Here is a 70,634-nt window from a genome sequence, read left to right as displayed (position 1 = left end):
ACACCCTTTCCTTGTTTCAGTGATTTGTTGGCTGGCATTTCCTGGGGTTGCTCTCTCTGCATGAGCTTTTCACACATCCTCCCTCTTTGGCTGTGAGTAACACTGATCTGATGGGCAGAAAGAAAGGCAGACAGACAGAGCGAGAGAGAGAGAGCAATCAGGCAGATACTTGGTCAGATGCAGCCAAGCAAAGAGTGGTAGTCAGACAACGAGACAGACTGCGCGGGAGTGGTGCCAGGACCTGAATTTTTATTTTACCCCGAACCAGCCGTCTTCATTCAAACATCAAACCAGGATCAATCGAGCTCCAGTGAAAGAAAGGCCAAGGTCAAGTGAAGAAAGCCAGTGTTCTTTAATGCGTGTGCCTTGTTAGCTGTATTTTTTTGATCCTCAGAGCTGGGAATGATCTCTAACGTGTCAGTTTCTTCTAGTTAGAATTCAATTAAAGAGAAATTTCACGGCAGCAAAAACCTTAATTTCTGGCACAACTCCAGTGGTTTCCACTGGTTTAACTTCCACTCCTGCAGAGAAATATAGCAACTGTGGCAACAGGTGCAGTATACCACGTCTCCAACCACACCCAGATACACCAGATACACTCAAAAAATACTTTTGAGTAAAATGCAGCTGAATCTAAAATCTGCTTGGTATAAAGTGAGGGCAACACTGTTGCCTCACAGCAAGAAGGTCCTTGGTTCAAATCCACCATCTGTAGCTGCTATTGTTCTCCTCATGTCTGCATTCGGCTAATCCAACTTCCTCCCACAGGCCACAGACATGGAGTTAGTGGGGTTAGGTCAACTGATGATTCTAAATTGCCTATAGGTTTGAATGTAAGTGTGTGTGTCTCTGTGTTAGCCCTGCGACAGACTGGTGACCTGTCCAGGGTGTACCAACCTATGGCAGTTGAGATAGTCTCCAGTCCCCCCAGTTTGACCCTGAATTGGATAAGCAGAAGAAAATGGAAGCATAAACTGAATATATACCAATCAAGTAAATTTCACTGACCAGATTCCATTTAAATTAATTTTTCTTTGTATTTTTGTATCAAAATTACATGCAAAATTGAAATAAAATTACTTAAAATCATTGTTTTTCAGCAAAAAAGTACTTTTTCAGAGCTCATGTAACTCAAAATCCTGAAATTCTGACCTGAACAAAATAGTTTTAGGATAATTAGACTTTAGGGTGAGAAGTTCGGCCATCCGGGAGGGGCTCAGAGTAGAGCAGCTGCTGCTCCACATCGAAAGGAGCCAGCTGAGGTGGTTCGGGCATCTGACAAGGATGCCCCCTGGGCGCCTCCTGGGCGAGGTGTTCCAGGCATGTCCCACCGGGAGGAGGCCCCGGGGCAGACCCAGGACACGCTGGAGAGATTATATCTCTCGGCTGGCCTGGGAACGCCTTGGTATTCCCCTGGATAAGCTGGAGGAGGTGGCTGGGGAGAGGGAGGTCTGGGCCTCTTTGCTTAGGCTGCTGCCCCCGCAACCCGGCCTCGGATAAAGCGGATGAAGATGGATGGATAATTAGACTTGATCCAAACGCGGCTGAAACAAACAAACCCTAAAGGAGGGAGAAAATGAGCAGTGGCAGCACCATGATACTCTACAACTTAACAAGCAGCATCTGTCGCGGCACGGTGTCAAAACATGTAATTTTTTTCTCCTGCACTTAACAGTTCGCACGCCTTGTTTCAAAAGACAGATTACACTGAGTATGAGACAATACAATGCTTTGTTCCACTTGGCTTACTGCCACACTGATATGAGTCCCGGTGAGATACTACCTGATCCAGTCAAATCACAGCCACTAGTATCTGAACAAATGTGAAGATCTGAGACTGCAGTGAAGTATTCATCTTAAAATTAATATATATAAAACCATCATCTGTGCGTTTTGGTGATGCATTTCCAGATTTGCAAGGCACAAAACTGCTAACTGGTTATTAAAACAGTGAAACCCACTGGCGGGGACGCACACCTAATGTTCATGCACAAGAGTGGTGTACAAACAATCATCAGAACCTGATCATCAAAGCGCTGCTCCCCAGCCACATCATCATCATCATCATCATCCTTATTATTATTATTATGAAGCATGCAGCGGGTGTCCGCACAGGCTGCTGCTGCAAGACACACATTCAGACTGAAAAAAAGAAAAAAAAAGAATTCAATATTTGATGAACATTAAAGAGAGGGGGGAAAAATGCTAAGTGATTTTCAAAGACTGGGCTGAGACTTCGGTGGATAGCAGTAAGATTAAAAGATTACTCTGGAGAAAGTGAGAGCGAAAGATAATTGAAATGGCGTGCTGCCAACGACATCCCAAGTCTGTGGTATGTAAGGCAGGCTGATGGGGAACGACGTAGCCCGCAGATTGTTGTTGCTGACGGAAGAATACACAGATACAGTATATCCACTGAACAATAGGGAAAGTTGCCTGTAAGATTTGGATCCATTGTTCAAAACGTGAATAATCAAATATCCCGAGACTGTTTAGACGTATTGAAACAAACAAAAACACCTCAACTGAAACAAAGCGGGGGGCATTCATAAATGACACACACACATATACGCACACATTCTCACATGTAAGCTGGCGTGCACTCACGAGAACAGACGGACACAGACACACACACATATATATACACAGGCAGTCTGAGACATCCACAGCATCCTCTATGTGCCGGGCTCTCCCTCCAGGGTGAGTTAGTGGTGCTTTTAAGTGCCGACATCAAAGAGGCCTGTATGGGTGTATAAATAGGCTTTAGGGCTGGAAAAGTTTTAGTTGTCATGAGTTTGATACCTAGTCGGTTAGACAAGGTCATGCATTGACTCAGTGACTTCTCACTAACCCCTCTCTCTCTCTCTCTCTCTCTCTCTCTCTCTCTCTCACACACACACACACACACACACACACACACGCATGTAAAAACACACACACAGAAAAGTACATAAATACACACAGGCCGGCAAAACAACCTGCGCTCAGGCTTCCAAACACTGTACAGCTTGTGCAAATAAGCACATGCATCCAAACACATTTTAATATATTCACACACGCAAACAGACACAGACTTGGCTTGGAATACAAATAGGAAGCAGAGGTTATGACATTTCCCAAATAGCCACAATATTACTGCCAAACAAAAAAAAGTATTATATTTTCTTTGTCAGCGTGTCAGGCGCAGAGGTCCAGCTGTGCGGTGGGTAGCAGGTGACTGGTCCTGATACATCTTAGGGTTGGCCGAGGAGGTAAAATGAGGAGTGGGCAATGCATCGAGAGAGGCAGAGTTTGAAGTGCCACACGTGGTACTTCAATCACATTCAGTGATTGAGCCAGTCTCTCACACTGTGCGTCATCATTCCAGCTCTGGGTTTCTATAACACACCCTGACATAGCTGTGTTCCACAGTATTTTCTCTCTCTCTCTCCCTGCAAGTCACACTAAATCCCTGTGCTTGCAGTGTCTTGTACCGCGTGGCGGCCGTGGCGGCAGCATGTGCAGGAAAACAAAGCCGCGTTAATTAATGTTGCTCTAATGTTAAATAAAGTGAAGGCATGTGACGAGAGAGAGGGTCTCCTGTTAGTGAATGCCAGCTACGTTTCTGAGGAGTTTGGTTTGGTTTGAAAGCACACACAGCAAATACCTCTCAGTAAGCAAGCAAGCTGTGATTATCCCACTGGTGCAGAAAATCTATAATTCTATATCAAATCTATATATTTTTGTTATTCCTAGAATCACCAATTAACCTAACTAGACATACAGCACATCAATATACAGAAAAACAGCAATTGTTCTCCCTAAATATTCACTTAATTGAATATTCTTTTAACATCATTGGACAGAACTATCCAGTGGCTTATCAATCAGCTATTTAACTTCATTCAGGGTAATCACAGGGTTAATACAGGCAGACAAGCATTCACGCTTGTCACATGTCATTATACCTACAGCTAGTTTATAATGACCAATTAACAGTTAATAGACAGGAGGTATATATTTACTTACTACAATCTGCAAGTGCTGACAAGTGCCCTCAAACCAATCTCCTGTCGGCTTTGTTAGACTCAAAGTGCTGGCTGCTGCCATATTGCATATTTATAGATATACAGTATGTACAGCGTTTCTTCTTCACTCACTACTTTTCTCTCTGTATGTTTTTTATACACCACTCTGCATTAATCATTAGTTATTATTATTAAACTCTGGTTCTCATCCACAGTGTGTGTTTTTGTCCTGCCTCCCTCCATTCACCCTCAACGGGCCACCGCAGATGGCCCCGCCCCTCCCTGAGTCTGCTTCTGCTGGAGGTTTCTTCCTGTTAAAAGGGAGTTTTTCCTCCCCACTGTTGCCAAGTGCTTGCTTGTAGGGGGTCACCTGATTGTTGGGGTTTTTGAGACAACTGCTGTTGTGATTTGGCGCTACATAAATAAATCTGAATTAAACTGAATTGATTTTGGATTTATCCTGGGTCACTAATATTACACTATAATGGGGTTTTGATTTGCTGTTTACCTATTTGTCAACCGAAAACCAAATGAGTGGACAAATCCTAGATCCTTATGATGTGCCGTTAAGTGCTATTAATAAGTCTAATGTAAGTATATCAATAAGCATAATAAGAAATGTTACTTTACTTCTTTGGTTTTGTTCTGAAAAGGCATATACAGGAAGCACATATAATGGTTCAATCAATACGATGAATAAAATCCTGCACATACAGAATACAGGAGCATCAGTTAATGTTTACACCAGAACAGGAGGCGAGCTGCTGTCTCAATGACTCGTTGGTGCCAGAGTGGCTGCTCTGAGTACTTCTGGGAATTTCACCAGAACATTCTCTGCAATCCACACAGGTCAGTGGGAAAAAAAACAAATGCTCCTGTGGGAGTGTGCATTGTAGAGAGAGAGGTCAGATGAGTACTATTACTGTGAGCATCTTATAAACCAAAACCCTTCTCAACTCGAGGCAGACGGGCTACATCAGCAGAAGACCACGGCAGCCGAGAACATACATCTGAGGCTACAGATGTGCCGGCTCAGAGCAGACATCACCAGTTTGAATCCATCCACCGACCGGCCTTGCGTGTGCGTGTGTCAGTAGTCCAGGCTATGAGTTTGGTGGTGTAATGGTGTTGGGTGAATGCATGGTCTTAGTGGCACAGCCTATCAGAGTGGCCTCTGCATGACCATGATTAAGCCGTCTCCTAATGGGCGCTTCCAGCATGCTGACACACCAAGTCTCAAATCAAAAGTCGTCTCAAATTGATTTCATGACACGACATTGACTTCCCTGGGCTTCGGAGGCCTCCCCATTCACCAGATCTTAATCCAGTAGAACACCTTTGGGATGTTGCAGATGAGTGCAGAACAGGAGATTTGCAGCATGAATGTGCCGCTCGTGAATCTGCGGAAATAGTGTGAAATCATGTCAGCATGCACCAAACTCAGAGGAATACTTCCTTCAGTTGGTGGAACCATGTCAAAAATAGCTGCTGCTGCTTTTGAGCACTAATAGCGGTGATATTTATGCATTACATGCAGCTCTAAATGAAATGATCAGCATGCGTTTAAATGCGTTGAAAGTATCTATCTATCTATCTATCTATCTATCTATCTATCTATCTATCTATCTATTGTGGGCAAAACAGAATCACAGTTACACCCAAGTCACACAGATGGAGGGCAAGATTAAAGGAAAGTCCAAACTCTAAGTTTTTTTTAAGTGAGTGATCACATGTAATAATGAAAGAAAACATTCCCATCTCGATAGGAGTGGTCTCTTCCCAGATAATAGGGCTTCCATCCATAAGGCACAAGGGATCAGTAAATGGTTAGACGCAATAACATGAGGTAAATGCGCACAGGCCCTATGGAAGATTTCAAACCAGTGCATCAGACAGCATTTTCCACCACTATCATCAGAACACCAGAAACATTTGTAATATCATGTGGGATATTCCGCCTGTCCAGTAGATTTCCAGAGACTTGGAATCAGTGCTAAACCAGACTGGACCTGTGCAGGCAGCAATTGGTGGCCCAGCACTTCACATGGACACTAAATGCTTTTTTACCTGTTCGTATCTTGGAGTTTGTTTTGTAAAATGAGACTATTAACGATAATAATGTTGAATTAAAAACCTTATTCTACTTTAAGCAAAAAACAAGCATGTGCCACTAAGTGCAGGCAGGAAGACTTCCCACATAACAAGCCGTGTTCTGGTGCAGGTGTCCATTCATTTACCGGCTGCTGCTGCAAAAGCAGAGGCTGAATACACGGTGGGGAAATTAAGAGTCTAAAGCTGACTACTTTATCCAAGGGAAATGACTGGGATTTGTGACCACTGCCGCGGAGAATGCCAATCAACTGTGAAAGCTTTTGCTAACACGAGCTCGTGGCTTGACCAATTACAGTGAAATTTAATGGGTTTAGCGTCAGTGTCCGTGTTTTGGCCACAACAGCGGAGGAAACAGGTCCTCCAGGGGCGAAAAAAGTTTGAAACCAATTAAATGAGGAAATTATCCTTCTTCCTCCTCTTTCCTCTCTCCCTGATGTAATGTCTCCTTGCAGACTTTGACCAGTAAGATTGAAAAAAAGAGTTCCCAGAAGCTTCTCAAGTCAGAAAAAAGCAGAAATAGAAACGGCAAAAACACAGTGGGAGATAAAATGCAAAAGAGAAGACAAAAGCGAGGCTAGTGTGAGAATTAAACCAGGCGAGATGGAGATGGAAGAGCGTGATTTTTTCTAAAGATAAAGGCTGGCTGTTGTCCTGTCCACTTGTTCTATTTATTCACACCAATCTGTGGGAGATAGTCTAAGTAATGATAAAAAACAAAATGTAAATACTCTGAAAGACAAACACACATCCCAGGTACGATGTGATTAGAAAGTGAAATGGCACTGGCCTCCCCCCCTCCCTCCTCCTCCTAAATGCACCATGCAGTACAGAAACCAATTCTTTTCCTCTTTTACTGGCAAGGGATGTGACACAGAGTGATGGGGGGGGGTTCCCCCAGAAATTTGTTCTTGGCAAGGTGGAAAGGTCTGTGAAACAGCATTTAGAGCATGGAAGACTGCAATTCTCCACTGAAAACAATACTAATGAACTTCTCTGAAGCAGCATTTAAACCATGTCAGAGTAAAACTTTGCTCTGCGAGAAACTTCAGTGAAACCTTTCAGAGCGTATTTTAGACCAGCGTCACGCTGCAAATTTCTCTTCTCTTCTCTTCTCTTCTCTTCTCTTCTCTTCTCTTCTCTTCTCTTCTCTTCCCACAGGCTCATGACTGTACAAAGTGAACAGCAGGAGCCCCGGTGGCAGCAGCCCCCTCGTATCAGGGCCTGGGCATCACTACAGTGTGGCATCTATCCGCAGCTAGCAGAAGGGGAGATTACTCAGTGCTCACATCAAAGGAGGTTTGTCTAACTTGGGTCTGGCGTTGTGCTGGTAGAGCAAGTCCTTGGAGCAGCCGTGCCGTTCTTATCTCTCCCCCACAGACTCTTTCTGTTTTTCTGCAGCAACACAACTGGCTCCCGGTAACACTGACGCATGAATGCATGGCTCTGCGTGGTCAAAATGTGCACACAGACAAACACCGGTTCACATTCTCTCGTATGAAAGCACACATACACAAAGGGCGCACACAGCATGGAAGCAGCTCTCTCTCTCTCTCTCTCTCTGTCTTTTCCCTGATATTAGTAGAATTTGTTCTGCTGAGCGAGCCTCTCTCTCTCCCTCCCTCCCTCCCTCCTCCTGCTCCTTGTCGAGAGCTGAACCTGGTTCAGTGAATATTTGAAATGGATTAAATGATTATCCCTGGACAGATGCTTGCAAAAAAGAACCCTCTGTGGTGGAATATTATGTTAAATATTTTAACCACTCCAGGTGTACTTTCAACCCGAAAGCACCAGCAAAGTGAAAATCGCTGAAACGTATAAACAAACTGGCTTATGGCGTTTTACACACTAAACTCAGATGATCTTAATTTCTGGATGAAAGGCAACTAGAAAAATCAACAGTTTGAAAAATGGACTTGAGAGGGTTCTCATACCACCAGCATGTAGCTTAACACAAAGAGCATTGCCATGTCATACCAGCAGGTCCTTCATTAAGAGATTCACCTATATAGCTTTTATGTAAGGCATAGACTGCATATAAATGATGGATACAGCGACCACGACATCACCCACCAGTTTGTAATCTCCTGTTTTGAGACCTCGTGGCATCCACGGACTGTGCAGGTGTCAGTCAAAGTAGCCGTACCACAGCATTACTTAACTGTAAGTGAAGGTGGATGAGTTTAAATACTTGGAGTCAACCACCCAAAGCAGGAGAGTGCACAGGAGAAGTGAAGAAGAGAGTGGAGGCAGGGTGTCAGGGGTATTTTGTGACAGAAGGATTGCAGGGAGAGGGAAGTGAAAGGGAAGGTTTATAACCTGCTATGATGGATAGGTTGGAGAGGGTGGCACTAACTGAAAAGACAGGAGGCCAGACTGGAGATGGCAAGGTGGAAGATGATAAGATTTTTGTTGGGAGCGACCAGAAGGGACAGGATTAGAAATGAGAACATCAGAGGGACAGCTCAGGTTGAGCTCAGGTCAACCCTAAGTCAGAAAGGTGAGGCTGGGATAGTTTGGACATGTGCAGAGGGGGATAGTGGATATAATGGACAAAGGATGAAGAATATGGAGGAAAAGAGGAAGACCACAGAGGGGTTTCACATATGCAGCTCTCGACAAAGGTTGGGCATTTTGACCTATTCTGAGTGATTCGGGTTCGGAGCCAGCCTCGAGTAGCCATTTGAGGGCCTGCTTTTGCCCTTTCTGTCTTGACATCATTTTTAACCCCTGAGGTCACCACCTGGTCAAATCCACAGCTAGACTGTTTTTCCTTGTTGCTGCCTTTTATGCTAAGCTAACAGCATCTTAGCTTTACTTAGATTTACAGCCTTGCCAGAGGGCAAATGTGAGTATTTCCCAGTTGTATAAAACTAATGCTTTGGAATTCTTTATTCATCAGTGTATGCAAAAAAAAAACCTTTGCTTTGTAAAATCTATGATTAATTAAATGCAAGCATATGTGCGTGTGAGAGAGAACCAAGAGAGAACGAGATAGGCCACGCACGTGTGCTCTCCTGTATGCCAGTCTGTACCGAGCTGCAGTTACAGACATTAGTCATCGATGTTCTCATGAACAATGGAAGCAGCCGTACTTCTCCCAAAAAATGTGAAACCCCCCCACCACCACCACCCTTCTACACACAAACGCACACTCTCTACGAGAGCCTTACCTTCTGTTTATTACTTAAAAAGGAACATTATGTACTCCCATTTATTTAAAAAAGAAAATCTGATTTCTTTTGTAAACATGACACTAGTTTATAAAATCTAAAACAATTAGACTATGGTTACTTATTTACCACAACAAAGTAAGTTGAGTAGGATTAAGGGCAGCTGGGTTCCTCAGGAAAAAAGAATGAAGATAGGAAAACACAAATATCAGAGTTATGAGGCTCTAAGACAACATCAACATCAAATGCTAAAGTAATTAACTTGATATCAGTGAATCATTAACCCAGTTCTGCCTGGTGGACCAATAGATTTCTCAACCCGCATCTTACCAGATCCACAGTGACCCCTACTGGTGAGATAATAATATTACAGTCCAACTCAGCGACCCAGTCTTGAAGGCATTGCACGCTCTCTTTGGTGTTCATTGTCATTTAATGAGGTATCTATTGCACTAATTTAGTTTGCATGACATACACCTCTTGCACAGTATGGAAACAACTCCTGCAGAAACAATAAAATAACCCCCAGACTTAATATTGGAGCCACAGGAATAAGTATATTGAATGGCCGTTTTGACATAGGTTCTATTTGCCTTTGACGACTGCGTGTTCCAGGGGTTAAATAAATACCAGGAACATCCATTCACAAGTCAGCTCTCTGCCGTCAAATAAACTTTGTCCTTGGCGTCATTTCAGCTGTCCTGTTCGTCCTGTTTTGATTCCAAAAGTCAATGCCTCGACTGAAGGCAAACACAAGGGAACAAACTTCACTATAAAACTGCCCAGTCTTCTGGCTCCTGTCTAAAACCACCTGCCGTCATGGACAAATTACTACATCTAATATCACTATCCATTCACATCTTGTGTGTGTGTGGAGAGGGTGTCGTACTAATGCCAGTTGAACTTGCTCCCATCCCCTGTAACGACAAAGCGGTGGAGAAGCTGTCTCGCTTGGCCGTCACTTACATCAATGAGGATCGCAGCGAAGGATACAAGTTTGCCCTGAACCGCATCGCAAATGTTCATCTGCACGCTCAGGTTAGTCCAAAGACCAGAGGAGGCTGTAAAACACGTTTGTTCATCCTAGACCAGGGTGGGAAGTGTTTATATGTAACAGCCATGACCAGATTCATGTCAGGGGAAGCCCATTTGATAAGATTTAAAACAACAAAAATCAGAAATGACCCTTTTCCAGGACTCGCTGTGGCTTCTAGATTCTCCAGTTGAGGACCCGGTGGGTTACATGAAAGCTGTGAAAAACAGCAGCAGTTTCATTAGGGAGCAGCAACGTAAGTACTAAAAACAACAAGAAACACTTTGGTGCGAATGGCCGCCATCAGTGCATGTCGCTTTTAATAAATGTAGCATTAAGATCAAAGTACATAATTTTATATCATAAAACGGGAAGCCATTCCTTTTTCACGCCTCGTGAAAAAAGGCCTCTAGGATTGAAGCGAGTGTTAATAAAGTCCAGGTCATTTCAGTCCAGCACTGCTGGGACAAACCTTGCACAACAGACTTTATGAACGTCATGCTGTCAGCTGCTGAAGGCTATAGTGGCCCGACTGTGGGATAGATCAGGTTTTAAGAGGCTCAGATCAACTTCATGACCTAAAAAGGCTGCTATTACTGTGGCGCAAAGTGTTGACAAATCATTATTGTACAAAGTGTTGTGTGGAATTACACAGAGCACCTCCTAAATGGTCCCTTATTGATATACTTAACAGAACAAATGATGCTACTTGGCAGGAGGACGTCTCATAAATTTGAGCCTCATAGCTTTGTTAATGCCTGCTCTCCTTTATCGCATGTGTTTATACTCTGAATTACAGGGCCCGGCAGGCAACGTGTATTACCTCGACCTGGAAGTCCTGGAGACCAAGTGTCACACAGGCAGCAAGAAACCATGGAAACGTTGTGACGTCAGGCCATTCATGGAAACGGTAGGATGTTCACACGTATACAAACAAGAGCACGTGTCCGCACGAGTAGGAGGCCCCTATATGCCTGAAGGCACTGTTTATAAGATATGTCCCACACTGTAACTGGACAATGTAAGAAAGTCACACTTAAACCATATACATGAAGGTATTTTTGAGTTTTTGGAAGTATCAGGGCGTTCTTTCAGAAGTCACAGTCACTTTACCCATTTCCACTGGCAGATCTATTTTATTACTGTGACTTTTTTCAAAGCATAAATGTATTACTCTTCAGTAACTGGGCATTTGGAGGAAATCTTTCCCACAAAATGGAAAAATCTATTCTGTTAAAATAGATATTTATGGTTTACATATTTTACATATTTTACTTATGAAACTTCCATTATAAAAAAAACTATTGATTTAGTCCTGAAAGCAGCTCCTTTGACAAAAGGAAGGAACCATCAGCAAGACAATCATGGGCCACTTTATTAGGTACATCTGTTCAACTGCTCGTTAATGATTGTTGGTTTATTAATGGATTGTTGATAGCAGACAGGCTGGACTGGGCTCATCAGACTATGAGAGACACAATCATCTCTAGGGCTCAAAGAAACAACAACCAGTGAGTGGTGAAAATGTATTGCTGGCATCAGAGGTCAGAGGAGAACAGCCAGACAGCTTTCAAATGACAGCAAGGAAACAACCAAGATATGCAGAAAAGCATCTCTTACTGCACAACACAAACCTCTAAGCAGACGGGCTACAGCAGCAGAAGACCACACTGGGTGCCCTACTCGTGTCAGATAAGGCAGAAGAGTAGAAAAACTTGAACTTCCCTTAAGAGTCTGGATTTCTGCTATGACATTTGGATGTTAGGGTCAGAATGTGGTGTAAATGACATGAATGTATGCATCCATCCTAATTTTATATCAGCGGAAGTGGTGAAAGTGGTGTAACGCTGTGGGGGATCATTTCTTGGCACATTTTAACAAATAATAGTACCAAATAAATATTTAAACATCACAGTCTACCTGATTATTGTTGCCGAAAGTGTCCACAGTGTAACCATCTTCTAATAGCTGCTACCATCAGGATAAAGCATCATGTCACAAAGGTCATTTGGGATGTGGTGGAACAGCAGATTCGCATCATGAGTGTACAGCGGACAAATCTGCAGCAACTGCGTGATTCTGTCACGTAGCATGGACCAAAATGTCTGAGGAATATTTCCAGCAACCTTGTTGAATCTGTGCTATTAAGAATTAAGACAGCTCTGAAGGCAAAAAGTGGTCCAAACCAGTACTAGCAGCATAGTGTACCTAACAAAGTGGCTGGTGAATGTCGGTCCTCTAAAACTTACAAACACAACCTTTTTTTTACGGCAATGGGAAATTCAAATGAGTTTATTTCTTTTCCGTATAGGTGAGCGACTTATAAGCCAAAAACAGCCCTTTGAAGAAGTAACACAAGCCAAAACACTCACACTGGTCTCACTGATAGAAGAGTACATTCAAAGTTTTTTTGTCTTGCATCTGTTTGAACACATTGTGCCAAGTCTTTGTAGTGAAGTGGTTGATATTGGGCCAATCACGAATTCTGTCTGTTTTATCTTTTTTTTTTTTTTTTTTAAAGCAAATCTCTGGCAACTGCAACACCACCATCCTGCACACACCAGAGGGCTACTCCTACTTATACAGCTACGACTGTGCTCTCGTGCCAGGTAACAGAATCAGAATCAGAATCAGAATACTTTATTGATCCCTGGGGGAAATTATTTTTTGTTACAGTGCTCCATTTTAAACCAACATTAAGACAAGACAGACAATACGCTAACTAAGAATAGTACAATATATACATATATATATATACATACATACATAAGTCACTTATAAATAAATATTTGGAAAAGAAACATGTGTAGTTGTAGCAGCAAACAGTGTGTTAAGTGGATGCGTTGTACAGGGAGATGGCCACAGGCAGGAATGATTTCCTGTGTCGTTCAGTGGTGCTTTTCGGTAATCTCAGTCTCTCACTGAACGAGCTCCTGTGACTGACCAACATGTCATGGAGTGGGTGGGAGGTGTTATCCAACATTGTCTTTATCTTGGACATCATCCGCCTCTCCGACACCACCTTGAGGGAGTCCAGCTCCATCCCCACAACATTGCTGGCCTTACGGATCAGTTTATTGAGTCTGTTGGCATCTGCGACCCTCAGCCTGCTCCCCCAGCATGCAACAGCATAGAGGATCGCACTGGCCACAACAGACTCATAGAAAATCCTCAGCATTTTCTGGCAGATGTTGAAGGACCTCAGTCGCCTCAAAAAATAGAGACGACTCTGGCCCTTCCTGTAAAGTGCTGTGGTGTTTTTAACGTTAGCAGGTTCCTAACCACTAACTGCTCACATACACAGAAGGTCGCATGCATACAGTGCTGTGCAACATGAGTCGCAACATAACATCTATTATTAGATACCCACTGTTTATCGATATCTTTAAATAATGTGTAGCATCAGAGATCATGCAGCCGGCATGTGCTGCTTTGGATACCACATCAAGCTGGAGATTTAAGGTAAAGAAAATATTGAATTAAAACAAAGAAATTGTAAATATCCAGTAGGGAAAAATTCTCATAAGAAAGAACAGCAAAGACCTGAGGAGAGAAAAGTATCGACGTTTCACTGTGAGTATCTCAATTTGTTACGTGCAGGTGTAACTAATAACATTAATGATGGCCCAGTCTAATGGAGCTGAGTCCTAATTAATTATCAATTAGTCACACTAGTGAATTTCCCACTATGACAAATCAAAAGGTCGAGCGTGAAAATTATGATTTCGCCCCGATCTCAATCGATTTCCCTTCTCTCTCACTGCCACAGCGTTTGGTTTGGTGCTACTTTGGAGACATCAGCAAAAGCAGGTTACACCTCACTGTCATGAAAAGAGATGTAGATGTCCGATTTAAGTGCATTTGGACAGCAAAAAGTTGTGTATCCGTTCAAAATGACATGACTTTTTTTCCTTTTCTGCTTTCACTGTAAATTTAGTGCCACTGCTTTATCCAGTCTCTATCATCTGTTTGCTCATGTAATTTAATACAGACGTTTACTTATTCATTCTTATTCACTTCTCTGGTTTCTGCAGATTCTCCAGAGAAACTCCAGCAGATCTGCCCAACATGCCCCCTCCTGCTCTCCGTAGACAGCCCCGAGGCCATGACTGCTGCTCGGGTCACTCTGGTATCCTATAAAAGGACGTCCACTATGGCTGCAGGGCTCGGGGTGAAAAAAATTACCAGAGCTGCTGTACAGGTATCGCTAGATATACTGTTATTAACTTTGATGGGGGGAAAGAAAGCTGCGGGGCTAATTTTATTGCTTGACAGTGCGTCAAACATTATGTTTATGGGGGGAAATCACACTTAAGGAAATTCTCTGGGTATACATATGCAGAAGGTACAGTGCACCTTTGAGCTTCTGTGTTCCAGATAAGAACCATTATTGCACAAGCATCACCATCACGCAATAGTTATAGACGAGTCTGGCAAGGTTGCAAAGGATCACTGAAGGCACTTTCCTCCATGGCCCAGCTTTTGTTTGGGGAGCAAATGAGAAAAACTGAATAGTTTGCTTGGGGACCAAAGCTAAGTACACTGCTTTTGCATATGATAGTCCAGCTTCAGGATGGAAAAACCAACATGATAGCTGCCGCAATAAAAAACCCTGCCATCTCTATTTGTGCCTGTGCTTGTGTTTGTTTTTGCAGTTTGCTCCTCTCTTCCTATATTATTTTTATATTTCAGTCTGTGCCAGTAAAAGCCACCTTTGTGGAATACACAGTGCAAGAATGCCCCGAGGGAGTGACAGAAAGAGGCACCTGCCAGCGACTGACACTCGACTCGGACACAGAGGTACTCGTATAGAAGTTACTCGAAAAAAATGACACATTCACACACCAATTTAGATACACTCGTACAATGTGCTTTAATTTATTGTTTTTTAGGATTCCTGTATTGTTTAGTCATGCCACTTTTGGAGATTATTTATTTTTAGGTCCTTAGTGTCCCAGCTAAGCAGATTTTGTGGCCTCCTTGTGTATGTAAACAAGAAGGACAAAAGCATTTCCAAGGTCAACAAAAATTGAACATTACAAACTTCACAAAGGTGAAATTCATGGAAGAGCTGTATAAATTCTAGATCTATTTACGTGGCCGCTAAGTGTATATTAATGATGAATTAGCACTCAGACATAGTCAAGCAGCGCTGTCTGAAACAGCACTTAATTACAAATCAATTCATTGATCACCATTGTGTGTGTGACATCTGGATAATTTCATGGATAATTTACTAGCTGACATGACTACTTTGGTTACGTTTAAAATGTGACGTCACTTAATGGTTTAGGCTCATTCAGACATGAATAGTGGTGGTGGGGTGCAGGTGGCTTGCGAAGCGGCTTGCAGATGCACAACAATTATTTGCAGGGTAAAGCAGGCTTTGATATCAGCTTCTAGTAAAAACATCAGCTGAGCTGCAGGGACTGTTGCTGAGCTTAACTTCATTTTCTGCCTGAACTAATGCTAATGAGAAGGAATGTACATTTTATTTTAATTATTTTAACCCACCCTGTGTCATACTCTTACTTTTTAATAGTCTCCCAGTATGTCACAGAAATACATTACCAAATGTCTCACACTCTTCTCTCAGACTGCAGGTTTCTGCACAGGATCTGTACATGGAGACACGAATACTGATCCTGATGTCCAGACGTCCTGTGAGATGTTTAAAGTACAGGTATGGGAGGAAATTACGTAATATTTTTTAATATTGCGTTGCTAAGCCAAAGTGGCAGCTCATTTATGCAAAGATCCTATAAAATCACAACTATAAGAATCAGTATGATGAGGAGGAAAGGAATAGAAGTGACTGCATGTGGACTGCATGTTGAACATGTTTCTTATTCTCCCATGACAAGAAGAAGAACAGATTTAGATTTATAGAAAAGCCAACATTCAGTGTGCACGCAAGATTTGACCTAAAAACCTGTTCTGATTGTTCTCTATCAAAAACTGTGAACGTCCTACATGCAGGAAAATCACAGCGGAGGTGTAACAATGATAGCAGCTGAATTATCCGCAACCCAAAAGTGAACAGAAAATTGAAATGCATTAATAGAAGAATGTCAGTAACTGAGAAAAAAAAAGCAAAAACTACTGGAAAAGTGTAGCATTTAGTGTCAGTTCACACTGTGGGACTGTGAGTTGGGAGTGTAACAACCCACTGCTTGACCTTGACTTGATGAATGTTTCATGTTCTCTGTTTTCTTTCAGGGTTTTTTTTTTTTTTTTTACTAAAGTAACCTTTAGAGTGAACATTTAACTCTCTGAATGGAAGCCAGTGGTCATATAATTATTCTGTCATATCTTACAAGTTGGTGGTTTTGTGTGTGTGTGTTTAATCCTATGTGTGAGATTTCAAATTGTATGCTCCTGCGCTGTAATTATGTTGTCTTCTCAGTTCTTTTTAGAGCGTGTGGTTTGTAAAGTAGTTTTACAGTATTGAGTAAAATTCATTCGTGCAGCCAGAAGAGTTCTCATTTGGTGTGGTGTTGTCTGCGTCTCTTCAGAATGTGGATGTCCTCCGGCCGGTGCAGCCACAGGGTCACGACCTCCCAGAAAACCCAGCAATCCCGACGTTCCCACCTGTGATTGGCGGCCCAGGAAACGATCCGCAGCCTGTTCCCTCTGACCCTCCCTTTCCCACTGCCGTTCACCCTGTACCCGTTGACCCCTCTGTGGCTGTTAACCCAGCTGTCCCTCTTAGCTCTTCTTCCAGTGAGTCTGCTGAAGGTCTACTCACTGAGGCTTCTGACTCATCCTCCGAGGAAATCGGAGGCCCTGTGGCTCTGCGTCCCCCTTTTAACTTCCGCTACCAGAGGCGTGACCGTGAAAAACGCCAGGCTTTGAACAACACCTCGCCCTCTCACCACCCTGTCTTCCTGTCTGATTTCCCCAGTGGGCCCTCTCCTTTCCGATCCTGTCCCGGTCCAGCTCGGTACACCACTGTTTAAGTGTTGCTGCTCTGTTCAGGAGTCTATTTTTCCATTTCTGATTTATCCAGCGAGAGCCTACGCTGATAAACTGTTCCACTTTCTGTTGCTGGAAGCATAAAAATAATTTGTGCTAATAAGAGGAAACCTATCTCTTTTCACTGGCCCTGAAATGACCTCTAATACTGCTGCACTGTTAACTGCTTCTAATGCAGCAAAATAGCTTCAGATGTTATTACAAATTTCAATAAAACTTGTTTTGAAACCCTCATCAGAATCTTCAAATTCTTACACTCATAGTCTGACAATGCCTACACTTATTTGGTAGTACATACAATTTTGATTGAAGAGCTGAATTTGTCAATAAAAGTCTTAATGGAACTAATCTTAACCAGTTTAATAAATAATTGAATGTTTTGAGTGAAACAACATGGATCAGAAAGCTGATAACTTTCATGCGCTTTTCTAATTCAGATATCCTTGCAAAATGCAGCCCCTGTGTTACAAGCATGTTTCATTGATTCTTTGATAATTCTCACATTTTTTACAAAATGAAGAACTATAGAAGGAAATGGGTGTTTTAAAAAAAGTAATGAGAAAATAACCAGCTGCAGCTGCAAAATCTTTAGCTGCCGTGCTGCAGCTGCATTTATATTCCTACAATTTCTATCAAGCCCATCCCTGCTGAAATTAGGCATCAAAGGGCTAACATAAAGACGCAGACAACCATTCAAGTACATGCCAATTTAGAATGCAATGCACATGTTTCTGGACTGAGTAGGGAAGCCACAAAAACTGGTGAGAACCCACATAGACACATTTAGAACACACAAACTGCACAGAAAGGCTCCAATCGACTACAGGAACCTTTTTGCTGTGTGCTGTGCTAACAGCTGCACAGCTACGTCAACTCACATCCAATTTTCTGTAATACAGGGAGTGCAGAATTATTAGGCAAGTTGTATTTTTGAGGAGTAATGTTATTATTGAACAACAACCATGTTCCCAATGAACCAAAAAAACTCATTAATATCAAAGCTGAATGTTTTTGGAAGTAGTTTTTAGTTTGTTGTTAGTTTTAGCTATTTTAGGGGATATCTGTGTGCAGGTGACTATTACTGTGCATAATTATTAGGCAACTTAACAAAAAACAAATATATACCCATTTCAATTATTTATTTTTACCAGTGACACCAATATAACATCTCCACATTCACAAATATACATTTCTGACATTCAAAAACAAAACAAAAACAAATCAGCGACCAATATAGCCACCTTTCTTTGCAAGGACACTCAAAAGCCTGCCATCCATGGATTCTGTCAGTGTTTTGATCTGTTCACCATCAACATTGCGTGCAGCAGCAACCACAGCCTCCCAGACACTGTTCAGAGAGGTGTACTGTTTTCCCTCCTTGTAAATCTCACATTTGATGATGGACCACAGGTTCTCAATGGGGTTCAGATCAGGTGAACAAGGAGGCCATGTCATTAGTTTTTCTTCTTTTATACCCTTTCTTGCCAGCCACGCTGTGGAGTACTTGGACGCGTGTGATGGAGCATTGTCCTGCATGAAAATCATGTTTTTCTTGAAGGATGCAGACTTCTTCCTGTACCACTGCTTGAAGAAGGTGTCTTCCAGAAACTGGCAGTAGGACTGGGAGTTGAGCTTGACTCCATCCTCAACCCGAAAAGGCCCCACAAGCTCATCTTTGATGATACCAGCCCAAACCAGTACTCCACCTCCACCTTGCTGGCGTCTGAGTCGGACTGGAGCTCTCTGCCCTTTACCAATCCAGCCACGGGCCCATCCATCTGGCCCATCAAGACTCACTCTCATTTCATCAGTCCATAAAACCATAGACAAACCAGTCTTGAGATATTTCTTGGCCCAGTCTTGACGTTTCAGCTTGTGTGTCTTGTTCAGTGGTGGTCGTCTTTCAGCCTTTCTTACCTTGGCCATGTCTCTGAGTATTGCACACCTTGTGCTTTTGGCCACTCCAGTGATGTTGCAGCTCTGAAATATGGCCAAACTGGTGGCAAGTGGCATCTTGGCAGCTGCACGCTTGACTTTTCTCAGTTCATGGGCAGTTATTTTGCGCCTTGGTCTTTCCACACGCTTCTTGCGACCCTGTTGACTATTTTGAATGAAACGCTTGATTGTTCGATGATCACGCTTCAGAAGCTTTGCAATTTTGAGACTGCTGCATCCCTCTGCAAAATATCTCACTATCTTTGACTTTTCTGAGCCTGTCAAGTCCTTCTTTTGACCCATTTTGCCAAAGGAAAGGACGTTGCCCAATAATTATGCACACCTGATATAGGGTGTTGATGTCATTAGACCACACCCCTTCTCATTACAGAGATGCACATCACCTAATATGCTTAATTGGTAGTAGACTTTCGAGCCTATACAGCTTGGAGTAAGACAACATGCATGAAGAGGATGATGTGGACAAAATACTCATTTGCCTAATAATTCTGCACTCCCTGTACATTTCATATATAACGATAATGGACTGATTAATCACACTAGGTCATTTCATTTTACTGTTATCCTTCCCTCAAATGTTTTAAAGGTGACCTTTTATGCTTTCCCTTACTTCCTGTTAGACATTGATACACTATATGGACACCTTCAGGAGTTGCTTGAGCAAAGAAACTTACGTCATGAAGCTCCTGGCCCACAGTTTTTGTGCTGATGTTAATGGAAGTTTGGAACTGAGCAGTTACTGAATCAGCAGAGCACAGATGAGTTTTATGCACTATAGTCCTCAGCACTTGGGAACTCCACTGCGTAACTTTAGGTGGTCTGCCACTATGTGGCTGAGTTGCCTTGAGTATGCAGTGGTACCACATACAGTTTGTTGTGCAATATCTATGAAGGAAGAGATCGCACAAACTTGTAATGATGACATTTTATCACAGTACTATGTACCTCTTTAGAACAGCGGTGTCAGAGCTAAAGGCCCGAGGGCAAAGACTCCAATCTGCCCATTGGACGCCTTCGGAAAATGTGAAGGAGGGCATAAACTTGGACTTTTAACTGTTTTATCATTAGTTTTACAGCATTTCCTATTTCCATCGTTGCCATTTTTACTATTCCAAAGTAATTAAGTAATAGATAAACACTTAAATCAGAGAAAAGTTCTTTTTTTTTATTATCTACTGTAGAGATTTCCTCATTCGTTACAACAACATTTATTTGTTGTAGAACACTGACATAGACGTACTATTGAAACTGCACTTCTTTTTTGAGATATCTCCGGGATTACATGTTTGGTTTACACTGACAGAATGGAGTCCAGCCCACTTAATATCAAAGTGGGCTGTTAGGGCCCATGATGTAACATGAGTTAGACATCCCTGCTTTACAATGACCCATTCTTTCACAAGCATATATAAAGGCAGGGTGCATAGCTGGCTGCTTGATTTTGCACACCTGTAGAAAATGATGCTGAAACACCTGAATTTGAACATACTTTTGTCCATATAGCGTATGTAGATAGCAGTGAATGCTGAAATGAAATATGAAGATTCAATATTAAGTTACAGGTGAGCCCTGTTAGCCGAAAGCTCAGGGTTCAGTCCATTTAGTGCACTTTTTTGAGAGGGGATATCCTTAACACAGTCATTTCAGGTACACAGCTTAGGTTATAAGTGCAGAAGCCCAACCTAATTGTTTCCTTTTTCTGTTTTAAATCTTCTGTTTGTGATAGACAGCCAATCAGAATAAAGTAATATAAGAAGAACGAAGCTGAAAGATGAACAGAAGATGAGCTGAAGGTCAAAGGGCTAACAGAAGGTAAATAATGATTATTTTGATTTAAAAACCATGGAAATCTCCTCTAGTACAGCCCAAGAATAAAATTATGGAGTAGAAAATAACTGTAATATTTTCTTTTCAAAGGATTCCCTCATCCTGTCTTTATCTGGAGAATTTCAACACACAGGACTTTTATGAGTCAAAAAGGAATATTTTAGAACGTTTTATTTTATTTTTTAACTTTCAAGATGACAGTGTTGTAGAACACAGCAAGGTTTGTATTCTCCACACCATATCCCTCAAGATCCAGATGGTTTAAAACAGCTTTACAAACACATCTGGCGAAGCAGGGGGAAAAGTCGGGGTTTGTTATTGTAGGACTCCTCACCACAGGGCTTATACTGTGCCAAAAAGCACTGAAGTGAAAAGGAAAGTGCAAACATATCAGGAAAGCTTTAAAAGCTTGCAGCTAGCTAAAGTGGGCCTTTATCAACACAGCTACATGAGCTATTAAAAAGAGCAGGACAGCACAGCACAGAGGAGAGACGCAGCACAAATGTGAAAAGTCATCTCGTACCTGGCTGGAGTGTCACTCTGGAGAATCCTCAATCAGCAGCATCTCAGTGTTTTTTAAGGCCAGTGTGTCAGAAACTAGCTATTAGGAAAACCACACACACACACACACACACACACACACACACACACACACACACACACACACACACACACACAGAGCAATGTCGAGTCCAGACCAAAGACAAATTCAGGAACATATAAGCCAAGAAATGAAATATGACTAAGACAGAGCAAACCAGGTCAGGTCTCTGCAGTATGTCTTCATTTAAGAGACAGCAGAACATTATTTGAGCTTCATGCTTGACAGAGACGAAGATGAATGAAAAATGAAAAAAGCTAAAATAACCATTCGGAACACCATCCCCCCTGACATTAGCAAAATACCAGCAGGACTCATATGACAGCCATGTAAACAATTTCAGTGACTGACGACGTCAAGTTGTAAACGTCGTACAGAGGTTTAAGTGTCTGTGACTCCCTAAATGCATCAAAACATCACTGCCATTCTTGATAATGCATTCTTCTGAATTGCAGCAAACTGGAAGCACAAGTTACATTTTCTTTATTTTCCATATGGTTCTTAGCTTTCTGTGCTACGACAAATCCCTCAAAGCTACAAAAGAAGGAAGCTTAGGGTGTTAATGACCCTGTGATTCTCCCTGCCTTGTTCAAATTACACGAAAGCTTTCTGGGTACAACAGGACATCCCATGCGGTGACTGTGTGATTCACAAGTCTCAGACAGCTCTTCCTCTTTTTTTTTGTTGAAAAAAATTGCAACAGTTGTGAAAAAAAAATTCGTCAGTAAAGGCAGGGTATATGTGAGTAGTCCTGTGTGATGTAGTCATTTCATTACTTCAGTCTGACAACTATTTCTGGATAAAACAAAAAGAAACCAAAACTGAGCTCTTGGCCAGCTGCTGGGACAATCTAACCAGCAAATAGCTGTTTTAAATCATCAATTAAAAGTATTAATTGGCAGAATTAGTGAGCAAAAGTAGCTAAACTGTTTTGAGGCATTTATTTGGGCAGTTTAGAGAAGAAATGACACTTGGGAGAGACAGTGAATGACAACTAGAGGTGGCCGGGTCAGTCCAATGCTAGTACTGGTGTCAGATTGATAGTAGGAACGATATTTTGTTTCAGTCCTGAAACACTGAATTGTGTTAAATAAATTATTGTTTATAAATGAAAAAATATATACCTCATGCACATGTGCATTAGAAAAATGTCTGAATCTTTTTTGTGTTGACTGTCTGTCACCTCTATTTTATTTGCCCTATGGCACATTTAAACAACGGAAGTTGACCCAAAGAGGCAAGCCAGGTCTCCAACAGTTTCAAAAATATAGTAAAAGCTGAGAGGTGTGTTTTGATTGTGTAAAGTAGAAAGAAAAAAAAACTAAATAAAATCACAGTGATTTAGTGGTTTTTAAAATGGCTTCAGAATTTGCAAACTAATGATGATTCATCTCAAAAATCATGACACATTGCTCTCGCCGCTAAAAGCTGCCTTTACAGGTTAAAAATATCAGTATTGACAAAATTGGCCCTCTATTTACTTGGTCAGTAGGTAATTTTTTACGGCACTAAATTTGCAGTATTGCACAGCACTAAGGACAGCTAAATGCCTGGGTGAAGACTACGACTACAACCATCAGTAAGGGACATACCTTTATTTTGAAATCCTAAACGTTGCGTTGCGCGTTTGTCGTAATTCCCACTTAGTCAAAGTGATTTAAACAAACTGCTACACTTTGCCACCCTACTTTTAAATATTTTTACCGGACTACACAAGACATCTGCCGTAATTTGCTTGTTTTGAAAATGAGTCGCAAAGAATAGCGCCGTGCGGCAGGGGGCGGGAGAGACCTTCAAAGCTAGGCACGCTGTATTAATTGAGGCTATTCGCTAGTACGCTGACTTCCAACGACGGATAGTTGACAGTGGAGGTTTACAACCGCCCTTCTGCAAACGTCACCTCAAGAACTTTTTAACGACGTGATTGGTCAGGTTACAGCACCATTGCCAAATATTTCCCATGACACTTGAAGGCAGCAACCGTGGAATCCTAATTGGAGTCAGATTTTGAGCTCGAGGAGTGGCTTCGACTTGTGCTTCCCGAGACACCAGAGTCATCTTCCTCCCAGATGGACGAGTGAGTAGTAACGCTACTGTAAACAACCCGGTGAAAAACAAAACAAACACTTTGGAAGATTTTTGACTTGACTATTTTCTTTACCGAGCTGGAGCCATGTTTGTGGTGTATTCGCGGACTTCACTTTGAGGTAGGTGAAAGAAACATCTGGGAAGTTTTGGTGTCGTTTGGTCGTGGTGGTTAATTTCTAGAAACAGTCGTTTACACATTTAAGGTAGCTTTAGTCTCTGTGAGACCTTCATACGTTTGGACTGTCACAATAGCTTCTATAACAAGTGACACCGTCTGCCGTTCAGTCAGACAGGGGGGCATGTGAGGGCTTGCTCAGGTTTAACTGACTCATTTCCAGCTTTCTAATACAGAATTTCCTAAACATGACCAAGGCTGTGTCATGAGTTTAGGGAAGAAATGTAGCGTGAGCCAGTACACGGACCAAACAAATGGTAGCTTTAGGTGTTAAATCGTAGCACAAAAAAAAAACCCCAACAACAACAAAAATAAGTTTTGTTTTTTAAGTAGTGTATTGCTACAGCTTTGGCTACATGGTGAAACCCACTCAACTAGTTTAACATAAACAGTAATTACAGGGCAGGCAGCAGTTATGATGTTGAAGCTCAGTTTGCTATTTAAATAGGCTGCGACCCATTTTCCCATGTAGGGCTGGGTTTAAGTCTCTAATGATGGTTTCTGGTGAGCTTTCTTCAGGGGAAAAAGAAAGAAAGAAGCTGTTAGCACTTCAGAGAGCATCACTTAATTGGAGAGAGATTGGCTGGGCGTATTTCTATGGAAATTATTTTTGGATGTCACTTTGAGCTCTCTTTTTTTTCTTTTTTCTTTTTCTTTTTTAATGCATGGGTGAGTAAGAGGCTTCCAAAGAGCAGCGGCGGGGTGGTGCTTTCGTTTGTAGTTGTCCACACTTTCTTTGCAAAATGCAGCAAAATTAGGAGGATTTGTTGTGTCAGCTTTTTTTGTATTATGGGAAATTAAAAGCAGTGGGCTGGGTTTTTTTTTTTCTTCTTTTTTTAAGGATGTTTTAAAAAATATTTATCACTGGATCTTCAGCAGAGAGCTGTGGTTAAAGGCTATGGAGCTGCTGCAGGACTGCACATTGCTCTTATAATTCTTCAGAATTATAAAAATTCATATTTAAAGCAGCGTTTGACAAATGAGATCTAGATTTAGGCCAAACTGGGTGGAAAGTGAAAGAAAACTGGACTTATTTGGCTGCTCATTGTGATCAGTTTTGGTTTTACTGTGCCGCACTTCCTCCTGATTGTCATTTACTGTAATGGAACATTGCACATGTATAGTGCTTGATCTTGAATGTTTTCCAGTCAGCTGATTTTTTTTTTCTTCATTCTACTCTCAAGAAAATCTGATGGCTTTTTTTTCACCCCCTCTTCTTTTAAGCTTTAAAAAGTAAAATCTCAGTTTGACAGGTATTGCTAAAAGTGCGACGCAGAACCGACTTTTAAGTTTGCTCTCGATTGTTGGCAGACGTCATGGTCCCTGCATCGGAAACGACTTTCCCTTTGGGATCCGTGTGCACTGCAACACTGTCAAAACTTTAGAGCGCATGATGATGCTTTCACCCAAAAAAAGAGGGGGAAAAAGGAAAATGGTGCAGTCAGCTGGAGTGCCTTCTCTGAAAACAGTTCAGTCAGTGAATGAGGTCATAGGATAAATGGATCCATTCAGGCCAACAGGGAGGCAAACAAGCCTAGTACAGCTCAGTATGTGCAAAATAGGTCAAAAATCAAGAAAAAGAGCATCAACGGCAGCATGATCAGAAAGACAGGAGGTGTGAAACTAGTAGTTGGATTTCGAGTTTCTGTTTGGACACGGTCTTGGGAACTGGGCATGAGGAACATGAGCACTTTCTCATTGTTTTGAATGTGAAGGGATTTTTCTTGGCATACGATTGACACTGAGTAGGTGAACATCATTTTGAATGCAGTAGCGTGCCCATTGCATTGTGTGCACTGTTCATGACAAATCCCCAGTCATTTTTTAAGCATGAAAATCAAAGAGCATGCCACAGAGCAGTGGTACCCAATGCAAGCTCTTCCCCTTCGAGACAGTGTCTGTGTATTCTGTTTATTTACCACATATTGCAACTTGAGGAGAGATCGCTATTGCTTTGAACAAGTACGTGAACTGACAGCTTCCACAGAACTCCTGGCAGCATGTGCAGCTATGAAAATAATTAAATTATAAAGCTCTGCTGATTCAATTGTCTCCCCATCTGTGTCTCGTCAAACACCCTTGATTGATTGTGTTAGTTTTTGCTTGTGAGTTGGTTTTTTTTTTCTTTACATGTGTGCATGACAGTGAGTGTTTTCTCTTGCACCTCAGCTCTGGTTTCCAGATAAGAGGTGGGACAGAGATGGTGCGACAGCTGAACCCATGCATAGCAGCATGCGGGCGTTCTCCATGAATCTGTTGCATGTATATTTCGTGTCAGTTAGTTCCCAGATTTTTCTTCAAAACAAAAAAAGCTTGGTTCACCTTGAGCCGAGGAGTTGACAGGAATACATAATGTGGTTCAGTCTCTGGCTCCTTATAGGACTGCTTGGCTGACTGTCATGTTTGGCAGCTTTGCTCTGCAATGTGCATACGACAGAGAGCATTTACTCCATGTGCGCCTCAGGTAGGCTTGTGTTTGCGTTTACTTAAACTGTGCCATGCTTTTGTGCCGTTCTCTCTGAATATAAAATCAGAGAGATTAGAAGAACACGACTGAAGAGTAATGGAATAATCCACATTATTTGGCGTGGAGTGATAAGAGCTGAAAATCTGAATGCTGACACGCGTAAGAGCTTCCATACTTAATGGCACAATTACCTCAATTTGAAGTTACAGCTAATTAAATGCTTTACTTTTTTTCCACAATAGTAGTAACAATAATAATACTACTAATAATAATAATAATTAAGGAAAGAATCACTCACATTTGTATTTATCATTAGTTTATCTGCTAAGTTTGTGTCTGTGTCAGTAACATGAGACCTGATTGGCTAGCTGATGACAGATTCTGGATGGCCCACAGGAGGTCCTCCTGAGCCACGGTGTAAATATTTCATGGCAGGACCGAAATAGTTGTGAGAAAATGAACCTGATTACAAAGCTGTGCTGTCATGTTGTTGACTCTGACTCTCATGTTTAGCTCTGCATGTAACTGATATAGTATATGACATATATTTTGGGAAACGGCGTAGGGTAGAGACATAATTGAGCTGCATGCACAAGCCCAGTCAAACCGGTTTGCTACTGGCATATTTTCCTTTGAATGAATTCCATTCTGTGTGTTCGGCAACAGCTAGCATGCAGGTAAATAAGACAACCTGATAATGGAGATTTTCTTTTACTTTGAAGTCATAGCCATTAGGGCTGGGCCATATTATACCGTTCACGGTAATACCGGTATAATGTTAGGCAACGATAGGAAAATGAAATATCGAGATAGAATGGGAGTAAAACGCGCATGCGCAGTGCCTTTGTTTTCATACACACATGGCCGATTGTTGGTTTGTAAAAATGGTGCAACTTCCGTGATGTGGAACTGGTTTGGTGTTTGTCCGTCAGATACACAACAAAGCACATTTTTTTGCAGAACATGCAAGCGGCCGTTGTTATTGTCGTATTTGTCGGACTAAGATGCTCTTAAATCTGGGAGTAATCTGGGTCCCAAACTCCGTATATTTGACTTCAGGTCAAACAACACTGCAGCATCACTGAGAGTTGAAAACTGTCTAAATTCTTTGATCTTTAATAAAACGATCAGCATTGCTGCTTTACCAGGTGTAACTATAAAGTTTAACTTCCAGGCATCCATGAAAACAAAAGTTATTACATTTAACGGAGTTAGAAGTTAGCAGGAAGCTAGCGGAAGTTAGCTCGCTAGTTTCGCTAGTTACCTAAGCATGATATTGCATGTTCTGACTGAGAGATTTCTGAAAAAATTCAAACGTACAGCTCTGCTATCACTTCCAACATAAATGAAGACAGGAAACTAAACAGCAGTGACGTTTGTAGGGTTACTGAAGTTGGGCTAGCTGGTATATAATCATGTGCTACGTGATCGCTAGCGACACAGCTATGTTAGCATAACATAAACACAGTGAAGCTGGAGGAGGAACACTAACACTTTTCCACTTATAAAAGTTAACGTGAAGGTTCCTCATGGTTAGAGACAAATGCAATCGCATGGCAGGATACTGTAAACGGACCAAACTTCAGTCAGGAGAACAACTGAGATAATCCATCCACAATACGAGGTTAGTCATTAATATACTGCAACAACATGGGAATAGAGCAGCTGCCAGAGAATTCAACATTAATGAATCAATGGTACAGAAGTGGAGGAAGCAAGAAGAATGAGTTTGATTTATCTGACTGCTTTGTTTCGCTTAATGTGCCTTATAATCCCGTGCACCTTATGGTCCGAAAAATGCGTACTGCACACTGCAGTTTAATGTTGCAAAGCACCTCTTTTTAACTTCAGTGGATATTATACATGGTTATGCTCAGGATATGTCAGCCCATTTCTACGGAAATGCCTTTTGGTTAAACTTTCAGCAAGGAATTTGCATTTGCACTGTTACATTTTTATAAAGCTTTAATGTACATAAAAACCAGCTTCTTGTTTACGTGAAAATAAATGGAAGGTTGTCTTTTTGCGCTAGTAATGTTGTGGAGTTGTATTTTGTCTCGCATCAATTATATCGTCAGTTATATCGTTATCGCAAATTTTCAAATATATCGTGATAAATATTTTTGGCCATATCGCCCTGCTCTAATAGCCATAGATGAGAAGTAGCAGGATAATAATTTATATATTATTATTTCTACATAAGTAACTCATAGCTAATTAGGAGAATTTTACTAATGCATTTTCTTGTCTAATACATTTCTACGTGCACCAACGTTCACCTCTTTGTATACCAATTGACCTGGCGTTTGGTCAGCTGAGGTGGTGGCTTTAAAGTCACATGGCTTGCTCTAGTGATCGTGGACAAGGATGAGGAAATGTCCACCCCAGAGGGCACTTTGGTCCAGCCTTCTTAATTCAGACAAGTGGATTTCTTCGGATCTGCAACAGCTGAGATACGAGAAGCTTTGGTTAAGGGATTGTGAAGGGGTGTGAATTTATTTTTGACTTTCTGTACCTAATACATCTCTATGTTGTCCACTGTGGGATTTGCCAAAAGAAATCACAGAGAGTCATTCTAATAAAAGATGATGTGTCTTATTAAAATGAACACTATTGTCCAGGTAAAACATTTTTATATGTTAATAGTAGAATGTGTGTACATCCAGACTGCATGCTGCAGAATGATTATTTCATGCGGAGTCAAGCAAATAGCCTTAGGGTTCACTAGAGCCACTTAAAGTGACTATAATTACCTCGCAGGTCTGGCCTAATTGGAAGTGACACATACCATCAGGTGGATTAGATGTGCAGGTTACCAATGGCTAAGTGAGAAATATAACAATCATTTGAACATGCCAGCCTCGCGGACTGCTCTAACTTAAATCATATCAGCTCTGTAACAGCCTGCTGTTAATCCGTCTTCACCTAAACAAAAGGTCTCCCAGCCTTTCACCTGGCCATCGAGGTCGACGTGAACGCTGAGAGGATTAAGTCCTTTGTTTTGCTGCTACGAGTTAGCGGGGCGCACGCAGGGAAGGCGGCCTATCCGTGGGGGTTTTCTTTATTTCTTTGAAATTGAGACACCGTAGCTGTGTGCGTTATGTGTATGCACGCGAAAGTAGAGAAGATAAAGGGTGCAGTGCTGAACGAGCTGGGTTTGCTCCTGAGAGTCATTGAGAAGCTTGAAATGTCTGTCGTGTCAACTTGTCTCGAGTGCATCAGAAGGGGAAGAGGCGACAGGTATGTGAGCCAGGGTATTGGATTGTCACTTGTCTTTGACCGGGAGCAACAAAATGTCCAGTTACATGTCAGAAAGCATGTTAATATACAGGAAACACTGTGGTACTCTGAGGTCCTACATTGTACACATACGTCTCAACAGCTTACAGTTAGTGTTTTTGTGGAATTTAAAGTCTTCAACATATTGTAAACAATAAAGACATCCTTTTTTTTTAATGCATTAGTGCTTTAGTAAGAAAAGGTTTAGTTTATTTACATTACTTTTAACCTTTTGAAAGAACATCTCTGCTCTCTAGCTGAGATTAAATACTTCTATTCTTGTAACCAAAGTGTGCTCAAGTAGCCATGGAACATTCAGAAGAGGAAATCTCTAAGTTTAGAAAGTAAATGCAGCACATCACAGATGAAGATATATTAGTTTGTTTGTTTATTTATTTATTTTAATGAATCCTATGAAACCACATTTTGCCATTCATAAATTACTTGTTAATTCCTGAATGGAGCAACCTAACAAACCAAATAGTATTGCAGACAACACAGCAGAATGTGGTTTCATTTCCTCAGAGGGCTGAGGGGGTTGAGGGGGCGGGGGATAACTGGTATGGTCTCTTTGGGAGATGGGGTCACAAGTGTGCAAGGGTAATTATAAACCTGTGATTGTTCTGATTAAAAAGAAATGCCTGCATGTGTGTGCTTTTCCTGTGGCAGACACACAAATTTTAACCCAGTTCATGAAAGTAAACCGCTTTGTTTTAATGCAGAGCAATATTGCTGTTCCTCCAAATTTAGTATCAATCAACAAGTCAAGTCATGTTAATGCTGTAGTTGTGAAACTGTTGCAGCCGTGCATGACTGGATTTGTTTTACAAATTTATTGTGCATTTGCTCATGACAGATTTTTTTTTTTCCCCTCTCGGTTTTGTTTCATTGACAGTTTTGAAGCTGAAAAAAGTAAAAGATGATTGAGAGTGCAAAAATGTTAGACCTTATTAGTTTAGCTAATGTCATGGTTAAATGTAAAGTACACTTTGTCATTTCAGGGTAAATGTGGCAGTTTAGGAGTTGGACAGGAAATGCTTGGTCCTATTTTGGAATTATAGTTGTTGGGTCTGGTTTCACAGACTGGAGGTTTTTTTTTTTTTTTTTTTTTGTTTTTCCTGCTTCTCATTTGGAGTTTCTCTTTCTTGTGTTGTGTGGTAATTCGACTGTTAAAAAGGGATCTCCACAGTGAGCCAGTGAGATGAGTTCATGTGTTAGTTGAGTGATCTAACCTCCAGGTTATTTGGCCCCGTTTCAAAACACAGATGATCTCTCCGCGGTGGCACTTTAGCTTATTTCTTTGTAGTAAAGGACATTCGTGCAATTTAAAAAGTGGTTGTTTCAGATTTTGCTTGAACAATTTGTCAATTTGTTGTTAAGTCACTTCAGAAAGGTTTTTGCTAAATGTGATCTGTTGAATAATTCAAACAACCAAAATGGAATTTTTGGCATCTTTTTTTTTTTTTCCCCTCGCTGGCAGCAGATTCTCTTAAATGATAATTTTCTGCTCTTTTACATCATTTTTGAGTAGATGAATATTTTTTTCTAATATGCTAGGAAATTGATTGGTTAATCAAAACCTAGTCAAGAGTAATCCGTTTTACCGGTAGTAATTTGGAAGAAAAAAAAATCAGTACCGTACATTTGAATGGATGAGTGTGTCCACACTTATGTTCGGGACTGTGGACGTGACAGAATATTGAGTTGTAGTTTTGTGGCTCAGCATGAGTAAGGGGGAAGGGGAGAATTATAACTGGTTTGTCATCCTTCTGATTTAGTAAGGTATTTCAGCCTTGTGATTAAACACACTGTGATTTCTCGCCTGGTCCCGCCTCCCTGCAGGATGGAGTCATCATGTCTGGACCTGGCTCTGGAAGGTGAGCGGCTCTGTAAGACCGGGGACTACCGAGCGGGTGTGTCCTTCTTTGAGTCTGCCATCCAGGTTGGAACAGAGGACCTCCAGATCCTCAGTGCCATCTACAGCCAGCTGGGAAATGCCTACTTTCACCTTCAAGAGTATAATAAAGCTCTGGAATACCATCGGCATGACCTCACACTCACCAGGTGAACATTTTTAAAATATGGTTGTTAAACAAATCAACCTAATCTCTTCATTTTTAAGTCTTTTGAGTTGATTGTACAACTGTTTTGACCTTGGTCAGCCTACACACACACACGCGCACACACGTATAGTCTAACAATACATTCAGGATTAAGTGCTACAACTTTTTTTTTTTTAAATCACTATATCTCCCCTCCTTGATTAAACTGCTAAACTAGACTCCAGTGTATTACTGCTTGCAGCTGCAAATTACTTTCTCGCCTCTTGTGTTTTCTATCTAATACACATAAGGAATACACTGATATTCCAATCTAATTATTTCCTAATGCTTATTTTTTTTATTTATTTTTTTTAAATCTTCATTACAATCCCAGAACAATTGGAGATGAAGTTGGAGAGGCCAAAGCCAGTGGTAACCTTGGAAACACATTAAAGCTTTTAGGACGGTATGATGAAGCAGTGGTTTGCTGCCAAAGACATTTGGAAATCACGAGAGCCATATATGATAAGGTGGGTAATGTTTTATTTATTATTTCAACACAGGCGGAGCATCCCCCAGCTGTTTTTTATTTCAGCAACATAAGATTAAATTATTTTCACTGTTTTGTCATTTAGTCTGTGACTAAATTGCTCATATACTGTGATTACCATAAATGGATCCAAATTTGTTACAACTGTACCACGTAACGTGCTGTGGAGCCACAGAACACTTCGCGCACACGTGACGACTGCATTGACTCGGTGTACCAGCATCTAGAATAGTTCTGCAGGCTGCATGCAAGCACCAAAGTCTGGTGTCTGTGTATTTTAAGTATGTAATTACAGCGCCGGTCACTCTGGTTTCCGTCTGTGAAAATCTGTTGTGCGTGTTGTAGGTCGGGCAGGCTCGAGCGCTGTATAATTTCGGAAACGTTTACCACGCCAAGGGCAAGAGCATCTGCTGGAGCGGAGCAGAGCCAGGAGAGTTTTCAGAGGAGGCAAGGATAGCCCTGAGGAAAGCTGCGCAGTACTACGAGTGAGTTGGCATCACTGTTTACCTCTAAGCATTGATTTTGCTTTGTTTACTGCAAAGGTCCCAATGAGATATGACTAAGACGCTGAACTGTGCCACGGTTGGAAGTTGCTTAAAAAATGAGCTTGCCAGAATGGATTAGATATAGAGCTTAAGACAGCTCTGAGGTGCTAGGGTGGTGTATGGTTTTTTGTAATAAAGTTGTTTAATAATCATTTCCATTGCCTCACATTTCACTGACTAACATCAATGTCTTTGCATCAGTGGCAGGCGATATTTATATAACTGAACAGTTTGGAGTGGCATTGAAACTGTTGTGTCCCATGCAGCTCTAATCAAAATTGTCATTTTTGATTGTTTGCTATTATTTCATTATGCAATGACCACCATGCACATGTAGACAAAGACGATTTGTAGAAAAAATGGTATGTAATCTTCCACTGATCCATTCAAATGATTTAAAAAAACAACACACACACACACAAAAAATAAACTGTTGCTAAAGTTACTTAAGTTGTTGGGTGGTTGTGCTATCAAGATGTAGGTCATAAGATGGTCCATCAAGAGTTTTTTTTTTTTTTTTTTTAAAGTAGCAGACAAGCTCCGATTGGCATTAAACCCAAGTCGAAGCAAATCTTCGTCTGGCTGTCCAGTGGCCGGCGCAGACTGATCAGTTTCTTGTTGACGACTAGAAAAACAAAAGGAAAAGTGTCTTTTTGTCAAATCTCAGTCAGTCATCACAGAATCACCCAGGAAACCTAAGACAACAGCCATGTGTTTCTGCCACAGTTTTCAATTATAAGTGAGCATTTTCTTGTTATTGTGAACAAAGAGCAAACCTGCACCTGGTGACGGAGCTAGGCGATCGAGCGGCCCAGGGTCGTACCTACGGGAACCTTGGAAACACTTACTATCTGCTAGGAGACTTTGAAAACGCAGTAGCTGCACATGAAAAGGTAGGTGCCGAAGTACTCACAACGCTCTTTGATGCTTGTTTAGGAGCTTGGCCAGTATTGTTATGATGCTTAACTCATTCTTTAAGATAAGAGTAACATGCACCCTTTTTATTCGATAGCGCCTTCTCATTGCTAAGGAGTTTGGGGATAGGTCTGCTGAGAGGAGGGCCCACTGCAACCTTGGCAATGCACACATATTCCTCAAACAGTTTGACGTGGCGGCCGGTCATTACAAGTGAGGCTCATCATCTTTCTCACTTCATTTGTGGCATGACAGAAAAAAAAGAATGCTGAAAGCGCACTTTTTACTTTTAGGGCTTCTCTTTGTTCTCCTCTTTGTACCATAAATGCTACATTAAAACCTTTTACACATGAACAGACAGCTATAAATGAGTTAGGTTTAAACTGATTCTTGTTCTCTAAGTGATTTACACTGGAGGATGAGTTCATCCCAGCAGCTTAGGAGGAGTTTTTTTGGCTGCACTTCCTCTCTAGTTTTTATGAGCAGCATAGTATTTTTTAATGACTTACTTACAGGAACACTGTCAAATGTTGTAACTTGTCAGTCTGTCATTCCAGCACTTCCTTGACATGGATGTCCTTGGAAAATGAGAACAAAGAGAACAGAAAAGAGCAGATAACAATCATTGTCCTGCACCCGCCCTAGACATTCTTTGACCTTCCTCCTCTTCTCTTTCACCCTCAGGAGGACTTTGCAGCTGGCCAGGGTTTTGAAGGACAGGGCTGTGGAGGCTCAGGCCTGTTACAGTCTGGGAAACACCTACACGCTACTGCAGGACTATGAGAGAGCTATCGATTACCACCTCAAACATCTGGTCATTGCTCAGGATCTTAGCGACCGGTATACCACTGAAAGCCTTTTGTTGTTGTCAGCTTTGCTGCCAAACTGTCCTCAGAAGTGTAATCAGATTGTGCACTTAACATGTGGGTGGCCGCTGTGGTGTTAAAACAAACATCCAAAAGGAAAAAAGTCCCAAGGAGCAGCATTTACAGTCATTTCATGTTGTAATTGGTTAAGTGTTTATAGATGAGCTTTATATAAAGGCTCTGCAGGATATTTGGGAACAATGGTTATTTTATAATGTGCAAATGTTGTGTTGTTTTTTTTGTTCTTTTTTTTGAGGGGGGTTGATTTTCTTTTTAGCCTTGTAAAAAGATGTAAAAGGGTTTAAAATAGGCGGTGCTGAGTAAATCTTGTAGAATGTTTTTTGGGGTTTTTTTTAAACTAGCTGTCATTAATATGTATAGATTTTAGCAAATTGTGCGTGGAAATGTTAAATACCCACTATTGTTGTGAAATACACATGAGCTAATTTTAGTCTCAGCTGTTGTAATTGCAGTGTGTGATAATTTGATGTATGACTACCCGTTATTGCATAATTTCACATGAAGTTACTCAGACTGTTCTGTCTTGCTGCAGCGTCGGTGAAGGAAGAGCTTACTGGAGTCTAGGAAATGCCCACACAGCCCTGGGGAATCATGAGCAAGCCATGCAGTTTGCTGAGAAACATCTAGAAATTGCCAAAGAGGTGACTGTTTACAGTTTTCCTGCTCTTTTAGGAGTTTTATCGGGCCACACCTCCATCTGCTGGTTGAGTAGGGAACAACAGGAAATAATTGCATATGTATTTGTAAAGCCAGATGTAGAAATAGAAATATATCGTATGCTCACAGTAAACTGTAATGTTGTCATTGGTGCAGACCGGAGATAAAAGTAGCGAGGCCACCGCCAGGATGAACTTGTCAGACCTACGGTTGGCTGTAGGCCTCAAGTCCAACCCAAACTTTCATCCCTTCCTCTTCGGCAACACCAATGCAAATAGCTCTGCTCTGACAGGATGCTACCAGGGTTACCCCAGCATACCAGGTAAATCTGGACTTTGTTAACCAGTTCATTTTTACACTTCTGCATGTGTGTAAATGTGCATGAACAAGAGTCGAGTCCTCTTTAACACCAAACCCATGCTGTTAAGATTCAGAAATCCATTTGCTTGTGTCCTGTAGCTTTATGCTGTGATGCTTCACTGAATCATTGTTTTTCCAGAAATGTGGCCACACTGGCTAATTTTTTTTAATTTTTGTTTCAGGGACCAAGTATGCATCCTTGAACAGAAGTAAAGAAGAGAACTTGGATTACAGTCCAATTTCCCCCAAAAGTCAAAGGGGAGATTTGCCGGCACACCCGGTACGTAAAACTAACTGTGCTCAGTCTTATTTCAAAACTGGCCATAACAAATGAAATGGTCCAAACTCCTGAGCTTTAAATTAGGCTAGCCAAATTTTTAGTTTTATTAGTTTTACTATATTCACTATTTTTAGGAGACAAAGTGGAACAGAGTAACAAAAAAACAGCTGTTCTGACAATGAAAACACATTAAATACAAAAAAAGAGTTAATTTTACATGAAAAATGGTTTGCAGAGAATGGTACTTTCTGCTCTGTTCACCCAGCCTGTGCTAGGTAAAAAAAAAAAAGACTGATCTTGTAATTCTGTCAGTAAGAAAGTCGTATGTTCTGTGTGTTTTTATATATACAGGACTGGGGGGAAGATGCATTCTCTGGGTCTTCAAAAAACAACTCAATCAAGGCTTCCAGTAAGCTTTTCCCCTTCCCCTGGACAAAAAGCAAAAAGCAGAAGGATGACAAATCCTCTCTGGAAGACCAGCGCAAAACCTGCACCAGGGACACGGAGCCTGAGCTGGAAGCACCAGTGCCTCAGAAGGTATGTGTAAGTTAAAGCAGGCAGAAAGACGTAACCCACTCAAAACATTCTTGGAATCCTCGCTGAGCTTCTGGTCAGTGATGATTCAGCCTAAAATCATTCAAAGTGAGCATGTAGCCTGTGACACAACCTCACGCAGATGCCTTCCCACAAAAGTGTTAATGCTGTGGGAGGAAGTTTCTGTGTAGCAGCATGGAGTCATAGTTTCTGTCTTATGTTCATTGTTGTTTTTCTTCCTACTGCTTCCAAGTACTTAAAGGGAAACGGTTTGTCTGTACAATACCGAGTCTGTTAAAATACAGGCCGTTTCAGATTTAAGTGAATTTGTAGCAAAATGTAACACTTGTAGTAATAAACTGTAAACTAGTGAATCTAAGCTTTTGTCCTCTGTGCCTGCAGCTGTCTTGGAGTATGTTGATATCATAAGACAAGAAAAATTGCTACACAAAAAAGGGGCTTTCTTTGTAAAAATCATCCACTCTGCTGCTAGTACAATTATCCCAAGTTGTGATTGGTCAGATGCTGCTAGCAGCACTCTGGGAAACCCTGGGCTAAGTTGCTGAGTTCATAACCAGTTATATGTAACTGCTTATCCTGATTCAAAGATATCCTATTATGTTGAACTCTCTTTGTAGTACAGGACCCTCACCAGATGAAATTAGATGTGCCACCTCAGAGAATCTGTTGTATATTCAACTGCATCGCAGTTGGTGTAACAAACTGTGTGCACCAGATGAAGAAAGGCTGTGTTAACAAAGGGAGCCGAAAACCACTCAGGATACTTATCTTATTGTATTCATAGCTGTTTATAGTATATTGATGCATAAGTATCAGTAAACATCTACTCCACTCTCTGCCAGAGTGTAAAGGTTCATCTCTTGTCACACTTGCCTTTTAGTCAGTTTTGCCTCTAAAATGTTGGAAAATAGAGAAAGTGTTCATCAAAATTTCCCAGAACACAAATGGCATCTTTATTAAAATGATTTAATTTTCTGTCAAGGGTCAAATTAACTAATTGTTTTAGCTTTACTGTTTTGTTTGTTTGAGTACCTCCGTTATCTGCAGCGTTTTCTGTTGTTATTAAACCTGCTTCATTATTTATTTATAGATTTTTAATGTTTTTGTAGCCAGAAACACGGGACACTATCGGCGAGGACAGCTTTTTCGACGTCCTTTCTCGTTTCCAGGGCAACAGAATGGACGAGCAAAGGTGTACCCTGGATGGCAACAGCCATCTCCCTGCCCATCCCTCTCCCTCCTCCGTCCCACCTGTAGCTGAAAAGAAATGTGAGTCAGTCTTGTGTCCTTACTGATGTTCACGCCATATCTAAAAAGGTGCCAGGTAATATACGAGTGAACTACAGAGAAGGCACTCCCAGTGTTGGCGTATTGTGGTGTGAATGTCACAGAATTATCCTTTTACATGTTGAATGTTGCTTTTCCTCATGGCAGAGATGACCTTAAGTGATTCTCCACCCAAAAAGCTATATTTGTGGTTTTATCCTTTAGTGAGCACAGTGGCGTTTATGAGCCTTTTTGTTATCATTGCACTCGTCTGTAACGGCCATGAGTCCCAGCTTATCACACCCGACAGTCTCTATGAAGGGCAAATTCTTTTCAGCCAGCTTTCAAACCTCCGAGGAATATTTGAAGCGGCACACTTCATTTGGGTGGAGGATTGCTTTAAGATACTGCCCTCTTTTGACGTGTACAAAGTCAAGAGTAAATGTTGGGTTGAGTAGCTAATTGCCCAACTAACAGTTAACTCACTTCCATTGGTTACTCACACACATAATAATTATGTCTGTTTGTAGCTGTTTCAGAGCGCGAACGACTATACCAGGATCCTGGTCATTTCCTGGAGCTGCTGGCCAGCTCCCAAGCCCGCCGTCTGGACGACCAACGGGTCAGCATGACCCCTTTTCCTGGCTTACGTGTCAACACCTCCAACCAGCCTTGTACACCCTCCACCTCCAACACAGATCAAGTCCAGTCACAAGGTAAAGAATGCAAGGAAAAGCCCACTTTTATCCTTTCATTACTCCCCATAATATCACGTAAAGGGTTTCTGGTTTTCTTCCTAGTCCCAGTCCCCACTGCAAATACTACTCGCACACCCTCCCTGTACGGTCGTCTCGAGGCCAGTTCTGAGCAGCCCGAGGGGGATGATGTCTTCTTCGACATGTTAGTCAAATGCCAGGTAAAGAAAATTCATTGCATCACGTCCTGCCTTGTACATGCCCTTAAAGTTTTCCATGTGATAACACTTAGATTCTGGGTCCATGAATTTAGGTCCCAGGAAGTAGCTTTGATAATTTGAACATGGTTGGATAATTCAGGATTATTTATACTAAACAAGAGACTGCTGTACACCGTCTTCTCATGCTGACTGTGCTCCAGGTTAAACAAGGCATTGCCATTTCATTGAAAGTGCAGGGCAGTCCTTCTTAATTGGCACCATATTACCCAGTTCATTCCACGAAATATCCAAGACAAAAAGGGACTCATGTATGTACTTTTCAACCAAGTTGGGTATTTGAAAAGTGAGTTAATGTCTAGGTGTGATAGGCAGTGTAATGCAGTCAAGTGAGAATTTTCATGGGCTATGGCGTGGCAGGCCTCCCAGCCAAAACAATCTACTGGACCTCAGAATAGAAAATATTAGGCCACTCATTTCTAATTTTTATCAGTTTCCATGCTGCACCACTACCCTGGAAATGAGTTTCCTCACTTACCAGTTTCTGCTTTATGCCTAATAAAGTATAATCAGGGGTTAATCAATTCTGATACGTGCAAAGCATCACTAAACACTTCAGTTGGTATAATTTAACTCTCGATTGTGTTTTAGGGTTCCAGACTGAATGACCAGAGGTGTGCTGCTCCACCACCTACAACTAAAGCATCGACTGTTCCTGATGAGGATTTTTTCAGTCTCATCCTGCGTTCCCAATCCAACAGGATGGAGGAGCAACGGGTTCCACCTCCCTCTGGAGTAAACCAGTCCAAACTAGGCTGACGCTGACCAGCAGGGTTTTTTTTTTTCATATTAAATGAAGTAACAAGCTCTGGCGTTTTGCTTTTGGGTTTGTTTGTTTTTTTGGTTTTTTTTTTTTACATTTAAGGAGAGTTTGTAACCTGTAGGAATTCCTGCCTTTTTGGACTGCCCTGACTGATTTCCTGTGCAATCAGGAAGAATACAAAGCAATCCTGCGAGGAAGTCAAGCTCTCAAAACTGGCATCGTGACTTAAAAATCATGTGAAATTTATGATTACAAGACTTGGGAATTTATTTTATTGAAAGGTCACAACTTTTTTTCTTTTTTTTTTTTAAATATTGGTGATGTCACTGGTTGGCTGCTTATATAAGAGACCTCTCTACCAGTGATGTCTGTTTACTCTGGAAGTTTGCATAAAGTCACTCCTGCAAACAGATGGTTGTAGTGGTCACTGGTGGCTGGATTATGTATTCCAAAATCATAAGCCAAAAAGAAAATAATGGATTTTGGCTTCGGTTTCAAGGCTTCAAGTTGGATGGCATATTCGATGAAAGGAAGATGCATTAAAGCAGCGTGGAGTGTGTGTGGTCTGTTTACAACTTCATTAAATGCAAGAATGGAACATCTTTGTTTGAATTGATCTCTGACCTCTCCAGCAGTAATTTGTCAAAGGAGCTCAACTCTTCTCTTGGGAAATAATCCACTGCTACAGCACCGTGGAGCCATATACAATATCTGCTTGCGGATATTGCTTTTAAAGACACAAAAGACTTAATTATTTTACTGTGCTGACAGATGTATGGGTTGTCTTATTACCGTGAAATGAAATGGGATTTTTTATTTTTTTGAATTGTAACAAGATTTTACAGAGGATTAACTAATGTGAAGGGTAAAATGCTACAATATTAGCTTTTATACTAATACCTTCTCCTGATGATGGGGAAATAAAATCATTTAATACACATTTCAACTTATTCATTGAACCTTGATTTATTACCTAGAATTTGCAACTTCCAGTATGACGTGCTTGATTTAAAAACATTTTCATACAGTGTTCATATGAAACTAGGAGAAGTGCATCACAGTGCTTCACTTCTAACCAGATGGGTTCAGTCAGGTTAAAAAAATCCCTGTAGCTGACTATAACAGGATAAAGTGCACATTAATTATAATTTTTAATGCGTTTCCACAATGAAATCATGTCACGCCTCTGAAGTCAGCCTCTCTTGAGTTCGATACTTCCTGCATCTGAAAGGAAGGTGGGGGGAGAGTCTCTGTTACAAAAATATGACCAATTTTCACTTGCACCTCAAGTTTAATTACCAACAGACATCTCTAGTAAGCGGTGCAATATCAACTAAAGAGCAAAGAAGTGCTGTAGAGCAGAAGTCTGGATTTACCTGTTGTTGAAGCAGTTTAGGAAACAGCTATTGTTCTTGTCAAGTCTGTATGCCCCAGAGTTTGGCAGGTCTTTACATTCTGACAAGAATCTCTGCAGCTCTGATGTTGGGGTTCCACTCTGCTGCTGTTGCTAAATGATGCAAGTCGGAGAGTGACAGTAGATACAGAGTGCATGCTTGTTAAGCGTTTCAGACACCATTTCAACTATTAAGGCTTTCTCAGAAACCTTTTGTTAGACCTGCGCTTAAAACTTTCTTCTGCAGCATTCAAAGCAGAATGTGCATTTAAAAAACACAAAAACCAATGACAGAGTTAGTAGAAAGGTAGCAATACCTTGATGGTGTCATAGGTGTCAGTGATGAGTGTGATGAAAAGGCTGAGGATCATGTAGATAAAGAGTGACACGAAGGTGTAGAGGTAGACCCTGCTGAACATCCACACCAGGCTGTTCTTCTGCTGCATGTTCTTAAAAGTGGGAAACATGTCGTCTCCATTGATCAGCGAGAACAGACACTCTGACACAGTGTTCAACGTCCGGAACTGCAAAGACATTTACAGAGCACCACGTTAATTTTTTTTCCCCACTGCATTGATTTTAAAAAAGTTAATTTGGCCTCAGTAAAGTAAAGCAGGCCTTTTTTGTGTTAAGTACAATGCTTGTTACCTTCTCATGATACGGGCCTAGGACAATCCAGCCACAAAAACAGTAACTCAGGTAAATGATTCCCGCGCAGCAGATGAAACGAATAACATTTGGGAAAGCTGCCCGGAGTGTCAGGATGAGGATCTGGAAATGAACACATGGTAATGCATCTAAAAAACACATGTGCAAAAGTGTGTGAATCATGCTCTCTTCGAGAATATCTTCAGGTTTACTGGGTCTAGTTTTCCCACAACTGTCCATTCAGAGACCTTAAAGTATTCTGAGGTCCTATTAAGCTTTAGTCTTTCACACACTGCCGTTATGCACAAAGACAATAAGAAAAGCTGCATCTTCTTTTCAGACCTATGAACAAATGTTTCTAATTATTTAACCCTTTCTAATGAATAAAAAAGGATTTTATACATGTTTAATCATGTCTAGAGATCTATTAAAACAAAAAATCTACTACTGTGTGACAGATTTACATTATACTTCTTGAAGTATCCCATATAACGGATCACCCCCATCCAGACAAACATGGTGCCTGTGCCAAGGAAGATGCTGCACACATCATAGCTGGTGAGCACCTGGAAGGAAAAAAAACATGAATGATGAACTCAAAAAAATACTTGTAGTATCAAACAGAAAATAATAACGGCTAGCACAATTGAAATGACGAACTTACTAAAATGTTATTACCTTTGTTTGGATCGCTATCTTGAGAAGGGAACCAATGATAGTCAGTGTGTCGCTGACGATAATAAGGATATACCAGCTGTTCACAAACTCTAACTTGTCAGACCACGACAGCTCTTTGCTGAAGTGTTTCCTGCAGTAACGGCTGTACTCCTGTTTAAAAGAAGAAACGTGGGTTGTAATTTGAATCACTAAAGAGAATTAATCACTACAGGTTTTTGTTTGTGATCTAAACGCAAGCACGTAAAAAACTAATAACCAGAATAATGAAGATCAGATGATATTAGAACTGGATATTATTAGTTCTGAGAATGAGATATTATGATAACATATGTAGGGAGAATTTGAAGGAAATGAACAGGTGACACAGAAAGGTGGACACAATGTTCCCTTTGGTTCGTAGTTTTGGTACTGAAGAGTGGTGAGAAAAGTGTTTATGCAGGACATTATCAAGTCAAAGTTGAGCTGAACTTCGGCCATAAGAAAATTTCATCTTCATCTTTATCATTTTCTTCAAGTCAAGCTCAGCTGTAATCCCAGCAATTCAGCTGATCTCAGTTCCAGCCCACATCAACTGATATAGCACATTTCTACAAATCCAACTGGCTATGAAATACAGAGACTGCTTGTTACAGTCAGTTGGATTAAGTGGAATTTCTGGTACAGTGGGGGTAGTGCGTTCACAGTCTAGGGATGTCCTGGCTACCTGCAGAGAGCTCTGTTATCGATGGAGGTACAGAGTATGTGGTACAACTGGTCTGTGAGCTGCTTTTGCCTGTGCTGTTGTTGGTCCGTCAGTCAGCCGTGGAAAAGAGCAAATTTTCCGCGACCTGAAGTGTTAGAACAATGAAAAGTGGCCACTGTGTGATAAACGCATGTACCATCTGCTTAAAGCACAGGTGGGATTTTGGCGGAGTGCATGCACGATGGGTGAAAACCCCTCTCTGCTCCATGTCTGAACAGAAATGTGCATGCAGACAGACACATTTGCGGGGACTGTAAATTCTGCTTTAACCTGTACACAGCCCGTGTGCATGTGCAACCTGCTTTGCACCCACCTCTTATATCCTACCTCCCCCCTTTTCATCTTGCATCTGACTTAATGTCGTATCCATTTTCCCTGATGACTGCTCTGCTCTGTTCTGGAGCTTTCTTTCCACTGCTCTCCTTGTCTCTGTCTTTCTGTGTCTGCTCACTGGAGGGTGGAGAGGTTGCAGAATACAGCTAGCTACTAGCTAGATACTCATTTTCCTGCCACAATAGTCATAAAGCTATATAAAAAAAAACTAAAAAGAAATACTTTTTAAGTATAGACAAGTGTTACTCATCTAACCCAAAGTAAAAACTGACAACGGCAAGCTCTTATCTGCCGTTATACTACAGAATAATTGTTTTTTTAGTAAAAGCTGCACTAGGCTGAAAAAAAAAAATCCTGCAGTTGTCCCCTCTCTGTCCTAAGCCCCTCCTACCAGCTGAGCTCAGGCAGAAGCAAATACTTTGTATGAGCTAAGATAAGTCTGATTTGACTTCAGCAAGGATTAAAATCCCACTCACCCAGACACAAGTCCTCTGCTTAACCCACCCAACTGCTTAAGCTGCCACATCCAACTTCCTCTATAGACTTTCAGGACCCTAATCTGCTCTCTGATTGGCCAATATTACTCCCACTTCACTTCACTAGATCCCTTCACTTGAATTACAATATCTTTTTTTTCCAATGATGCCAAAAACATGTTGCCGAGCCTAGTCAGATGTAGAATCAGCTGTGAGCGTTCTCTTGCACTTGTGTACACAAAAATGTATCAGACAATCACAGCCTGTTTTAGGTCTGAGCAAAAGCAACCGCTTTGTTTTACTCACGAGCTGCAGCTGAATCCCAGTGATCACCGAGCGCGTGCACAGGGCGAAGGAGATGATGCACATTATAATGATGAGGCAGTCAAACAGCACAGTCAGGTATATGCTTCTACCATCTGAAAGAGGACAGGAATTCAAAATTTTCATCAAAATTAAAAAAAGAAAATCTCCAACCAGATGATTTGTACAAACTAGAATCTGCTCATCTAACTTACATGCTCCAGTTACTTTCCATTGCCTGCATTCATTGATGTCTACTTCGTTTTCCAAATCAACCTTTATCTGGCCACTGTGAGCTTGGTTGTTGAAAGTGATCTGTTAACCAAACAGTCGTATTTGGAGAAGAGGAAAGAGTAAGCACTCCAGTCTTAAAGCCACACTTGATAGCCAAGCATTTATCTGCCTGGCCTCAAAGATAACATTCATTATATAAACAGCAACTGCTGTGTAACTAAACTGCTCTAATTTGTTTACCCGAATGAACTTCAGAAATAAAGACTCTCTATACTTTGTTTAGGTACAGAGTCACAAGTAGTAACTGTCACGGTGAAGGGTTAGCGTTAGTGATACAACACATCAGATACATCGTATAACTGCTAGTAAGAGTCAAAGTCTGACGTGATCCACTCATGCTCACGGAGCCACGAAGACAAGTCAAATGACATACGATAAGAGTGAAGTCGTAGCAATCTGGCAGCTCTCGATGTCTCACTGTCTGCAAATTTATTGCCTTGAGAACAAATGTAATCTTGACAGATATTAACCTGGAAGACAGAGCAGGCACATGAGCTGACAGGAGGATTTAAATGCATATACAGCAACAACAGCGAGGGAACAAAGTCAAAGAAAACATCGAATGTTTTTTCCGTACCTTATGAAATCCAATTTAAAATGTGGAAGCGCTTCGTGTACTGGCTGGGGATAAACTCTGAGGCACTCTAGTAGAGACAGGCCACAACACAGACAGAAATTAACAAAATAAACCCATTAGACCTAATTGGATTTTTTTATTTTTATATCTGATTCCATTGTCTATAAATTAAACAAAGTCAAATGTGTTTTCCTTTTTATGCTGTTCAAAGCTTCCACTGTTTATTTCTCAAAACCACCTTCATGACTTTGTGTCCTGGAGCTTTTCCAGCGGTGCTGAAGGAGTTACCAAAAGTGCTGAGCACTTGTTGGCTGCCTTTCCTTCACTTCACGGTCCAACTCATTCCAATCCCAAACATCAGTTAGGTTTGGATTTCAGTGAAGGCCAAAGGTATTGATGCAGCCCTCAATCATGGCGCCAATCGGTCAAACACTCATTACAGAGCCTGGAGGCATGCTTTTGTACTGGGGAAATACTTCAGGAGGCTGAGGTAGTCAAAGTGTTACCTTGAAAACAAAATAAGCCACCAGCAGCTCCTTGATAAATTATCCTCCATACATTTTACCTGACCTAATGCCCATTTACTGTGCTTCTTGGACAGATAACATCTCCTGTTATTAGTCTTTCTCAGAGGTTTCTTTGGAGCAATTTGCAATTTGTGCAGGCTTCATCAACTAATCTGAGGTGCTGTTAAGTGATGAGATTACTTTAAAGGTGCAGTGTGTAAAATCTCACCACTAGATGTCAGTAGACTGCAGATTACAGTCAACTGAATTCTGTGTTCTTACTACTTCCAATTCCAGTGCATAATCCATGCTACAGTGGCAGCTGTAGGATAAGTGACTCTGGCTGCCATTCCTCTGTAGTGAGTGTAGTCGTTTAGTCCACTGTTTATCTTAGCTGTCAGTATGTGTCAGTTATATATTTACTCTGGAAGAGGCTTTAGTTAGTTAGTTTTCTATAAGGCAAACCCAAACATCACCACGTGACTACTTCATGAAGCTGGTTAGGTTAAAATGAAGGCACTGTTGTGCAAAGTTTATCATTTTTGCTAACAGTGTCAACATCATTCTTTGTAGTTTCAGCACCTTATTTTTTCTACACTTTAGATAATTAGATATATAAATAGATATAATTTTATATTATTACAAATTGCAAAAATCTTTGAGTCCTTGTTTGAGTCACAGTGTCCAATCTTTCAGTTGGCTTATGTGTAAATCAGTGTATTTTAGCAATACTGTTATGAGTCTTTCCTGTAAATATTAATCATGCTTACCAGTGTCCACATGAGCATCAATTTCAAAGGTCTCATTTGAAGGGTAGATGGTCCCGTTCCTGTAGAACTCCTGACACAGTAACAGCGGGGTGTAGACACTGTGCTTTTCCTCATATTCATGATTGCTTAATGTGATGTTGTGCAGAAGCCGATACTGAAAATGAACAGTAGAAAAAGGTAGTTGACATTTTGCTAACATTTTACCACAGGAGGTTTATGTAACCGCCATGTTATTTAAAAACACATTTACTATATGAGCCATAATCAACACAACTAAAATACTGGTTCATGCGACATGACCAAAGTCCAATCCCATGACACGCTTAGCCTGTAAGACGCTTGGACATACGAGGATACAGAATTGTAAAATTCCAGCAATAATTAACAATAACTAAGGCACATGTAAAGCTGTGTTTTCAAACAACCAAAGTAAACCCATTTCACAGCTTCTTAGTTTATTTTCTTATTTATAGATAAGTTTTAGTCACCTGTTGAATGACGTACTCAATGTGATCATAAACATCCGCCTGTCTGTAAAGAGCATACGGAGCTATGCCTCCGTCCACATAGTCTTTCAAGAAGAGGTGCTTGAACGTCATGAGATTTTCATCCTTGAAAGTGACAACCATCTGGTTGCTTAGCCCAAATAAAACCAGCTGCAGTAGGGAAAAATTATAATATAAATCTTATAAATTATAAGTCTTATAAGGACAGTAGATCACAATAAAATGAACTGATCATAATTGTTTGGATCATGTTTGAGAATACCGTGTACCTGGATGGTAATAATGGCGATTTTGATGATCTGCAGTATGAGTTTCCATGGTTTACGTCCACGAGCGTGGTATTTCTCGCAGGGGTTCATGAAGTAATACTTGATCTTCCTCCTGAGGCGCTCCACTTTTGCCACGTCTTGCAGACACTGGTGGTGCTGGTCCTCCCAAGAAGAGGGGTCATTGGTCTCACGCACATCATACAAGTCACCGGACTCCTCCATATCTAGAGTTATTGACATCTGGGTGATATGCATGCAAGCTCCTTTATGAGTGTGTTTGTGTATAGTTTAGAGTTCATTTTATACTTCAGATACATGATGAATATTTTTAATGTGCTATACGGGATTAAATGCAGATTGTAACATTTTTGTCCAGCCTAGTGCTATTCATGAAAACTTAAAAGAATTAAAACACAGGCTGGGAAATAAATACTAGTCTTGATTTTTGTTTTGTTGATCCTTAAGAATGAAGAACAAACCAACATACTTGCCACAAGCTGAATGCATAGCTCTAGCTTTCACGTGATTAATGACTAGCTAACAGCTGACTGGGAAGGAAGGAAGAAAGGAAGGCAGTGACTTCTAGCTTACTTGTACTGCTGAATAATCCAGACAGCTCAGGTTTACAGTCACGGTCGCCTTCCAGCATTGCGGGAACATGTCAGCTATTCATTACTCCTCGTGAAGGAGTGAACTCATACCCCGTAGATCCGGGAAAACAGTACATAACGTACATTAACAGATACTTACCGATATCCCGAAACAGGTTAATCAACTTGTAATTGCATCCCAACGCTGCGGATCCAACGACGCGCACTCGGCGTCAAAATTAATATATTCCTCTCAATTAAAAATCATAATTAAAACTGTTGCTTTGATTAGACAATCGCGAGTGACCTCACTGACTTCGACTGAACTTCTAAAGCACCAGACTTGTCTTTCCGGTAAACTCCTTTAACTATGTAAAATACCCAGGTAACGTTTAACCACTTCGCGAAGCCTCGTTGAGCTGGAATGTGATTAGCTCGTGCGAATGCCAGTCAATGTTCTCCCGCCCTCTCTCTTGTAACCATTGGCAACCCAGCGGTTCCCAACCCACTGGTGAGCAAAAACAGTGAGTGCGAAGAAGATATCAAGAAGATAGAAGAAGGTATCAAGCCTATGCGGTGTAAGATCACGGTAATATTGATTCATTCTTCTGTAAAGGGGAAAAGTTGCATCTTCGAGCATAAAATAAGCTGCGTATCCAATGTTCTTTTGATGACTTTAGCTATTAACTAGCTACACGACTAACTTAACGTAACTAGCCTGTAATAGCTAATGTCTTCTAATTTGTAATGCCTAAGTAAGCCTTAAAGAAAACAGGACGTTACGAGTTATACTTTATGATATTAAATCGAGACTTACATATTCTGGATTATACTGAGTGATAGCTATGTGGATATGATACTGGTACTACAGTGGACTAAAATTAAACTGACTAAAATACCATCCATATTTCAGGAAATAAATGAGACTATCGTTAACTAGGAAACGCATAAAAACCTAAACTGACCATTGTCAAATAATACAAGCGAACTCAGAAAGTAATCTGTATTGAAAACAAACGTCAAAATGAAACAAAAAACTTTTTAGAAACTACAAAACTGTAATAATATTTTATCTTCGTGAGTTAGTGCATTTTATGGGCCCAATACTTTCCAGTTCCCTTTTTTGTGTATTTTTGTTCCAGAAGGAAATATTAAGTGAAATAATGTTAGTAAATTATTATTGTAAGTGCACACCCATAGTTTGTTTTTAACAAAATTTTCATTGAAAAATATTTGAGCTTGTTAAATTAGATGCTGTTAGAGGATATATAAAGTTTCCTAATATTACACAAAGCAGTAAAAACGTCCTCTTGGCAGAGCATATTCGCATCACTAAACATTATTTCCAGTGGGCAAATTATGTTGTTACTACTTTTGATGATTAGACTACATCCATCCAGGTCACCAGTCTATTACAGGCCTAACAGAGAGAACTAGTTAACCTAACATGCATGTCCTTGGAGTGTGGGAGAAAGCTGGAGAACAAAGGAGAACAACAGACTATACATAGAAAGGTCATGGATTTGCACCCAAGACCTGCTTGCTGTGGGGCAACAGTGCTAATTGCTGTAACTTCATGTTGCCCAATTAAATAAATTTTATTGATATGCACAAAATATAACACAATACAATAACACAAGTGTATAATAAAACTTCCTCTATCACTGGTTGTAATCTGTATTATAATTCTGATTAAGACAACTAAACAACAACTTATTATTGTCATAATAATAACTTTAACATGTATTATTTGGGTAAGTTGTTTAAATTAATATAAGCATTTATTCTCAGAGTTCACCAGCTTTTTTTTAAGTAAGCAGTGCAGTTCCCTTATCTGCCACAAGATGTCACCAGAGCTTTTGATAATGACATCAAGATCGCCTGAGCGGATGAGTTCTAATGCCAGTGACAGTGGTGAAAATTAAATTGAAAATTGTGTACAGAATGTGTTTGGTTGAAAAAAATGTGTAAACTTCCTCTCTTCCCTTTATAAATCTGCCCAAAGAGCAAAGATGGCACCCAAGAGGCAAAAAAGTCCATCAAGAAAAACAGGTGTTAAAGGAAAAGGTGAGTCCTGGAGTATTAATTTCTGAATTTAAATGCATTTGTTTGCTTTTATTGTATATGTCTCTGTATGAAAGATGTTCTTTCATGACATGTAAATAAAATAGTAAACGGATTTCCCAGAGCCAGGGTGATCCTATAATCCTTGATGCTTTTGAATTGGCCATTAAGTTTATGTTGAGGGATTCTTAACTCATGGTAACTGAATTACTTTTAATTAGTTTTGTAACACAAATAGCTGAGAAAAAAAATCTCAGAAAAAAAAAGCTATTTGCATTGTTTTAATTTGGTCTTGAGTGTAATGTTAGACAGCACAGTGACATTGGTGCTTGCAGATGGTTTCTGCTCAGCTGTGATTCCCCATTCTCAGTGTTTGGTTTACATTCACCATGCCACAGCTGAAAACCTGCATACAGTTAAATACTATCAGCACATCATTTTACGATGAGGTGATGGTGCCATGTCCTTGTTAAAGATTATTGTTCTCAGAGTTGTTCCTTTTTAAAATATCCTGTGTTACCCATTCCACCTGTCTCCAGCTTATAGCCCCGACAGTGTAAGTCTACATTGTCAAAACAATCTAAACAGGCTTACTTTTGTTTTTGATTTACCCTAACAACTAACAGTTACTTTCTATTCAGTCAAGGACAATCTGACACCTTCACCTATGGAAAAGCCTGGTAAGAAAAAAAATTATTTGTATTTTTTTTCTTTTGAAGAGAGAAAATTAAATTCGAACTCCTTATTGTGTTTTTACTTTTACAAAAAGCTGGCTTTGTTCATTTTTCACCACTGTATTTTTATTCTTGAACTCAGAGAGCCTGAGCATTTGGCTCTCCTACTTATCTCCTACATATGTGCTGACTTTCAGCACAGCATATTAATCAGACCCTTATTATTCCGTTTCAGGTTTACCAGTAGCAATGCTCAAGTCAAAAGAACAGTCGCATTTTGAAGTAGTCCTATAATGTGAATAGTTATATATCCTTCATATGTGCATTGTTCTGATATGTTCTCAAGTGTACTGCTGTGTAACCTCTAATGCAGCGGTCCCCAACCTTTTTTGCGCCACGGACCGGTTTATGCCCGACAATATTTTCACGGACCGGCCTTTAAGGTGTCGCGGATAAATACAACAAAATAAAACCATTACTGAAAAAAGGAAGATTTATTCATAACGCACGTGAAAAGACCCAGGAAAACCGAGTTAACAATCAAAACGATAATAAAATAACACTGAAAACCAATAAAAACCCTGAAAACCATACATTTCACACCTGAGCCTCAACTCGCGTGGCCCGGTACCAAACGACTCACGGACCGGTACCGGTTCGAGGCCCGGGGACCGCTGCTCTGGAGCTCTTCTCTACTTGGCTCTGTGTCCCTAGATTTGGTTTTTTCTTAGACATACCAACCCCAAAACTTGTTTTTGATCAAGTGCTTGTAGCCATCAGCATAAGTAATGTTTCAATTTAGATTAGGTGATTGTGAGTAAAAAATATTTTTCCTTTCAAAATTTGCTCAGTTTTTTTGCATTTATTTATTCCTTTTAATCTTATACTTCCAGCAGTTTAAGTCCAATTTGTGAACGTGACAAAATTGAACATGACCTAATTAGGTTGAGCCCAAGCCAAGCCAGGGCTCAGCCTAAAATCTTGTCTTTGCCATAAAACTAATGGTAATTTTTTAGGAACCAGTTTAAAATCTTTGTGACAATAACAACACATTGGCCTTCTAGTTCAAATATAAATGCAGGTTTCTGCACATTGTGTGACATTAAGGATACGCTGATAAATGTATTTTGTTCAAGCTTAAATTCTTCACTAATATGAGCAGACTGGAAAACAAACTGTGCTAAAATTTCAATGCTCTGAGGTTTGGTATAAATATCTTGTGGTATGCTTTTAAAAATGCCTGGGTAAATTATGCAAGAGAAAAGAAGCTTAACAAATTAAAAATAGCTTTTTGGAGCAGCCAACAAATATAATTTAATTGCATTCTTGAGGGCTGTGGAACGCTGCGCATCACACTCTTTATGTCTCCCAAGCAAATATTTCCCATGAATACAAATGCCTTGGTTGACACATGACTCTGTGAAATGAAGGGTGTGAGTTTCCACTACAATGATTTGGCGTGAGGCCTAAGTGGTGTGAGTGGAAAAGGTTGACACACCCAGCTGGGAAGTGGTTACTTAAGCTGTACTTGAGCATTCCCAGTGTCCCCTTAGCAACCTTGTGGAAAGACTTTGAAGCGAGAGACCACAATCAGGATGAAAACTATCATTATACAAAGCTTTGTTTACTGTACTATGCCCTGGACTGTGCTTGGCTTAGATATAGTAGAGTCTGAATGGATTGTTTATTAGGAAAAGCTTTGTTGTGGCGATGGTAAAGTACTTTGGCTTCGTATTATAACAGTCCTGAATAAATGTGTGTAACTGCACTTTATGTCTTGAGGGATGCCCTATTGGTTTTTACACATTCTGATACAAACGTACGCCTAGAAACATTTAAACATTGTGCACAGACTTCTCATAAGGACTGATATTTGTAGAGTCAAAGCAGGCGAAGGATGAGAGGCGTTCGCTGGGTCTGAGGGATGTTAAATTTCTTCATTGGAAGGTGAACACGAGGCTCTGCGTGGATGTACGCGTGCCTTATAGTTTGCTGTGACCACAAGGACTTGTCCCCATGGACAATGCACTGCAATGCACCAATTCTGCACACATTCTCCAGGCCCACTCCAAGCATATTTGAATAAATACATGTCAGTGGTCTTTGCAGCTGTTGTGCGTATCCACAAGCCAGTAAAATCCCAACATTTATACCAGAGTTTGCTTATCTGAGTGTTTACATTGTTTTGATATCAAAATCATTATTGTTTGATTATCTGATACAGTCTCATTCAATATTCTAAAACATAAGTAATTGGTTCTGAATTATTTATTATCATTATTCTCACTATTTTTATTATTATTTGTGGTAGTAGTAGTATTAGTATTAGTATTTATTTGAGCCGTCATCAGTCATCAGCTTTGCTTTTAGGGAATGAAGCCCAAAAGCTCGTTTTATCAGATAACTTCCCTATTTTTCTTCTCTCAATTGTTTCTGAACGCTCCTGAAGATCACCCTGATGACATCTACCCCATCGTCCTGACAACAGCCACCCAGGAGCTCTTTGAATGCTGCATTGATGAGGATGTCACAGAGCAGAGCCCTTACAAGCTGCTGGAAAAGGACGACATCATACAGGATATTAAGACAAGAGCCGCAGTGTCCGATTTCCACCCTGTGAAGCAGTTTGTGCTGGTTAGGCGCTGGTTATGCATTGTTGCATAGTTTACTCAGACAACAGCAGCCAGACACTGTGATGATGCACAGACCCAAGTTAAGAGCTGTGGGAAAAGACAAAGCAACCAGTTTAACTTCATTTTTTTCTCTGTCTGATCTAAATTCTTTTATGCATTTATGACAGAACTTTGCAACTTTAGTCATCTACAAATGAGACACCAGTTTTCCTTTCAGCCATTTCGTTTTTTGTGATGTTTGTAGGGTTTTGGGCATTTTCACATTCACTCTCAACCAAATTACTGGAGAAGTAGTTTGTACTGTGATGTATTCTAACACTCTCATAAAAAATTAATGCTGTGATTTTCACTTTCTTTTGACAGGACTACCCAGAGGATGAAATATTGCTTGTTTTTGATGTAGATTTCACCTATGGACAGAGTTTTTACCTGGTTCTCACACCAGAAGCCAAGGCTAGAATATATAATGTAAGCTAACAGTTTTGGTTACAGTAACAAGGTTCTCTTTTGTTAATATGTTTTTTCTTTCCTCAATACATGTTTGTTATTAGACAGACCAGGCCAATAATTAAAAAATGTATACTGATAAGCAGTAACATAACAGAAGTTTTATATTATTTAATTTAAAGGTCGTTAATTGTTTCTAGTGCTTTTGTGGCACCAGTTATTAGTAATAGTGACAGGTCATATATCATCCGGGGTGTTTCGCTTTCCAGGCTATTTTTCCGTAAAATTTAAGACTTTAAGTACTACTTTATTATCTTTCCCTAGCATAAGCATTTTGCTGTAAGTATGAATACATGTAAAGATTGCTAGTGTGTGTTTTTTTTTTTTACTGTTATTTTGGCCTTTATATTATATATTCTTACAATTGTATTTAGGTTCTGCAGCCCCCACAACCTGAAATAATAGTGTTGGAGGATGATGTCAGTAAAACCCCAGAACCAAAGCCATGGATATCTCTCGGCAGTGAGCTGGAAGTAGATCAAGAGTCTGTCAAAGAGACCAGAGAAAAGGCACTGCAGTATATTCAAATTAACATTAAATGTTTATATCTGATCTGATTGCTTTGCTCATGAATTCTGTTCTGTCTCTTCTGTCATCATCAGCTGTGCTACAAGTTTGACTTAAAGCGCAGACCGGGGTTACCTGTCTGTTTTTCTGACCGCAACAGTACAGAGGCTGAGTGTCGCTCCGTGGCGTGTCCTTCCTACCAAGACAGCAGATTCAGCATCAAGCAGATGCAGAGGGACTGCGGGATGCAGGCTGTTCCCAAACTGCAGAGCAGCACTGCTCAGACGGAGCGGTAGGCCAGCAAATCAGTACACTTAAAATGGATTTGTTCTGTAGGGAGGGAAAGCACGTGCAGGTTTGACTAGCCTGATAATAAGACTGCATCTGTTTCAAATCAAGGAAGTAAGATGAAATCAATTTCAGAAATATTTTCTGCTTTCTCTACATACATATACAGTGGGGCAAAAAAGTATTTAGTCAGCCACCGATTGTGCAAGTTCCCCCACATAAAATGATGACAGAGGTCAGTAATTTGCACCAGAGGTACACTTCAACTGTGAGAGACAGAATGTGAAAAAAAAAATCCATGAATCCACATGGTAGGATTTGTAAAGAATTTATTCGTAAATCAGGGTGGAAAATAAGTATTTGGTCAATAACAAAAATACAACTCAATACTTTGTAACATAACCTTTGTTGGCAATAACAGAGGTCAAACGTTTACTATAGGTCTTTACCAGGTTTGCACACACAGTAGCTGGTATTTTGGCCCATTCCTCCATGCAGATCTTCTCGAGAGCAGTGATGTTTTGGGGCTGTCGCCGAGCAACACGGACTTTCAACTCCCGCCACAGATTTTCTATGGGGTTGAGGTCTGGAGACTGGCTAGGCCACTCCAGGACTTTCAAATGCTTCTTACGGAGCCACTCCTTTGTTGCCCGGGCGGTGTGTTTTGGATCATTGTCATGTTGGAAGACCCAGCCTCGTTTCATCTTCAAAGTTCTCACTGATGGAAGGAGGTTTTGGCTCAAAATCTCACGATACATGGCCCCATTCATTCTGTCCTTAACACGGATCAGTCGTCCTGTCCCCTTGGCAGAAAAACAGCCCCATAGCATGATGTTTCCACCCCCATGCTTCACAGTAGGTATGGTGTTCTTGGGATGCAACTCAGTATTCTTCTTCCTCCAAACACGACGAGTTGAGTTTATACCAAAAAGTTCTACTTTGGTTTCATCTGACCACATGACATTCTCCCAATCCTCTGCTGTATCATCCATGTGCTCTCTGGCAAACTTCAGACGGGCCTGGACATGCACTGGCTTCAGCAGCGGAACACGTCTGGCACTGCGGGATTTGATTCCCTGCCGTTGTAGTGTGTTACTGATGGTGACCTTTGTTACTTTGGTCCCAGCTCTCTGCAGGTCATTCACCAGGTCCCCCCGTGTGGTTCTGGGATCTTTGCTCACCGTTCTCATGATCATTTTGACCCCACAGGATGAGATCTTGCGTGGAGCCCCAGATCGAGGGAGATTATCAGTGGTCTTGTATGTCTTCCATTTCCTGATGATTGCTCCCACAGTTGATTTTTTCACACCAAGCTGCTTGCCTATTGTAGATTCACTCTTCCCAGTCTGGTGCAGGTCTACAATACTTTTCCTGGTGTCCTTCGAAAGCTCTTTGGTCTTGGCCATGGCGGAGTTTGGAGTCTGACTGTTTGAGGCTGTGGACAGGTGTCTTTTATACAGATGATGAGTTCAAACAGGTGCCATTCATACAGGTAACGAGTGGGGGACAGAAAAGCTTCTTACAGAAGACGTTACAGGTCTGTGAGAGCCAGAGATTTTCCTTGTTTGAGGTGACCAAATACTTATTTTCCACCCTAATTTACGAATAAATTCTTTACAAATCCTACCATGTGAATTCATGGATTTTTTTTTCACATTCTGTCTCTCACAGTTGAAGTGTACCTCTGGTGCAAATTACTGACCTCTGTCATCATTTTAAGTGGGGGAACTTACACAATCGGTGGCTGACTAAATACTTTTTTGCCCCACTGTATATATAAATTATATATGCTTTCAGTGAATCTGCAACACATTTCATAACATATTGTTTTAAAAGTAAGGCAAGTTCCATGTTTTATTGTATGTGTTGCCTTCTGTCTATTTTACAGGGCGGTTCAGAGGAATGTGTTTACCCAGTATGAACCAAGAGAGCTAAGAGAGAAAGAAAAAGAAAACATCCTCAGGTCTGAGAAACTGAAGAAGTTTGTCAACTCAGTGACCCCCAGGTAAAATGAATTCTTATGGTATCGTCGTTTCCATCTGCTTCTTAACAACCCATGCTCAAAATATCAGCCATAGATAACTCAATCCCATCCAGTATTATGAATGCAGGAATATTCAGTGGAAATATGATGATGGTGTATTAAGACAATTGTGTGTACTTTATTCCTCTGCCGAGGCGAGAGAGAAAAAATGTTTCCAGCAGCGTTTGTTTGTTTGTCTGTTTGCTCCGCTGTCTGTGAGCAATGATACATAAAAAGTACCGGTCCAAATTTCAACAGGTACATTTTCACTTTGCAGGGTCTTGCATGCCCTTCAGCAGGCACACATAATGAATGTGTTCACTGATGACTTTAAGGCCTTGGGCATAGGAGCAGAAGCTTCTGACCAGTTAGTGATGGTTTCTGAAGGTCTGAAGCTTCAATGGACCTTCACAGACGAGAAGCGCGCCATGGGCAAGAAAATCAGCAGCGTCAGCTGGCACCCTACAATCCATGGTGAAGTACATAGACTTCTACAGACATAGCATAGAGTACATTTATGATAAAGTCAAGATTTGTGTACCATAGAAACTTTGGACATTCATTAACATTGGAAAATAATCGTTAGAACCCTGACAGGTCACATTAAAATCATCATAATTCATTTTCTTTCACTTTTTAGTTGGAAAAATTAGGTCACTATTGACCCCCTGCACAGACCTGGGCAGGCAGGAGTTTGCCCAATTCTTGTTTTTTCAGCAACAGCAGCTTGTGGCGAGAAAGTATACACTTAGTGGGCAATGATATAAATATGTACAAATATACAATAGCCTGCCTAAAAGAAATTGAACTCCCTTTTCCTGTTATTTCAACTTCACTGACAAGCTCTGTAATATCTGTAATATCAACGTGTCACCTTAAGACACACATCGACGTCCACAAAACCAGAAAAAGAATATCAGTGTGATCAGTGCACATGCATTATCAATTTGTGGCTTCTATGTAAAGTAGAAATTAAAGTAGATCTACAGATTTTTCAAAAAAGGCTTTGTAAACACAGGTCTGTTTTCCTGTTGCTATGTAGCTGATACATTGTGGGGTGTGGTGTTTTTTTGTCTATGTGGCAGGTCTGATAGCTGTGACTTTTATAAAGAAACAGGAGGAGCAGCTGGATAAGTCCACTGTGTACATCAACAGTCCTGCTTTCATTGTCTTCTATGGCTTCCCCGATCAATCTAACCCCCGGGTATGAGAAGTAGAGGAGAGAAACCCATTAACGGGAGTCGAGAAAACATTTTTTTAAATGTATGTGTTTGAGAGTTAGCTCTAAGTCTTTGCCCTTTACTGTAATTTTTCTTCTGCTGTAAATTTGAAAAGATCTATTGATTTGAGCCAAGCACTCAATCAATATAACCAAGCTGCTAAATCGCTCAAAAGTAATATGAGTTCCATGTGTGCCTTCAATGGTGCATGTGTCATGATTTGGTTTCAGCCTCTGGGACCAGTGGCACTTTGACAAGACATATAAATAACATAAATAATTAATATTTTCTACAAAAGGGAATAAAGCTAAAAAATGTACTGCATACTGTCTTTTTCCCCTTATGTCTAGTGTAGGCATATGAGAGACTAGAATAAATACATTTTTGCGTTGGGAAGCTCCTTATACATGGAAACCTCTGCTTGGAAATATGTGTATGCTCATTTTTATGTGTTTTGATTTTTTTTATATATATATAGTTGCTCTTGGAGTGCCCAGATGACATTTTTGCCTTCGAGTTCTGCCCTTCGAATCCAAATGTTATTGTTGGTGGCTGCAGGAATGGCAAGGTGCTCCTTTTTCACTCAGCGTCTCAACTTCACAAATCAAAACAATCAGTTTCTCATCCCATGCCCCCATTTTAGTTCAATATAAACATGGTATCGCATGCTGTTGCCACTCTTCTGTCAGCATTTAATATGATATGTTTGAGGGTTTTTTTTCTAATGTATATATTTGTATATTATTATCTATAGTCTCAGGCTCAAATGATCATCACCACTAAACGATTTTATGTTGCTGATGTCTCAGGTGGTGTTGTGGGACATTTCTTTTCACATCCCGCACTTACAGGGAACACGGCCTAACAGTAAAAAAGCCTCAGACTCCGACTCTGACACTGACACATTTGTAAGTACCCATACTCTCTTTGAAATAGTCACAGTGCTGATGCAGTGAGACATGCTGCTCTGTACAATGTTAGTCAAGTTACTTGAAAAAAGTAATTAGTTACTTTTGAATAACATGATACACAACCTGAACACATAATAAAGCAATAGATAATGCCCAATAATATTTTTTCTGCATAATCCAACATATAAATTTGAAATGAATTTTGAATCAAATGAAAAAGTCTCTTTTTTAAAAATTGTTTTACTAATTTTAATCTTTTAACTTTATGCACATTGAATCATGCAAAAATTAAATGATATGTAAGTTTTGACTTTGTTTTGTTTTAGCTCATTTCAGTGTAGCTTTTATAGTTTTAAAATGTTTTGTTTTACAGTTTCTTAAAGCTTCCGCTTAAAGCCTAACCTGCACTGATATCTTCCAGCTGTATTTAAGTAGACACTCGTGTCCTATCATCTCTGGCCCAGATTTACCTTGGGTGTTTTTATTGCCACTACAGTGGAGCAGCTGCCTCCATCCTTCTCCTTACTGCTTCCTTCTCTTTGCCTTCCCCTCTCCCACCCTCTGTGCCTCCTTCTGTTCTCTTTGTCATTGTTAGCCCTTTATTCACCAGAGTCAACAGCACCGGCTCACATACGCCAGCTGTTACATAACTCTTGTTTCTTGCCCCCACATAGAAGATAACACACAGTGAAATCAGATCACTGCCCTTCCTGCTGTTTGCAGTGTAAACAGTGGCAGTTGTATCTACTAGAACGCTCTGTTAGGTGATGTGAAAGCTGTGCTACACCACCACCTGTCACTGGGTTGTCAGATAAATGAAGAATTACATTTTAAATTAACATCTTCTCTATCTACTTTTTTTTTATTCGCTCCATTGCACATAATAAATCCAATTGCAGGTCCACAAAACGACTAAGATATATGTTTAAAATTTGCTTGCAATACTATGAGGAGGTGTTTTAAACAAATTAAATAATCATATTGCAGCGATTTTATGTTTTTTAAGTGGCTCTATTGTGCCAGAATGTGTTTGAGTGTATTTATCTGTGTGCTGTTTGTTTTTCCATGCACACATCGAAGTCGTCATTTGCATTTCATTATTCTGCTTGTGCGTTTTACAGTGGTTATTCAGCTGTGTACAGTCTTTGTGTCTAGATTGAATTTGTGTGTAGACTGAATTGTCAGAGCTCACCATACAGCACATTACTGTCGCGTGTCTGCTTTCCCTACAGGACTTGGGTAACAAAAAAGAGAACAAGACTCCTGTCATGAGCTACTGTGCAGTTTCTTCCATAGAAAGCAGCCACAAATCCCCAGTTACTGATGTCCAGTGGCTGCCGAAAACATTTGAGGTACTGAGGGACTGAAGGGCAAAGGGGTTGGAGGGAATTAACAACTGTTGGGAATTACTTTTTCCACCAGGCGCACATGAGCCTACTCTGAGCCCTTCCACAAGGTTACTGCTGTTTAGCGTGTGGATAAAAGGTGTTTTTGTGTGACTACACAGCAGATAGTCTCAGAAAAGCAATCTTTAGATCTCAGCCTCCCTAAATTATATCTAATACAAACACTGTGTCGTAATTCAACATACTAAAACCCCCAATCTCAAAATGGTAACAAAACACACACTTCAAGGTCAGGTCTCATACTGGCATACTGATTTCTCTGTCTTGTTTTGGAATGGTGACAGGTTAATGGCCAATTCACTATAAACAGGACTAAGAGGATGTAGGGCATTAGTGGGAAGTAGATAGCAAGCAGAGCAAATGTTACAAATGAGGGTGCGAGCACAGAAAAGGAGCAATGTAGAATATATGTTCAGAGGAAAACAAACCCCACAATCACAACGTCAAAAGAAATCAAATCTAAACTTATATTTATCTAAAGATATATTTTCTGCAGTAAGACTATGGTATTTTGTCTTTTACAAAGAAATCCAATATTAAGTGTGCACATAAAATTACTAGCCATATATGTCCAGATTTGGTTTCCCACTTGTGCCTATCACTTACCTCTATGTAGTTACTTGCAGTAAATCACATCGATCACTTTCAGTTATCTTGATAAGTAAAATAAGGCAATCATCAAAGTGCCCCCAGGGGAAAATCCAACCACCCATACAGCTTCATGAACCAAGACCAAGCCTGATGCAGACATTTATTGATTTTGTAACTCCCTCTGTTTAGGTGACCAGGACAGGCGTTCCAGTTCAAAAAATTTCTAACATGTCTGTTCAAGTTGTCACCTGCTCCCCTGACTGGTAAGTTCTCTACAGTTTAATGAAAAAAATAACTCCTGATACTTTTTCTTCTTACTTTTCACTGCTTGTCAGTATGTACTTTGGATGTTGATTCTAAGTGTGATTTTAGTGGCTGATAACATGTGTGTGTTTTTTAATACATACAGTTATTTGCAAAGTAGGCAAACAAAGGCCTCTGGTTACCTGCTGGATACATTATACACTCACTAGATCCACTGTTTGCTTTATCACGTCCCCTTTCTCTCTCGCTGCCCTTGTTTTGAGTCTCTCTGGATTGTTGACATTCTAATGAAGGTCAAATACAGGGGGGAAAAAAAGAAAAGAAAGAAAACCTTTGGAAGTGAACAGCGTTTAGAAAATGGGTTTTAGTCATTTTCCCTCATCATAACTGACTTGACTTTGCCACACCTCTACATGTGCATAGAAAAAAGGATACATAAAATATTATTATGAAATTACAGCAAAACCTCGACAAATTTAGATAATAAGCAAAACAACCCAAATGGGAATACTATACTACTTATGCCGTAACATGAGCTAAATAAATACATCATAATTTAAGTTCCTTGGTGTATATATTTGTGTAATTCCAAATCAAACTGACTTATAACTAACGCTGGAAATTAAACACAAAAGAAAGCAAATACAAAGAATATAAGAAGTAGAAGTATTTATTGCTGAATTGTAAAAAGAGTAGAAACACAGTTGCAAGATACAGAAAAATTCAAGCAGTATCAGATCTCTTAGAGAAGATGGAATTCTAACTTCAGGCTAATGCTAGAAAGTTAGCAAGCTACATACCTAGCTTCGAGTATGGTTTTGGTTTTACTGTCTGTAGTTGGCAGACAAATTGTCTGGCTATTAGTGCCAAGTCACATATCAATTAAATAATGAAACACTACAATTTTGTTCAGATCAGTGACTTGGATTAACAAGACATAACAGCTACTAGCTAAGTTTAAAACATAAAATGTATATGTGTGAAAAAATCACCTATAAATTCTTCATAAAGATGAAAGGTATTTATATAGAGTTATTTTTTTTTCTTGTAGAGTAGACTGTAAAGATGCTTTTTAATACTGTAAAGTTGTAAAGCTTTCTATTGGTGAATATATATTATGGCACTCAAACACGCTGGATTATTTTTCCGGTTTCATCTTAATTCTATGGTGTAATCTGTAGTCATTCTCCTCTGGTTGAACATACTGAGCCAATAATATATTGAAGAGCTGTGCAGTTGGTTAAAATATTGCCTTTTGTAAACCACGTAAATGAGTGTATCTGGCAATCATTATATTTCTCAGGAAATAGCTATGCAGTCTAATTCTCACTAGTGTTTTTATGTGTTACTTCATTTTGCATGTCCTGTTATTCAGTTTAGATATGAAGTATCAATGTGAATACAGACTGTGTTTCACACTCTGCGTCATTAGACTGGCGCTAAAGGAGTTGCAAATGACAGAAAGATTTCAAAACACTGCTCCTGTTGTTTTTGGCAATAACCACATTTATATATGCAACAATCATGTTTGAATATGAACATTTGATGATAGAGAATTTTGTTAATTTTCAGGTGGTTCTTAATTCCACATTATCTTATTGTGTCTCTGTCTAAAGCAGTGTCATGTTTTGGGATCTGCGAGTGCCAAAACTACAGAACCAGTTTCTGGCCGACAGGAAGCAAGATGTGGATCAGAAGACCATGATGACACCCTATAGCATCCCCACAACTTTCAAACACCTGGACCGGACATGGAAACCACTCTTCAGGGTACTTTCATGTCTGGGATGCATTACAGAGCTTGTGATTTGTGTAGAAAGAGCTTTTTTCTTCAACTTCCAACCATAAGAAAATCAACCATAAGAAAAAGAATGATTCGATGTTTAGTGTTATTTTTACACATCAGTAATTATTCTGCAGACAAAGATTTGTTACAAGAAAATAAGGAAAATGGCTTAAATTGAATAACTATTTAATTTGTATTTACGTGTGCATTGGATTTATTTAACTGGGGTTTAGGTAATGATTTCAGTGTGTAGATTCTTGAGCATGCTCTGTGATTTTGTTTTAGATAAGGTTTTCTTTTTTTCTTCAAGTGATAAAAGCCATCTTCTTTTATGCCATGTGTCAGGTTTCCCTGCCAAAGATTGATACAAGTGGAGAGTATGCTCCTTTGAAGTTCAGCCTAGAACATTACACCTGTAATAGTAATACAGGTAGGAACACAGGTGAGCAAGAGCTTTTACCCTCGAGGCTGCAAGGCTTTGTCTGTTTCAGTCTGCTATACTCGTTCTCTGTTTTCCTGCAATCAGTCACATTACTTAATTACACAAAATACTTTGTGGTTTTTTTGTTTGATGCCAAACGTTTTAGGAAGCTGACTCACTCACATGTTCTTTCAAATCAAACCGATTGTCCATAAGAGATGTTGTTTGATCCCCTGCTGAATTTGTTGCTTATTGGAAAAAAAAGAACAGTCTCTAATATTCATGGAAGCTTCAATTTAATGGAGAGAAACAGAAAATCAACCAAAAATCTAGAAAAAAATACATAAACATTATAAATTGATTTGCATGTCTGCATGCGGCAGACAGATTAGTTCAATTTTATTTATGCAGCGCCAAATCACAACAACAAGGTGCTTTATATTGTAAGGTAGACCCTACAATAATACATAGAAAAACCCATCAGTCATATGAACCCCTATTAGCAAGCACTTTGGCAACAGTGGGAAGGAAAAACTCCCTTTTTACAAGAAGAAACCTCCAGCAGAACCAGGCTCAGGGAGGGGCGGGGCCATCTGCCTTGAGCGGTTGGGGTGAGAGAGGGAAGACAGGATAAAAGACATCCTGTGGAAGAGAGCCAGAGATTAATAACAAGTATGATTCATACAGTCAATCAGTCAGTTACAGATACTCCTGAATCTGTTTGTCCCATTCCAACCTCTCCACCACCATAAGTAAGACCAAATAGCTCTCCATGGATGTCAGGGGCAGGACTGCAGACCTGTTGAGGCTGGAGTTGGCTACAGTTGGGACCACAGACACCAAGAGCACCATTGGTAACGGTTTGGACAATGGACAGAAATCTTCCGGGTCTCGCAAAGTCCCCTGCTCAAGAAGGCACATTTACAGGCCCATGTCAAATTTGCCAATGAGGATGTAAATGGGAGAAAGTACTGTGGTCAAGTTATTGTGTTTGTGTTTGAAGGAAGAGAAATGCTGCATATGGCACTAAGAGCATCATCCCCACAGTCAAGCACGGAGATGTAAACATGCTTTAGGACTGTTTTTCTGCTAATGGTTCAGGGCAAACTCATTGCACTGAGGGACCAATGTAACGTAACGTAAAATCTTGGACACAAACATCCTCTCCTCAGTCAGAACACTAAAGATGGGTCATGGACGGCTCTTTGGTCATGGATCAAATTCTTCTTTCAAAATCAATTTATAACTTCTATATAAAGTGTTTTCTGGATTTTTGGTTTATATTCAGTGTGCCCTCCATTAAAATTAAACTACCATAACAATTAGAGAAATGATTTCCCCATTGTAGCTGATAGTCTCATTTTCATTGTTGTCCATATAACAGTTTTGATGAGGAAAGTATTGAAGCAAAGCTCAAGCGCAAACTATAGAAAGATACACTCACTGTGTCTTCAAAATATCAAAGGTAAAGAGCAATTATTCTTTTATGTGCCTGAACAATTCTTATAATATCTGAATGGCACAGAATGTGTTAAAAACTGAAGTAAGTGAGGAGGGCAAACAGTGAGCATCACAGACATGTCTCCTGACCTCTTTGAGGGAGTTTTGGATTCTTGAGTTCTCTTTTGGATGGCTGAGCACAGTGATCAGTGGGGCAGGGCTCATTTGGCCCTGAGCTACTCTATTTCTCTCTCTGTCTTGTCTCTCCTCAGGTTTCATGGCACTTTATTAAGCGATACTTCCAAAACAAGGCCGCCATAGTTGCAGACCATTGGCTTTGCTGACTGTCAGCTCTTTGCAATATGCTGCTCAGACTCCTTGAGGGCCAGAAGATGATCATGTGTGTCCTGGCTGGTCAAGAAGAGACATGTCTTTGTCTGGCTTCCATAAACACAGCCTTGGTGGCTGGTTGTTATAGAATTAATATGCTTACTAACTCAAGCAATAAATCTGCTTCTTTTTTCATCAGCCCTCAGGGAGTCTGTTATTACGATTTTAATGAATCCCTGTGTGATTAATACTGCAGCGTTACCTAAGATATCTGACTCACATTGATTGAGGGTGGTCTTTGCTGTCTGCTTCTGTGCCTTTTGACATTTTTCTGAACATTTAAAAAGCTACAATATACTTGTTAACATGATTTTTCACACTGAAATAAATTGTGAGCAGGCGCTCATGGGGATTAAGCAAAGTCAAACACTGTCTGTAGCTGTTCCTGTATCATCTTTCTCATATCTTTACACACATCTTAACTGGGAGAAAATAGATTTAGAAGACATGTGGTTTGGTAATCTGATCTAACCTTTAAGAGTGAGAGTTGATCGAGAGCGGTCCACAGGTAAGGGGCTGTGAACAGATAGACCCACATGATCTCTGGCAGACAGTCAGGCTTTTGTGATGGAAAAGGCTTCTACCAGCTTAACCTATTTCAGCCCCTCCACCTTTTACCTCCTGTCCCTATTTTCTCCACAGGCTTCCTTCCTACCTCTACCTCTTGTGCTTTTCTTTCTCTCTCCCTTCAAATCCACTCTTACCAGCCCTTTCACTTCGGCTGTACCCCCTCCCCACCTCACTTGCTTTAGTACTTCTATCGTCTTGTTCACGGTCAAATTACAGCACCACTGCAGGCTGTTATTTCCTTCATTTGAATAAAGCAGATGTTCTTTTTCCTAAAATCTGCTAGTTGTCACCTATTCTTCTTCCCCTATTTGAGTTTATTGAAATATTTGTACTTGTCTAGTAACAAGGCGCTGAGTATTGTGAACATTTTAGTCCCACGTCAGCACCAGGCTCCCTCTCTCAGGTCACTGAAATGTTAAATAAATAAATAAAAAACAATGAGTTGAACTTTTAACCTGTTCTTACTTTACCGTCTCTTCCTGTTTTGTCTTACATAACAAGATAATGAAAATGATGGCGCAGAGGTCCTCCCAGAATACAGTCAACTCAGAATACCTTCAGCCAAGACGCTCAAGACCCTGGACGATGTCAATACCAAGTTTTATGTTGGAACAGAGGTAAAAATTCTGTTATTTTCTTCTAAATAAACTGTACACTCTCTATATGCTCATGTAAGGCAGAGGAGCACGAGCCAAAACATTTCATTATGGTTAAATGTGGCTACATTGTTTATCTGTACATGACAATAAAACTTGAAACTTGAAAATGTCTTCAAATGATATCAACATAGAGCAAGTAAAAAATACAGTTAAGTTCTTGACTGCTTAACTTTTAACTTAACTCTTGACTTTACTCAGCTTGTGAGCAAGCTGGACTTCTTTTTGTTACATTGAAGTTCATCTCAAGTTGGCATAACCAATAATGAATGATTTTTTTTATTAGGTTTTTGCACATGTTTTTGTCATGCCACTTAAGGAGTGTACTATACTTTACAACTTAACTGAAATAAGGAAGACGCATACATACATTTATAAACAGTTTTATGTTCATTTTTTACAGGAAGGAGAGATTGTCTACACTGACTGGAAACTGGAGGAAGATGAGTTTGGACGAAAGTTCAGTGAGTAGTTGGGCTTGCCGCGCTCTGTTTTTTATGGCTCACCAGTGCTCAGCTGTCAGACTGACAGCAGTACGTTGATTCATAAAACAATTACACCCAATTTATTGAAATGACTTTGATTGCTACTTTCACATTAAACCCACTATTTAGTTTGGTAACCTGGGCAAATGTAATGACCATAATGTTTTACAGGGTTAATTGCTCCTTTGCATTATGATTACCCTGGAAGGAAATTACTGTCAAATAAAACTATGCATATTCTCCATCTGTCTCACTTCACTCCCAGGTGCCAAGCCCCTGCTCTGTTTTAGAACTCATGCCTGGTTTGTGAACACAATGCAGCGATCACCCTTTTTCAAAGACATTCTTTTGACAACAGGAGGCTGGAACTTTGCCATCTGGAAAGAGGGCGTGATGGTACTGCAACAGAAAACATTGATTACCTCACATGACGTATGCATACATCACATAGAATTGAGACAATTCAAATTACGTAATTTCTTGGTTGCTGTTTTGATCATTTAAACTGCAAAACTAAGCAAAACTATTCACACTTATTCAGTTGGTCACAGACATAGACTGTACATAAAAAATGGATGTAGCAGCCATGTATGGTTTGTGGAGCCTCAGCATTAGCAATCACGTTTTTTTGTTTGTTTGGTTTTTGGATAAAACTGTCAATTTTGGTTTTTGAAGCACGTCCAAATGGGAACCATGCACAGACTAATTCGTCCTAAGTAACACACAAGTAAAATACCACAAGTTCAATCGACAAAATTGGAGCACATAATTCAATAATTAAAATGCTTCAGAACGCACAAAATTTTTTAAATACTTCTTGTAAACCACAACATCCAGGGTGGCCCAATCTTCGTGGGACCAAGCTCTGAGCAAGAGTACAGTGCGGCATGCTGGTCCCTCTCCCGATCTGCGGTTTTCTTCATTGGGAGAAATGATGGCAGTATTGAGGTGTGGAACCTGCTCCTAAACACCAGCGAACCTACACACGTCCATGAACACGTCGCCAGTACCAGAATTACCTGCATCAAACCCTGTATCACCGCCTGTGAGTTCTTGGCTTATATTAGGTGCTCAGGACAGATACGATTTTTGAACCTTAAAACTCATTTAATGGACTGTTTTGTACTTACAGCCAAACAACACTACCTGGCTGTTGCTGACAACCTTGGAGTGCTACGTGTTTTCAATGTGCCAAAGGCCCTCCGCTCCCCAGTTAAGAATGAGGTAAGAAGACTGTGAGCTGTCTGTTTTGCTTGGACCCTTGTGTAATGTTAAGAAACTGCGGTAAAAATGTGTTATTTTTCTTAAAGGTATTTAATGGCTGCTACAGTATTATTGACTGCTAACTAGTATCTTTGTCTTGTTTTGCTTTGTTTGTATGCAGGATTTAAACATGCAGATCTTCTTTGACCAAGAGAATGACAGGCTGAAGGATTATTTGGAGTGGGAAGAACTGTGGGCGAAACCGAGAAAGGAGGAAGGCGAGTCCAAGAAACAAGTGGTGAGCATCCATCCATCCATCCATTTTCATCCGCTTTGTCCGGGGCCGGGTCGCGGGGGCAGCAGCCTAAGCAAAGAGGCCCAGACCTCCCTCTCCCCAGCCACCTCCTCCAGCTTATCCGGGGCAATACCAAGGCGTTCCCAGGCAAGCCGAGAGATATAATCTCTCCAGCGTGTCCTGGGTCTGCCCCGGGGCCTCCTCCCGGTGGGACTTGCCTGGAACACCTCGCCCAGGAGGCGCCCAGGGGGCATCCTTGTCAGATGCCCGAACCACCTCAGCTGGCTCCTTTCGATGTGGAGCAGCAGCTGCTCTACTCTGAGCCCCTCCCAGATGGCCGAACTTCTCACCCTATCTCTAAGGGAGAGGCCAGCCACCCTTCGGAGGAAGCTCATTTCTGCCGCTTGTATCCGCGATCTCGTTCTTTCGGTCACTACCCACAGCTCGTGGCCATAGGTGAGGGTAGGGACGTAGATCGACCGGTAAATTGAGAGCTTCGCTTTTACACTCAGCTCCCTCAGCTCACAAGTGGTGAGCAGTAGGTTTTAATTCTAAACTGAATTCCCAGAAGTCTCAAGGTGCCAGTTTCCATCAGTGTGACTGGAAGGTGGCTCAACAGCAGCTGAGAGGGAGGAAAGATGTCCTGTGTCCAGTGTTTGTAATTTCCTAGATCTGACAGTTCAGACCATAGTGACGCACAACGAATGGTTAGATTTGAAATGAAAATGAAGGACGAGAAAGGATAGGAGAACACTAAAGCTTTTCTTTCCCTGTGTCCTTTGCCATTTGTCTACAGTGAAAGTGTCCTTGAGTTAAACCGTGACTTCCCACAAAGCTTCCCTGCATTGGTGATCAGAATCTTCAGCAGACTTACAAAAGTTTTAGTACTGACCCAACTAAATATCTGGACGTATAAAGTTGACATTGGAAAATGAAGAAGGCACTCGTGTATCTCTTTTTGTGTCTCTCTCTCATTTTCTATCCGCTTATGTTTAATTCATTCACATCGTTATTTGATCCCAAGCACTGGGGATAGGGTAGTTATTGACAGGCAGTGCCTGACAGTCTGCCTGCTAAGTATAGAAGCAAACTTAAGTGGCTAACTGGTTCTATCTTAGGCTGCATGGCAGCTACCAAAAAAGTTTTGTTTTGCTTTAGTAATGTCACTTGGAGTGGATACTTTCTCTTAATTCCTCTAAACAGGAATGAATTTTCATGTTCACCTCCAGCTTCTTTCTGCTGTTGGCTTTAAAACATCTACGGCAATTTGAATTTAGATGGATGATAAGGACAAGGCACAGCTTAAATATGATATGAACAATACTGTCAGGTTTACTGTTGTGGGAGGAAAGTATCAGGAATTTTCCACACAGTATCCTAATTTTCCTTTTTTTTTCTTTAAAGGACTGTGCCCTGCATGCAATACACAGATGCAGGGCACAGTCCAGATTTTACTAGAAAAGTGTCATCTTATTTAATATTTGCATCCTTCAATAAAATTTCAGTTCAGTAAAATTCAGAGGCAATGTAATTTTCTGCCTCTACGATGGGAAACGCTGAGATCTTGGATTAGGTGCTCTATTGTTTCGTAATTATTGTTTATGATGAAGCTTGTTTCTCTGGCTTTGTCTGCAGGAGCCTGACAAGCCAGTCACATTCCAGGTAGACAGCGAGGAGGCGGACTTGAAGGAGTACAGTGATTACCTGAAACTGGAGGAAAGCATCCTCGAGCATACGGGCCTGTAGCCACATGCTCCAAAAGCCTAGGATACCTAATATCACACCCCTTCATACACACATGCACATAAATTAAAAGCTTTTTTCCTTACATATATTTATTAATTTGTATAAGTTTAATGTAAATAAGAAAACATTTTACAATATGGAAACCTGTTCAAACTGTTCAACACATTGCCAGTGTTCGTATGTTTGTGCCTATTTTTGCAGTATTTCTTGTAACTTACATCGATTTTACAGTATACATTCACATTGTCCTTGGGTTCAGGCTTCAGGGTCAACAGATTATTTTCATCCATTCATCTAAGATCGAGTTACTGGGTAATGCCATCCATTAGTGCCCTCCTTACCACCACTCCCTAAGGATACAAAAGTGATCTGACCTTGACAGAAAGTCATTATATGGCTGTTTAATTTCAGTAAGTGCCGTAAGAAATGAATTTAGAATCTGGTGTTTTGTGGACAATTTTGAATAAAAAGCCAATGACTGTGGTCACTATCGCAAAAGCTGTTTGTCAGTAATCCTGCTTGTAAGTGATCATTATGGCTTAATATTGTGTCTCTGGGTCTTTACTAAGTCAGTAATTCACAGGCTGTGAACCAGTTGGAACTGGTGGCTATAAGGCCGACTACATTTTAGTAGGGCAGCATAAAAGGAGTCAAATGAAAGGATGCACTCTTGCTGATCTATGAATACATGTACACAGCCTGCACAGCACCAAACAGCAGTAAGCTGAAACTAGCTGGAACAATAAATATTTACCTAAAGAATATGCGGAGAGCATATTTTCCAAATAATCTGGCCAGATGGTGAGAGTCATAACTCCAATTAAATGATAACACTAGTCTACCGACAAGTGGATTGGATGGCTAACAATGTAATAAGATCATGGTATGTAGGGCTGGGCGATATGACCCAAAATTCATATCTCGATATTTTTTAGCTGGATGGCGATATAAGATATATATCTCAATATATTTTTTTTTAAAGCCAT

General features: G+C 40.5%; 4 protein-coding genes across 12 annotated transcripts; 3 read left to right on the top strand and 1 right to left on the bottom strand.

Annotated features, from left to right (window-relative positions):
• The first annotated feature begins 10,020 nt into the window (after positions 1-10,020).
• On the top strand, positions 10,021-17,531 carry LOC101470945 (fetuin-B). The gene is made up of 7 exons (XM_004562114.4): positions 10,021-10,327; positions 11,122-11,232; positions 12,844-12,931; positions 14,357-14,523; positions 15,015-15,122; positions 15,919-16,005; positions 16,838-17,531. Exons 1-7 carry the CDS (start codon positions 10,109-10,111, stop codon positions 17,279-17,281), a joined length of 1,224 nt encoding a protein of 407 aa, XP_004562171.3. The 5' UTR covers positions 10,021-10,108; the 3' UTR covers positions 17,282-17,531.
• Positions 17,532-23,343: 5,812 nt separating this feature from the next.
• Positions 23,344-40,429, top strand: LOC101471211 (G-protein-signaling modulator 2). 3 transcript variants are annotated; one of them, XM_004562116.5, is made up of 16 exons: positions 23,344-23,758; positions 23,847-23,888; positions 31,533-31,754; positions 32,127-32,262; positions 32,628-32,767; positions 33,597-33,720; positions 33,840-33,955; positions 34,427-34,582; positions 35,162-35,270; positions 35,443-35,608; positions 35,829-35,926; positions 36,278-36,463; positions 37,591-37,750; positions 38,278-38,463; positions 38,548-38,663; positions 39,312-40,429. In XM_004562116.5, exons 1-16 carry the CDS (start codon positions 23,751-23,753, stop codon positions 39,477-39,479), a joined length of 2,133 nt encoding a protein of 710 aa, XP_004562173.3. In that variant the 5' UTR covers positions 23,344-23,750; the 3' UTR covers positions 39,480-40,429. The 3 variants fall into 3 exon arrangements, with proteins under 3 accessions (XP_004562173.3, XP_004562175.3, XP_004562172.3); XM_004562118.5 differs by lacking the exon at positions 23,847-23,888; XM_004562115.6 differs by lacking the exons at positions 23,344-23,758; positions 23,847-23,888 and adding an exon at positions 29,318-29,651.
• Positions 40,430-40,434: 5 nt separating this feature from the next.
• Positions 40,435-47,927, bottom strand: mcoln3b (mucolipin TRP cation channel 3b). Of its 2 annotated transcripts, none has more exons than XM_012922135.4 (14): positions 47,729-47,927; positions 46,979-47,218; positions 46,692-46,859; positions 46,204-46,357; positions 44,928-44,994; positions 44,724-44,820; positions 44,272-44,371; positions 44,060-44,172; positions 42,203-42,352; positions 41,989-42,090; positions 41,525-41,647; positions 41,194-41,400; positions 40,860-40,990; positions 40,435-40,707 (listed from the first exon to the last, which is right to left on the bottom strand). In XM_012922135.4, the coding sequence occupies exons 2-14, from the start codon at positions 47,216-47,218 to the stop codon at positions 40,662-40,664; spliced, it is 1,698 nt and encodes a 565-aa protein (XP_012777589.1). In that variant the 5' UTR covers positions 47,729-47,927; the 3' UTR covers positions 40,435-40,661. The 2 variants fall into 2 exon arrangements, with proteins under 2 accessions (XP_012777589.1, XP_012777590.1); XM_012922136.4 differs by having other exon boundaries at positions 46,979-47,202.
• A 113-nt stretch (positions 47,928-48,040) lies between these two features.
• dnai3 (dynein axonemal intermediate chain 3) lies at positions 48,041-70,131 on the top strand. 6 transcript variants are annotated; one of them, XM_076875473.1, is made up of 23 exons: positions 48,041-48,157; positions 49,574-49,635; positions 50,274-50,312; positions 52,756-52,940; positions 53,303-53,407; positions 53,821-53,955; positions 54,049-54,245; positions 56,130-56,246; positions 56,542-56,738; positions 57,350-57,468; positions 57,963-58,052; positions 58,294-58,392; positions 59,628-59,747; positions 60,582-60,655; positions 62,273-62,426; positions 62,788-62,872; positions 65,765-65,880; positions 66,323-66,383; positions 66,670-66,800; positions 67,242-67,449; positions 67,537-67,628; positions 67,789-67,905; positions 69,538-70,131. In XM_076875473.1, exons 2-23 carry the CDS (start codon positions 49,581-49,583, stop codon positions 69,646-69,648), a joined length of 2,607 nt encoding a protein of 868 aa, XP_076731588.1. In that variant the 5' UTR covers positions 48,041-48,157; positions 49,574-49,580; the 3' UTR covers positions 69,649-70,131. The 6 variants fall into 6 exon arrangements, with proteins under 6 accessions (XP_076731588.1, XP_076731587.1, XP_076731585.1 ...); XM_076875472.1 differs by having other exon boundaries at positions 48,042-48,157; positions 62,276-62,426; positions 62,788-62,884; XM_076875470.1 differs by having other exon boundaries at positions 48,042-48,157; positions 62,788-62,884.
• Positions 70,132-70,634: the final 503 nt, after the last annotated feature.

This window comes from Maylandia zebra, linkage group LG17 (assembly GCF_041146795.1).
Source record: "Maylandia zebra isolate NMK-2024a linkage group LG17, Mzebra_GT3a, whole genome shotgun sequence".
Lineage (NCBI taxonomy): Eukaryota > Metazoa > Chordata > Actinopteri > Cichliformes > Cichlidae > Maylandia > Maylandia zebra.
The sequence above is the reverse complement of the archived record's forward strand: the minus strand, read 5'-3'. Positions and strand labels throughout refer to the sequence as shown.

Excerpts from the sequence above, each read along its gene's own strand:
- LOC101470945 (XM_004562114.4), top strand. The coding sequence starts at position 10,109 with ATGGACAAATTACTACATCTAATATCACTATCCATTCACATCTTGTGT. Across the intron at positions 11,233-12,843 it reads TCAGGCCATTCATGGAAACG|CAAATCTCTGGCAACTGCAA; the intron begins GTAGGATGTTCA and ends TTTTTTTTAAAG. Across the intron at positions 16,006-16,837 it reads GTGAGATGTTTAAAGTACAG|AATGTGGATGTCCTCCGGCC; the intron begins GTATGGGAGGAA and ends GCGTCTCTTCAG.
- LOC101471211 (XM_004562115.6), top strand. The coding sequence starts at position 29,512 with ATGTGTATGCACGCGAAAGTAGAGAAGATAAAGGGTGCAGTGCTGAAC. Across the intron at positions 33,956-34,426 it reads GTGGCGGCCGGTCATTACAA|GAGGACTTTGCAGCTGGCCA; the intron begins GTGAGGCTCATC and ends TTTCACCCTCAG. Across the intron at positions 38,664-39,311 it reads ACATGTTAGTCAAATGCCAG|GGTTCCAGACTGAATGACCA; the intron begins GTAAAGAAAATT and ends ATTGTGTTTTAG.
- mcoln3b (XM_012922135.4), bottom strand. The coding sequence starts at position 47,218 with ATGTCAATAACTCTAGATATGGAGGAGTCCGGTGACTTGTATGATGTG. Across the intron at positions 46,860-46,978 it reads TCGCCATTATTACCATCCAG|CTGGTTTTATTTGGGCTAAG; the intron begins GTACACGGTATT and ends TCCCTACTGCAG. Across the intron at positions 42,091-42,202 it reads AGATAGCGATCCAAACAAAG|GTGCTCACCAGCTATGATGT; the intron begins GTAATAACATTT and ends TTTTCCTTCCAG.
- dnai3 (XM_076875470.1), top strand. The coding sequence starts at position 49,581 with ATGGCACCCAAGAGGCAAAAAAGTCCATCAAGAAAAACAGGTGTTAAA. Across the intron at positions 62,885-65,764 it reads TAATACAGGTAGGAACACAG|ATAATGAAAATGATGGCGCA; the intron begins GTGAGCAAGAGC and ends TTACATAACAAG. Across the intron at positions 67,450-67,536 it reads CAAACCCTGTATCACCGCCT|CCAAACAACACTACCTGGCT; the intron begins GTGAGTTCTTGG and ends TTGTACTTACAG.